Consider the following 71,778-nt stretch of genomic DNA (forward strand, 5'->3'; position numbering starts at 1 on the left):
GGCCGGCATAGACTCATAGGTAAAAAGAATATCTCATGTCTATATGGATGTGCCATCTGCCGGTAACACATCTGATGTCCTATGGCTTAGCCAGGAGGAAATAGGGGGTGAGAAGATCCGGGAGGAGAAAAAATTGTGGGATAGAGTCAGGTGGGAGGTTCTCCCTGGGAGATGTGACAAGATGGATGCGTGAGCACAGGTAATCAGCCACGTGACAGAACGTAGGTTAAAATAAATGGGTTATCTTAAGTTGTAATTCTAGCCAAGAGTTATATATAGCCGAGCTATATGGACAAGGTATTTGTAAATATATTTTGAGTCTGAGCCTTATTTCTGGGAGCATGGAACCGGGAAGTAGAACTGGATCTAAGCAGTCCACTTACATATTTGAATATTTGGTCCCCTGTTGGTGAACTTGTTTGGGAAGGATTACGTGGTGTGACCTTCTTGGAGGAGGTGTGTCACTGGGGGTGGACCTAGCTGCCTTTCTCTCACTCTGCCTTGTGCTTGTGGATCAGGTGCAGGTTTTTCGCTACTGCTAGTGCTCCACACCTGCCAGCCTGCCTGCTGCCATGCTGGTCATGGATTCTAACCCTCTGGAACCACGAGCTCCCAAACTAAATGCTTCCTTTTATAAGTTACCTTGGTCATGGGGTTTGTCACAGCAAACAGAAAAGTAAGACACAAAGTCTCAATATGTAGACCAGGCTAGCCTTGGTTTCCCAGAGATCCACTTGCCTCTGATGTCTGAGTGCTGGGGTCAAAGGCATGAGACTCTGTGCTCTGAGCCTTGGCAAGTCCTCATTTTAAGGATGAGAAAGCCAACTTGAAAATCTGTAGCCAGCCACCGTGCCACGTGCTGTGAAGGAGAGAACCAGGTTTTAATTTAGTTTTCTTCACACACTGTGTCTCTGATTCCTGGATTTCCCTGTCCTTATGCAGGGCCTCGTATGCCTTTCTGCTCCTGTACGTATGGTCCACTCCCGTTGGTAGTATAAGTGAGGGGCACTGATACAGTATTTCTGCCTGGAGAGGGGCTATTGTCTTCCCTGAATTGACAGTGACAGTGTAGTTTGGAGCCCGGCAAGAGCAGCCTCCCGTTCTTCATGCCTCCCCCACCCCCTTTCAGTCTCTCCACCCTCTCGAACTTTCCCTCCAATCCAAAAGTGAGATGTTAGACCTCTTATCTCACTGGGTGTGCACCTCCCTTGGGCTCAGTAAGGACACTCTGGTCTCACAGAGGTTGGTGATTCAACCAGGGTCCTCAGAGGAGCCTGGCAGGGCAGGGGCGGGCCTGGGGCTGTGATTCATTTCCCACTTGCCAGCTGTATTTGCCCTCAGTGCATGCCCACTGTGGCCTGGCATTGGGAGTGGGGGTTACTTTCTGGGATGGTGCATCCCAAGTGTACAGAGAGCCACACTGGGGCTACAGCCCTGTACACAGCTCAGAGTGAGCAGCTCCTGTAGTTATGGCTTCCTTACTGCCCAGTCTAGGATGCTGAAGCTGGTGATAGGAGAGTTGTTCAGGCAAGAGCTCCACAGTGCTGGGTTGGGCGCTAGGCTTGGAAGCCCGTATGTGGATCCATTGTTCAGGGAGTACAGTCGAGAGCCGGCCCCCTGCTGAGAAGTTTCTTTAAGAGCCTGCTTCTTTTCAATTGAAGATACACAACCCTCCCGTCTTGGTTTATTCAAGCAGACTTGACTCTGTGACTTCCAAGGCTGAACCAGGAGGCCAGAGTGAAAATGTTCAGAGCAGTATTGCTCACGAGAGAAAAATCTGGAGCCTGCCCCAGTGGCCATAAGCAGCAGAGAGGATGAATGGGTTGTGGCTGTGTGGTCACATGGTGAAACGTTAGACCGCGGTCAAAAAAACGAACGGCCTAGCCTAACATGCCACAGTGTGATGGAACCTGGCAACAGGAAACCAAGACAAAAAGGTCCCAAGAGACAGCTTGCTGCATGGCACTCTTAAGTAAAATTAAAAACCCTGAGTAGGAAATCTTAATTTTATGGAATTCATATGCATGTAATTAAACTATACAAAGTGTTAAGTAAGGGAATGTGGGCCTGGGATTAAGATGGCAGTTACCCCAGATGGGGCCTAAGGCAGAGTTAGAGGCAGTGGAGTGAAGGATGAGCTATTGTTCTGGGTGATGGGTTTATGGACATTTATTACATTAGTAAAACCAATGTAACTAAGCAGAGCCAATAAAAGTGGGCAGGGCACAGACCATTAATAAGACTGCCTCGGATCAAGGAGTCTGTAAACCTGGGATCCAAACAGAAAACCCAAACCAAGCTAAAGGCACCAACAAAGAAGACTAATGACTTCCCCCTATGAAGGCAACTGGAAAAATTATGTATGACAGGGCGTAAGGACTTGGCAGCCAGACTCTGGGAAAGGACCTTCTTTATTTTGTTTTGTTTCAAGGCAGAGTCCTGTGTGGCCTATGCTGGCCTCAAACTCAGTGTGTAGTCATGGATGACCTTGAACTTTCCCTCATCCTTCCGCTCCCGCCTCCCGAGTGCTGGGAAGACAGGTGTGTGCCACACCCACCTGGTTTACATAACGCCACTGAAGACCGAACTCTGGCTTCCTTCGCACTAGCTAAGTACTTTACCAAAGGAGCCACGTGTCCAGTTACCTTCACTGAGTTGGCTTTCCGTTATCACATAGAAATTACAGCTGCCCCTCAGCGTCCGAGGGGGCTTGGTTCCAGGATCTCCCAAGTACTTTGGATACCCAAGTCCCTTAAGTGAAATGGTATAGTGTTCACACATGTCTCACATGCATTCCTTCCATGTTCTTTAAATTGTCTCTAGATTACTTATAATAACACACAGCTGTTATGATGTCAACAGTTGTTATACTGTGTCATTTAGAGGATAATGACAGGAAGAAATAGTCGCTACAGCTGGATGTCTTTTACCGCATTACCTTTGATCTGTGCTTGGTTGAACCTGTAGATACACATACTCTGGGTACAGGTAGTGGCTTTTGCTTTTTAACTGTCGTCTTGGTAGGTCAGATGTCTGAGCACTGTAGAGCTGTGTTCTTCACACAGGGTCTTTGCACTTAAATAAAAGTGTGGGTACTCTGTGATCTCACCCAAGGCTTGGGATCTACTCCCACTGTCTTAGGGTTTCTGTTGCTGTGAACAGACACCATGACCAAGGCAATTCTTATAAAGGACAGCACTTAATTGAGGCTAGCTTACAGTTTAAGAGATTCAGTCCATTATCATCATAGCAGGAAGCATGGCAGCATGCAGGCAGACCTGGTCCTGGAAGAGCCAAGAGTCCTACATCTTGATCTGAAGGCAGCCAGGAGATGACTGTCTTCCAGGGAACTAGGAGGAGGGTCTGGAAGCCCACGCCCACAGTGATTCACTTCCACTAACACGGCCACACCTCCTAATAGTGCTATTCCCTGGGCCAATTGTATTCAAACCACCACACCCACCAACATTCTTCCCAGTTTTGAGACAGAGAGGCCTCTGCTATCTTCTACAGTGTGGTTCTCCAGAGCATGGAAGCAAGCATGATCCAATGATAGACATGATACCTCAACGTATTCATGAGTCCTGTGCAATCTTAGAGGGAGCCTATTCACACAATGTTCATGTTAGTTTGAATGAGAATTGGTGCCTGTAGGCTCAGATATTTGAACACATGGTCTCCAGCTGGTGGTGCTGTTTGAAGATATTTAAGAGACACAACCTTGCTGGAGGAAGCATGTCAGGCTTTTAAAGATCATAGCCTTGCCCCTCACTTCCAGTTTGCTCTCTGTTTTGTGTTTGAAGCTGAAGATGAGATCACTTAACTTCCTTCTCTGGCTGCCATGCCTGCCCACCATGACCAACTCTGATTCCTCTGGACTCATACTCCAAAATAAACTCTTCCTCTTCATTCCCCTCCCACCCCTCCCCTTCCTCCTCCCTTTTTTCTCTTCTTTTTCCTTTTTTTAAAAAAAGATTTATTTATAATATTTTTATGTATGTGTTTGACTTTGTGAGTGAATGCCACATGTAGTGCCCACAGAGGCCAGAAGAGGGTGTCAGATTCCCCTGGAGCTGGAGTTACAGATAGTTGTGAGTGCTTGATGTGGGTCCTGGGAACCGAACTCAGGTCCTCTGGGAGAAGAGTACTCGCTGTTGAGCCATCTCTCCAGCCCAACTCTTCCATTTACAAGTTACCTTACCTTGGTCAGGAAGTCTCACCGGAAAGGTAGCCAGCCCTGTATATACTCCAGGGTGATGGAATCCTGGGGACAAGATAGAACAATGCTTGTCATACTTCCAAAGTTTGACACCCTCCTCCATGAAGTGTAGGGCGTGATTTGTACTTAGGAGGGACTGTAGCTCAATGAAACAGAAGAATAAATGCAGAGAGGTCCCATTCAGAGATACCAATGAAGGATGATTCTCCATGAGCCTCTGGAAGCCCAGTGAACACGCTGGCTGTGGTGGCTCATAGGGGGTGACATGGTGTCATTATTAGAGGTGTGGGCTTGTTCAAGGAAGCATGTCACAGAGTGGGATAGGGGCTTTGAGGTTTTAGAAGCTCAAGCTAGGCCCAGTGTGCCTCATTCTCTTCCTGCTGCCTGCCAATACAAACATAGAAATTTCAGCTCCTTCTCTAGCACCCTGTCTGTGTCCTGCCATGCTAACAATGGACCGAACCAATGACTGAATGGCAGCCCCAAGTGAATACTTTCCTTTCTAAGAGTTGCCATGGTGATGGTGTCTCTTCACAGAAATAGAAACCCTAACTAAGCATATAGTGTGGATATGGCTCTGCTGCATGAAGGTTGATCATCGTATGAGAAAGCTGAATGTTCGGTGTAGGATCTGTATGCTGAGAGTTTACAAACTGCTGTTGCCAGAAATCAAGGAAGATGCAAACAAAGAGAAAAATAGACCATGTTCATGGATTGAAGACTCAGCAAGGCAAGGATGCCAAGTGACCTGGAATGAGCTGTATAGTTAACATGTCAATCAAAATCTCAGTGGAGTCTTTCCTGCTAAATTCTAAAAGGTGGATTGTAATATTTAGTGGAAAGACAAAAAAACAAAAAAACAAAAAACAAAAAACCAAACAAACTGGAATAGCTGTAATGAGTAAGTCAGGAGGTATCATGCTGCCCAGATTTAATACTCAATATAAAACTGTAATTGTCACCAGGACAGAGGGATATTGTCAATGATATGGATACAGAGAGCAATAAAACAGAAGCCAAGGTTCAGGATGTGATCCATGCAGACATGATTAATACACAGGCAGGTCCATAGAATTTTCAAGGGATGAATTAGAATGGATTGGTGAAATGGCTCAGTGTGTGAGGATGCTTGCCAGGGACCCTTGACAGATCTGGTTTCAATTCCCAGAGCCTACATGATGTGTGTGTGTGTGTATGTGTGTGTGTGTGTGTGTGTGTGTGTGTGTGTGTGTGTGTGGGTGTGGATGTGGGTATGGGGGGGAGAGCTTATTCTTACAGAATGTCCTCTGACCTCCACATGTGTGCTGTAGCACCCACCCCGTGGTACCCACAATGTAGTGGTTTGAATGAGATAACCCAGTAGTCTTGAGTATTTGAATGCTCGGTTCTCAGTTGGTGGCACTGTTTGGATTTATATAGGAAAGTTGTGAGCTATTATGTGGGTGCTGGGAACCACAGCTGGGCAACAAGCTGCCCACACATCTTCTACAAGAGCAACAAGTCCTCCCAACCACTGAGCCATCTTGTTAGCCCCTAACTGTTTTTGTCTTTTTTTTTTTTTTGAGATAAAAATCTCAAGTAACCCAAGCTGACCTCAGATTCACTATGTAGCTGAGGATGACCTTAAACAACTTCTTCTTCTTCTTCTTCTTCTTCTTCTTCTTCTTCTTCTTCTTCTTCTTCTTCTTCTTCTTCTTCTTCTTCTTCTTCTTCTTCTTCTTCTTCGTTTTTTTTTTTGAGACAGGGTTTCTCTGTGTAGCCCTGGCTGTCCTGGAAATCACTCTGTAGACCAGGCTGGCCTCAAACTCAGAAATCCACCTGCCTCTGCCTCCCAAGTGCTGGGATTAAAGGAGTGTGCCACCACTGCCCGGTGAGACCTTGAACTTCTAATCCTCCTGCCTCAATGTCCTGAGCTCAGAGATCACAGACATGTCCTAGTTATCCAACTCAGAACTTCCCACGTGGTAGACAAGCACTCTACCTATTGAGCTACACCCAGCCTCCCTTTCCTCAGAGTTATTTTTAATATTTATTTATCATGTGTGTGTTGATACATGCCCTGTGGTGCATGCGTGGAGGACACCAGACGACTTGCATCTTACACTGTGTGTGCTCCAAGTACGGACTCAGGTTCAGCAGCAGGAGCTCTTACAAACTGAGCCATCTCACCATCTCCTCAACCCTTTTATAGTTAGGGAAGGTTATATTTCAGGCTGGAGAGGTGACTTAGTGGGCTCAATGCTTGCTGAGCGAGCATGAGGACCTCAGGTTGACCTCTAGCACCTACATAAAAAACTGGGCGTGCTAGTGCACACTTACATTCTTAGAGCCAGAAATGCGGAGACCGGAGGATCTCTAGGCCCTGCTGGCCACTCAATGAAGCCTAAATGGTGTGCTCCAGTCCCTGTGAGAGACTCTGTCTCAGAAAACAAGGTGCTGGCTCCTGAGAAACAATACATAAGGTCCACTCATGCTCCTGAAGGCATGCCCACATATCTTCTACCTCCTAAGAAAAAGAGACTGTAAAACAGTAGCAGTTGGGCCTCCTGAAGTGATTCCAGGTCTTATTATGTTAAGAGGTGACAGTTCCCTGCATGTAACTGTGTCCCCAAAGACCTGTCAATAGGACAGGGCATGGAGGTAGAAGTCCATGTGACATGGATAAAAAATGCTTTAAAAATAAAACCAACAAGCAGAAGCCTGTTTATAGAATAAGGACCTAAAGAAAATGGTTTGAGAGCCTTAACAATGTTTTCTTTAAGTTGGACATCATTACAAAAACATGCAAAATGCAGTTTGACTGCAGTGTTTGGGATTAAATCCTGTATGGGAAGACGTTCTTGAAATGTAAGTTTCCGAAGTGTGTGGCATCTGGAGTCTGCAGCAGTGTGGATAGTGACGAGCCTTTCAGGTTTATGTCCGTTTCAGCCCACCAGTATAGAGTCCCAGTCTGTAAGCTTCTGGACACAGGTGCCCTGCATGGGAAAAACCCGCTTTTTGGCCTGGTTTTCTTTTTGTGGTCCTGGGAATTGAACCTAGAGCCTTGTGCATGCTAAGCTAGTGCTCTACCCAGCTCTGTTTTCTTTTCTTATTTTGACACAATCTCACAAAATGACTCAGGTTGGTCTTGAACTCACTCTGTTGCCCCATCAGGCCTTGTATTTCCGATCCCTCTGACTCAGTCCTGAGTCCCTGAATAGCAGGGATTATAGGCCTGTGCCATCACACTTTGTCAGGCCCCTCACACTTTGGACTGCACATTTACTGCATCTTTTCTACCATTACATATGTTTAGATGTACAAATGTCATCATATAACTCTGTCCCTGCAGAATCCACTCAGTGATGTGTTATTTCAGTTCGTGGCCTCCAAGAACCAGGCTAGACCACAAGCCCAGGCATGCAGGGGACTACACCACTGAGGTTTGTGTCAGCACACCCTAGATGGACTCATGAGGACAAAACCACTCACCAGCGCATTTCTCAGAACATCTCTCTGTTGTTAAGCAACATGCCATTGTATTTACCCTAGAGAAGAAATGAAAACTTTTCTTCCCACGAAATCTTGTCCTCAAATGTTCATAGCAGCTCTGCTTGGAATAGCGCGCAGCCACAAACAACCCAAACAACTTTCAACGGATGAACGGTTCGCAGAGCGTGGCACATCCAACAACAGACTACTATTCCGCAGTAAAAGGCTTGCGACTGACACATGCGACAGCTTGGAGGGAACTCAAAGACATTTCTATTAAATGAGAGAAGGCCGCCAAAAGGTTACACACTGGATAATTTCATTTATCTGACGGTCTGGAAAAGACAAAGCCACAGTGATGGAAAATGTATCAGTGGTTGCCAGGGTTACTGGCGGGGGGTGAGGGTGTGTCTACAAAGGGGTAGCTCGAGGGAGCTTTTGAGGGTGATAGGGTTGTTTTGATGGTGTTTACACAATTCTACACATGTGTTTGGATTTATAGGGCCGTAAAGCAGAAGATGAAAGGGGTGGGTTTTACTGTATGAGATTTTTATTTATTTTACATTATTTTTTAAAATATTTATTTTTATTTTATGTGTCTGAATGTTTTGCCTGAACGTATGTATATTATATGTATACATACCACATGTATGCCTGGTGCCCTCAGAGGTCAAAAGGGGTTGTTGGATGCTCTGGAGCTGGGGTTACAGCCTGTTGTAAGCCACCATGTGGGTGCTGGATCCTCTGGAAGAGCAGCCACTGCTCTTAACAGCTGAGCTGCCTCTCCACAAGAACCAACCAATCTCTCTCTTGGAGGCAGTACTACCACACCCTACTTCCTGGATATTAGGCAAGCACTCTCCCAACTCAGCTGTATCCTCAGCCCAGCTGTATGAGAGTTTAACAGAGAAAGACACAGGTTCTAAGTGAAGACATTTGCATCTTGGAGAATAGACTTGTATTCCAGAAAGGATAGTTGTGTGTGTGTGTGCATATGAAGGTTTGCATGCATGAGAATGTGGAGGCCAGATGGGTATCTTTCTCTATAATCCTCCATCTCGTTTTGTTGGGACCGAATCTCTCCCCAAACCTGGACCAGCTCTCCAATTTGGCTAGACTAGCTGGGTGGTGAGCTGCGGGAATCCGCCTGTCTCCCCCTCTACATACTAAGATTACAGACGCACACCACCATGCCTAGTGTGTGCTGGGGATCTGAACTCAGGTCCTCATGCTTGCACAGTGACCATTTTCACCAACTGAGCCCCCTCTCCAGTCTGGAAAGGCTTTTCTTATATCATGGAGGAGTCCACATAGGGCATAAAGCTTAATAAATGCTCAGTGAGGAAACAGTAGCAATAAAGAGATAAAAGATTATGTACTCATAAATGAATTATGAGTTTTGGAAGCAATGTCTCCAAGAAAGTAAGCACCGGGTTCTTCTGGGAAGCGCACTGCTGACTTCTGGGAAAGATGCCAGAAGGTGCTGGACACCAGCTGGGAGAGGGGATGCCCCAGAAGGAGAGGGAGGACGACTGCAGGCCTGGAAGGCTGGCTGCAGACCCTGCTCGCTGGATGCCTGGTCTGCATAGGGGCAGAGAGTTAGTGATGGACTGTGGTTTGAACTCCACCTCCCTCACTCACCTCCCAGGTGGCTCGCAGCCATGACCTACTTTGCCTACCTGTCCTGCAGGTGAAGCCTCACCCTTAGCTATTTTTATGCTGGCAGAATTTCCAGATTTTTTTTTTTTAAATAAGACTGGTTTGTGGAGCTGCCCCATGGGAGAGACCATGACGGGTTCTTTATTTCCCATCGATCGAGGACCAAACTGTCATCTGTCTCAGACAGATGGTGTCTTTCTTACTGGGAGGACTCCCCCAGTGTCTAGGATAAAGTTCAAACTCTTCCCTGGATGTTCAAAGCTCTCCCATAGCCTAGAAGCCAGCTTCCTTTCAGCCTTACATCTTGCAGTGCCTCCTAGATTGCCCTAAGAACTAGCCACTGCTGGCTTCTTGCCAGCCGCTGACAAGGCCTTTCTCCTTCCTGCTGGGAGCTCCCTGTAAGGAACATCCTTTCTCTACCCAGCCAAAATGAACCCATCCCCTGGGCCCCAGGCTAACGTTAGCCCCACCATTAATCCACTATCTGGAGTGAAGGTACCCTTGGAGACGCCCACCCTGGAGTTTCTGTTTCCCATGTCCAGGGATGTCCTCTAGGACTCTGTCCTTCTCTCTGGTTCTTGGACCTGACCCTAGTCCCACAAAGTACTGATATTGTTGACAGCCAGGGCCTCTGTAGCAGCCTCAGCTGGAGTCCACCCTGGGTCAGAGCTGAGGCTCCTCCATCCTGGCCTGGCAGGCCCGCTGCCTAGGGAGTCAGAACCTTCCTAGGGCAGACAATGGGCTCCGCACTGTTCCCAGCCCTTGGGCAGGGTTCGAGGAGGAAATCTGGAAGGTCCCTCATGGCAATGGGAAGACAGGTTGAAATGGAGTTGCAGGTTGCAGGACTCACAGAGCTGTCCCTGCTCTAACCTGTTTCTTCTTCCTCTTCTTCCAAGAGAATCCCTACCCCACAGCTCCCTGAGAGCACTCTCTACAGACCATTTGCTGGACTCCAAATATAGTGGGTGTGATGGAAATTTATTCTGGCTATTCTGAGCCTGCCCCACCTGTCTCCATGGTCCCAGGGTGACAGGCGCCCTCCAGTCTTCTCCCCCATCTCCTTGTAGGCTTTCCTCCTAGCTGTTGGTCCTGAGAGGGTGGGACCCTTCCAGGTAATCTTGGGTCATTTCTTTACTTAAGACCCAATGGCCAACATTGCATACTCCTAATCCTCCTGCCTCAGTGTTCCTCTCAATGCTCTGGTCCCCTAGGATTCTCACAGTCCTCAGTCTGACATGACCGAAGCTCTGCATGGCCCTACTTTCTCCAGCTCTTCTTGCTCAATTCTACCCCAGGTACAGAACCCAGAAATTCTGCACCAGTCTGGGCCTTGCCCTGGGGTCCTGCTGACAGGGCTGCCTCATAGTCTAGGTCTTCCTTCTCTTAGCCACCAGCAAGAACTATTCCTGTCTCAGCTCTGTCCTTGTGCCTTTGCTGTCCCTATCTTCCTCCCCAAGATGCTTTAAAACCCATCAGGTCTGATCTGAACACGTGCTGTTTGTGGTGTGCAGGAGGAGAAGTAGTCTACTGTGTGTACATCCCGCCGTCCCCATGACTTGCAAGGTGACTCTGCCTTCCCAGGGCCCCCATTTCCTCTCTGGAAGGTAGATCTACCTCCTGGAACAGTTCTAAGGGTGGAATGCGGTCATCCTCAGACAGGACTGCTCTAAAACAAAGTAAAAAAAAAAAAAAAAAAAAAAAAAAAAAAAACGTGCCACAAGCCTGACCTAGTCCATGTAGGGTTTATATCTGAATGTGGGAGTGGTGGAAGGCTTGGTAATAGTATAAGTGAAAAGGGTTCTGAACGGCCAAAGACCAAGAGTTTGATGCATAGAGAAATCAAGTGCACAGTCAACCTGAGGGATTTGGGGTCTCACTGACCTGTGTTGCGTTCTGCTCCTTCACCATGGCCTTGGTTCTCTGAGTGTGATTTGCACTGGGCATGCTGCATGCGCCGCCTGGCACGCTCCCAGAAACACCTCTCCTCCGATCCACACACTGGATGTTATGCGATGTTGTGTTTGTATCATACAGAACATTACTGCCTTTACAGAAACGGAATGATTTAATTATGCAAAAGCAAGGAGATGATATTCGCTTCCAATCATCCCTCAGCGTGTAATAAGTTAGTGACTATACTGTGTTAGGATGTGTGATTTTTTTTTTTTTTTTAAATTCTGTTACAGTTGCCAATTTGAATTTCAAAAAACATTAGTGATTTTTTGTTTTTCATTTGGGATTAGGCTAGATGTTCCAACAATTTCTGATATCTGCCATGTTTTACTATGTATTTATATGAAGAAATATTTAGCTTTGATGATTATATAATCAAAATATAGATCAATTCTGAAGGGCTGGAGAGATAGGTAGGTGCGTGAAAATGTTTGTAATGCAAGCCTGGTGTTCTGACCACTGACCCGGAGAATCTGCATTGTGTATTACAAATATCTTAAGAAACGCTCTGTGTTGGGGCATGCAGAGGTGGCTCAGAAGTTAAGAGCACTTACTACTCTTCCAGATGACACAAGTTCGGATCCTAGCACCCACGTCAGATAGTTTATGCCTGCCTGTAACTCCAGCTTCAGGGGATCGGATGCCCTCTTCTGGCCTCTGCAGGAGGACATAGTTGGTATATACATGCATACAGACCCACATTTACATATGAACTTAAAAAAATTTAAAGATGTTCTATGTCTCATGGTATCAAACATTCAGATGAGATTTCTATCTCTATAGGAAACAAAAGAGTTCAGCCATCTTATTAGTATGCAGACTTGCTTTAATCTATATTATAAGGGGCCAACTTACATCTATAACAAAGAGTTGTTTTAAAATAAGTTCATGATTTCTAAATTAATGCGTGTTTAATTTTGTGTGTGAGTAGTGTGCTGTGTGATGGTCATATGTATGCATAAATAAGTACACGAGGGGTGTGTGCACATGTGTATCCATGCGTGCAGAGGTCAGAGGTCAACATTAGGTATATTCCACTATGGCTCTCTATTCTGCATGTGTTGATGTTTTTTGAGGTGGGGCTTTCAGTAAACCTGGAGCTCTGTGAATGACTAGACTGGATAGCTAATGAGCTTCTGGGTTCTACCTGTATCTGCCCTACCCCCATAGCCCATATACAGATATGTACCCCAGCCATTTTAGGGGATAGAGGGTTGTATTTTTTTCTTCAGTGCTGGGGATGTGAACTCAGTTCTTCATATTTGTTTGGGAGGCCCCTCGCCAACAAAGCCATGTCTCCAGCTCTGTATTTTATTTGTGTATCTATTTCATATATTCACAATACCCCAAGTTCTATGAGAATTCCTGAGGTAACACGGTGTAGTGAATGGGCCTCCAGGAAGCCCTCAGTATCCTCAGAGATCGGTGGTGCTGGCTGCATTGTGTCTCTATGGTCCTGATAGCTGCAGACTTCCCTCATTCACGAGGCCAGGCAGCCATGCTTTGGGGGATCTGTGCTTTTAATTTCTCTTACCTGCCTGCTTGGCCAATTGTTATTCCCACTTCAATGCCCAGGTGGACACTTCCTCTCTATGTGCCCTCCGTAGCGCCTCTCATTGCCCTGCCAGATGCCCACCAGCACTTATAGCAGGGAATAAGCCACACCATGTACACACACACACACCCCTCAGGCTTGAGTATGACATGCCCCATCTAGACTGGGATAGAAGGCTCTGGGGATGGAGCAGGGGTCTGTGAACTCAAAGGCTTCAGGCTCTGGTGTGGTGTGGGAAGACTGTCCACCCACCTCAATACTAGACGCTATGGAATCTCTGGATATGGAAGGAGGTGATATGATTAACAGGCCCAGCTCTTCCAGACACCAAAGACCTGACAGGCCCTGCACAGGGCTGCCCTTGCCTTTGGAGATGCTCTCCAGGCAGGAGGGGAACCTGAAGGTGGTGTTTGTGGGGTACTGTGGGTTAGGAAGGCCCAGCATGGAGACAGAGCATCTTGGAGGTCTAGGTTGAGATGGCAGGAGGAAGGAATGGAAGATGTAAGAGACCTAGTGACGACAACCTTGTCTGTGGACTGGTGTGTCCACAGAGTTTCTAAATCTGTCACACAGTGGCCACTGGATCCACATGGATGTTCTTATTAAAATGAAATAAAGGTTAGCCCAGCTTTGGGGTCACATGACTCACGTGGCCAAGGTTCCAAGGTCTCCAGGTCTGGTGGCCATCAAGCCTCTACCCTTCCAGCTGCAGGCCCATGATTGTTCCTTCAGCCTGGGCTCTACTGAGTTAGCGTTGCTTAGAGCCAACCTCCTTATTTAAGATAAGTTATGGGAACCGCTCTGTGCCTCAGTTTCCCTGTCTCTAGGTGGGAGCTCAGCAGGCTTTGAGATTAAATCAGTTAAGTTCTTGCCACAGCAATTGCTCCATGGGAAAGAAAAATTTGACTTCTGCCAGGGCTTCCACATGAGATATTAGCATTTGGGGAGGGTATACAGAATCCAGACTCAGTGGGCCATGGGCACCTCTGGGAACCATTTAAAATACCCAGGTCTGTAGCCGCAGGAGGAACCGGCTGACTGTCTCTTTGCTGCTTCACTTTTTGTCTGCTAAAGTCCAATGTGAGGTTTAAGAGAAAGCAGCGGATCCACTTTGTGAGTATTTTAAACTGCGGGTCATCAATCAAGCCTGCCCAGGCCAGTGGTACACGTTGTCTACTGCTAAGGTAAAGGATGACGTTTCTCTAATTCAAAGCCACACTCAAAGGCTTGTGAGGGTGGCTTGCAGACTGTCCTGTTGTGTTTTGACTGAGTCTAGTCTAAGAGAAGAGGGACAGTACCCTGGTCCCCAACATTGGCCCAGTTTTGTCTCCACCTCACCACCCTGTCCACCCTGACTGCCTCTGTCTGGTTTCCAGTGATTGAAACCTCCCCGCCGCTCTCAGAGCCGACCTTCCCACCTTTAATTTGATCAGGAATCACAAGCCCTTTTAATTTAGGAAATAAAAGGCTAGCTGCTGAGCAGGCTGCCTCTGATTGACAGTGCTGTTAGCCCAGTCAGGCTGGCCTGGGGAGGAGGGCAGAAGCTCATAACCTCAGCTGGCCCCTGGAGGATAAGGGCTCTCCCCAGGGACTGGGGAACAAAGGAGAGCCAACCCCCTGCAAATCCCAGCAGAGGAGGGGGTGAAGGCTTCCTAGTTGGGGGTGGCTGCTGGCCCAGAGACACAGAGGAATGTGGGGCTCTCACTGCAGTCTGGGGATAAGATAGACACAAGATAGAACTTCCCAAAACAGCACCCCACATCTTTGTTGTGATATTGGGTTGGGTTGACTTCCAAACTTTCCGGACTACAGTAAGTGCTTGCTCTCTCTCTCTCTCTCTCTCTCTCTCTCTCTCTCTCTCTCTCTCTCTCTCGCTCGCTCTCTCGCTCGCTCTCGCTCTCGCTCTGAGACTCAGAGACAGGGTTTCATTGTGTTCTGAAATGTAGGCAAAGCTGGCCTCAAACTCAGAGACTCACCTCCCTCTGTCTCCTGAGTGTTAGGATTAAAGGCACACGCCTCCACTGCCCAGGGTGGCCGCATCTACAATGGGCTAGGCCTTCTCCCATATCCAATTAAGAAAAGGCCCTACAGCTGGATCTTAGGGAGGCGTTTTCTTAGTTGAGGTTCCTTCTCTCAGATGAATTTAACTTGTGTCAAGTTGACTTTCCAGCATAGTGGGCTTTGAGGGTTCACACAGTTCTCTCTGTCTCTCTCCGTCTCTCTCCATCTCTCTCTCTTTCTTTCTCTCTCTCTCCCTCTGTTCCTCCCCTCCCCCCTCTGCCTCTCCTCTCCTCTTTATGCTTATGGATCAGAATGTGAGACCACAGTACCATGCCTGCTTGCCTGCCAGATTCCATGTTTCTGCCACATGGACTCACTGTCTGGAACTATAAACCCCAAATAAACTCTTCTGTAAAGTTGGTCATGGGGTCATAGTGTCTCTGCAGCAACAGAAAAGTAACAGTGTTTGATTTTTTTTAAAATTACTGTTTAACAAGATAAACAGTTGCCAGCGTTCTAGAGGTATATGGTGAGACCTCAAACCTGAAGATACCATATATTCTGGTCACAGGATAGAGAGAAATCAAACGGGGACTGTGCTGGAAACATCCTCAGTACCGACTGCCTCTGCTCCCCTAAGTGCTGGAAGGTTCTATGCAGGCTGCCAAGGGAAAAGTGTTGTCAAAGTCTTGATGAGCTGTCGACACTACATGCTATGCTACTGACCTGCAGGCAAGCCATGTCCACTGTGGCAATATTGGCATGACCGTTAAGGGAGTAACCAACCACTTTCTAATTTGATTTAATGCCTTCCCCCACAGAAGGAAGCTCAAGTCTGATACTGTAAACCTGGTCAGAAACTTGTGGCTGAGGAGGCCATAGCCCTCATGGGGAATCTACTGCTGTCCTTCTGTTAACCGAATGTTATGCTTATGCCTATGGGTAAGTGCTACTGCTACCTTTGCTTGGTGTCTTAAGAAGTCATGTTGGGCAGTAGTAGGCACATACCTTTAATTCCAGCACTTGGGAAGCAAAGGCAGGCATATCTCTTGAGTTAGAAGTCAGCCTGATCTACAGAGGGAGTTTCAGGATAGCCAGGAAGACACAGAGGAACCCTGTCTCAAGACAAAACAAACAGAAAGTTATGGTCATTATGCGGTGATGAACACAATCAAGTTGGGGAGGAAAGGGTTTATTCTGTTTATATTTCTTCAGGGCAGGAACCTGGAGGCAGGAGCTGACTAGACCCTGGAGGAGTGCTGCTTACTGGCTTGCTCCTCCTGGCTTGCTTAATCTGCTTTCTTAAAGAACCCAGAAGCACCAGCCCAGGGATGGCACCACCCATAATCACTAATTAAGACAATGCTTTACAACTGGATCTTAGAGAGGCATTTCCTCAATTAGGGCTTCCTCCTTTTTTTGTTGTTTTTGGTTTTTTTGTTTGTTTGTTTGTTTTGTTTTTTTGTTTTTTTGTTTTGTTTTTCGAGACAGGGTTTCTCTGTACAGCCCTGGCTGTTCTGGAACTCACTCTGTAGACCGAGCTGGCCTCAAACTCAGAAATCTGCTTGCCTCTGCCAATCAAGTGCTGGGATTAAAGGCGTGCACCATCACTGCCCACTCTGGGGCTTCCTCCTTTTGGATGACTCTAGCTTGTGTCAGTTAACATAAGACTAGCACAGTTAGAGAAACTTCTTTTTGCACTGGCAGCAGTAACTGTGGAGACTCTTCACTGAAGAGTCAAATGCTGAGAGTACGTGACTGCTGATGAATCAGGTATAAATAGAACGTTGATATTACCCTTTCCCAGGCTCAAGGAACATTATGGAAAAGGGAACAGAAAAATATAAGAGCCAGTAGATGGGTGGAGTGTGGTGGAGAGATGGCCCAGTGACTAAAAGTACCAGATTCAGTTTCCAGCTCCCACACGGTTCCTCACACCCATCTAAAGCTCCAGTTCTAGGGGATCCAGCAGTGTCCTCTGCCTCTGGTGGGCACTGCACACTCATGGTGCCCAGACATACCTGCAGACAAAACACCCACGCACATACATGCTATTCGAATTGCTGACTTGAGTTTAAAAGATAATTGTTCAATGAACTTCGACTTGAGATTAGAACAGAATACAAAGCAGCTTCTGAAATGGTTCTGCATGTCTTGGTCATCTTGAGAGATGGCTCTTTTCTGCCCATTAGTTCCAAATATTTTGATATTCACCCCGTGACTTTTTTTTTCTGTTCAGAAGTGAGTTATTAAAAGTATTTGTGGGTTTCTGCATTTTTTTTGGCCAATTTCTAATTTAATTTTGTTGAAGACTACAATTGGTATGGTTTTAAATCTTTTCAACTTATTAACACTTGTTTTGTGGCTACTTCCTTCTGGCCTCCACTGTGTCTCAGGAGATATCAGCTGTTAGTTCTTTCACACAATCTCATGCCTGCCTGGTCCTGGGTGTGGAACCTAGACCCTCTCACAGGCGAGGCATGGGGTCTACCATGCACAGACTTGTAAGAGTTTTTGTTGTGAGACAGCCTCTGCTAAGTAGCTTCAGTGTCGTTAACCCCTTGCAGGCCTGACAGGTCTTGGACCTTGGGTTCTCCTGACCTCAGTCTTCCCAGTAAGTAGTTCTGTTTGTAGGCCTGCACCATAGGCCTGGCATAGCCTGGCTGTGCTTCCCTTGTTTGGAACATGCTGTTTTTTCTCTTGCAGCTTTCAAGGTTTCCTCTGTGCTTTATCCCAACAGTTTTACTCTGCTGTCTACCTGGACATCATTTGGATGTATAAGTGTCCATGAGATTTGGGAATATTTTGATTATTATTTCTTGAAACATTTCCCTCCCCATCCCCTTCTCTTTCTTCTTCTTCTAGAAACTTCTATTAAGTTGGTTTTATTACATGCTAGTTCTACTTCAAGTTCTAGTACATGTTAGTGCGCTGGCTAGTTTGATGTCAAATTGACAAACCAGAGTCATCCAAAAAAAAGGGAACCTCCATTGAGACAATGCCTCCTGATTGAGACAATCAGAAGATCAGACTGGAGACAAGCCTGTAAGGCATTTTCTTAATTAGTGATTGATGAGGGAGGACCCAGCCCATTGTGGGTGGTGCTGTCTCTGGGCTGGTGGTCCTGGGTTCTATAAGAATGCAGGCTGTGCAAGCCATGAGGGGCAAGCCAGTTAGCAGCACCCTCCATGGCGTCTGCATCAGCCCCTGCCTCCAGGTCCCTGCCCTGACTGAGTTTCTGCTCTCATTGCATTGTATGATGAACTGTTGTATGGAACCGTGAGTGAAATCAACCCTTTTTCTCCCTAGTTGCTTTTGTTTCTTTAGTGTTATTCTTTATACCATAAGCCAGTTTGGTCTTTAATTCTTTTCTTTAAAAAGTATTTTTTTTAGGGACTGGAGAGATGGCTCAGTGGTTGAGAGCACTGGCTGTTCCTCCAGAGGACTTGGTTTCAATACCCAACACCCACATGGCAGCTCACAACCATCTGTGACTCTAGTTCCAGGAGACCTGACACCTTCACACAGACATACACGTAGGCAAAAACACCAATGCACACGAAATAAAAAAAATATTTTTTAAAAAATTATTTTTAGTTTATGTGTATAAGTTTTACCTGCATGTCTTAAGTGTACCATGTGTCTTCAGTGTTCATAGAGGCCAGAAGAGGGCACCAGATCCCCTCGTGGCATGGCTGTGAGTTGTGTGGGTGCTGAGAACTGAGTTCTCTTCTTCTGAGTCATCTCCGGACCCTCTGTAATACTTTACACATGACTTCTGATACTTTTTTGATGACATTTATAAGTGGACTTGGTGGCACATGCCTATGAAACTAGCCTTGGGATGCTAAGGCAGAAGGATTGTGAGTTTGAGGCCAGCCTGGCTACATATGTAGTTCTAAGCTAGCCTAGACTTGTGTAGAAAGACCCTGTCACAAAAACAAAACAAAAAGCAAAAGAGAAACCATTTATAACAGTGGCCTTTCTGACATCTGCAGCTCCAGTTCACTTTGGATGTGGTTTCTGTTGATGTAGTTCTTCTGAGTGGATCCCATTCCCTGTTCGTTTGCATATCTTGAAAGATTTTATTGAAAACTGGATATTTTAGGCAACTCACAGCAACTCTGGATTCTGACTTATCGCTATGGACCACTGCTTTTTGGAATTGTCATCACCAAGTGTTTGGGTATTGATGGCCTGGCCAGCTGCCTGGTAACTTGCCTGGGCTTATTCAGTTGACTGTTTTCCTTGCAGGAGATGCTGCCAGTGGCTCTGCTTAGCTTCTTTGCTTTAATTGACTAAGTAATTAATTAATCCATGAATGTATGTCGAGGTCAGAGGATGATACCTTGCGAGAGTCCTACCATGCGGGTCCCGGGGAATGAACCCAAGTCATCCGGGTTGGCTGCAAGCACTTTTACCTGTTGAACCATCTTGTATATCCTGTTTTGAATTCTTGTTTTTATTTTTTTAGCTTGGCTTCCTAGGAATCACTGCAGGGTCTTCCAAGCTAGCCCATTAGCCACCAACTAATTGGATATGGTGCTTAAATCCCTTCATCCCAGAAGGCCTCTGCTCTCTGCCTGTGATCTGTGAGTGGGTTGGGAGTACATTCAGACTCCCAGTACATCCTGGCCTTTATAGCCTGTGTGCTCAGTGGATATGAGTGGCTAGCAGAGGCGCTTTCTGGTTTCACCAGGGATGTGTGCTGTGCCCCAGGGATGTGTGGGAGATCACCAGGGCTCACTATGGCTTCCTTATTCCTGTTTTGACTGCTTTAATTTTCCCTAACTAGTGACAGACCTCCAGTTAGCTGTAGTGTTGGTCACAATGACCATCATTTAGAAGACACCAATATACCCACACTGAGGCACAGGTTGCATCCTGTTGATCAATGTGTGTACTAGCGTGAATTTATGATTAGCCAATGACAGGTTGAGATTGGGCTCAAATACTTGATCTAGTAAGATCCAAGGTATTGGCTTCCTCTGTTCTCTCTGGGCTGAAAGCTATGTGTAGTTACTGAGCCTGGCTTTTTGTGTCCCTTTGGTGAAGCTCAGGAGGGCCCACGAGAAAGAGCCAGAGAGCTATGGGTTGTTGAGAAGGCAGTTCTGAAGCACGAGATGGTTATCCATGGTGGTTGAACTTGCTTTCTTGGGTCATTCAGCCTTGCCTGTCCTGGCTGTCCCTCAGGGATCTAGGCCTGGCAGTTCAGTCAGCAGCCCTGGGGTGGGGAGCCAGGTGCCCTCTACACTGGCTTCCAATCACCAGGAGCTTGCCAGGCACTCAAGAGGAAGGTCTAATAGAGCCAGGGGAGAGATCAGTCTCCTCGGGATGGGGCTGCCAGCAGCAGGGTCACCTAGCACACAGCTAGCTCCTGACCCAGGTGCCCAGGCAAGAGAGGGATTGAGGCTAGGGGTTTCCTTGGACCCGAAAGTCTTCATTTAGAGGATGGGGAGCCAAAGAGCAGGCCTTACCCTGGGTACAAGCCTGTCCTTGGAGAGTGCATGCAGACAGTGCTCTAGGCCTGCCTCTGAAGGTCAGCATGCTCCACAGGCACGCTGTGGTGGCGGGGGTGGTGGCAGATAGAACTGGGCTGACAGTCACGTACGCTGATGTCACTGGGCACTCCACTTCCCTGAGGTATCACTTTCCCTGTGACCAAGCCTGCAGCCGAGTTCAGGGGCGCAGTCACGTCCCATCCTAGGCCCGTGTCTCTTCAGGTTCCTCACTGTATCACCTCAGGAGAGACCAAGGTCAGGGTGCGGCACACCCCTGCTTCCCAGTGCCGCGTCTGTCCTGATGTGAAGAAGAGGAGCCCTGTGGGTGTCGAGTGACAGTGACAGGTGTGTGGGAGCCGAGAGGCCAAGGCCACGGCTGTCCCAGAGGATATGTGGGGTTGCCAGCCTAGGGGCTCAGTTGTGGGTATATGGAGCTGAGCAGGGGTTTAGCTTACGTATACTTAGCCAGTCCTCTTGCACTCATCTGCAGACATAAGTACTGCCTCTGGACTGAGCAGAGGGGTGGCAGCATTCAAAGCCCCTCTGTACTCAACCTCTCTAGGAGGGGCTCAGATCACTCAAAATTCACCTTCCATGTAGGTCTCCTCAACAGATAATTTGACGACCTGGCAGGTGCCCTGCACGTGACTCCCTCACTCCCATGGTGGAGGGAGAATCAGCCCCCCAAGTGCAGACAGACAGCAGCGGCGTCCCAGTGTCTGAGCTCGTCCTCAGGGCTGGGTCCAGCAGAGGGAGCTGCCAGCCAGCGGGAGCTGAGGAGAGCTGTCCCTGACCCCTGAGAAGGCCTTGAGGATGCCATGCCCAGTGGGTGTGGGATTTACCCCGTGGCTGGAGCTGCGCAGAATACGAGCTGCCCCAAGCCATCCAGATACTCAGCACTGTCTCTTCAGAGACCCCTTTGAAGAATACCAGCTCTATAGCCCACAGGCTAGGCATATATGGTCTTTCGATCACCTCTAGAGTAGGTAGAAATGCAAGGGGCAGAGACTTAAGTGTAAATTGCTTTCTATGTCTATAGCAGGCAAACCGGGGAACCAGCTTGAACCTCAGATTTATCATTGGTGAAATGTACTGCCCTGACCTGAGGCTCAATTTCATCATCTGTAAAATGGGCGGTGATGAAGGGCCAGCACGTGGAATCTGTCTGGCACATAGTATGTGCCTGTGTAGGGTACAGTCCCTTCTCCACATTGCATCCTTTCTACGCTGGGCAGGGCCTCTCCTAAGCCCAAATTGAGAAGCTCAGGTAGGGAAACTCAAACAGCATTGCCCAGAGTAGGCTTCCCCCAGGTCTCAGATCTCTCTCTCTCTCTCTCTCTCTCTCTCTCTCTCTCTCTCTCTCTCTCACACACACACACACACACACACACACACACCTACAGCCAAGATGGAACAGGACAGATTTGAACCAGGGGCCACAACCCCACTGCCCCGCTGCCCCCATCACTAACCACCATTACACACACATTCTGGCTACAGGTCAGCTCCTGCTAAGACTTGCTGGCCCCTGGCCATCCTTGTCAGTGTCAGTGCTGAAGTCTCCTTATAAGTTAGTGATTTCTAAATGCTTCTCTTTCCTAGTCAACATATTGATTGAGGATTGGCAAAAGTCTGTGACCTCCCAGAACCGACATGCCAAGAATGGAGGGTGACATATATTAAATAAAAATAAGCCTGTTAAATGGGCAGGCTCACTGCACAGTCCACACTGTCGCCACAGTGCAGTGGGACATCTGCTAAGCATGTGGGGAGAGATGTGCAAATGTCCTAGGTTCTGTCCAAAGCTCTGAAAGGAAGAGAAAAATTTTGTTTGCAGGGAAACAAAATTTAGAGATCAGAGGATGGGCGTGAAGGGTACAGGGAATGATGTAGTTTAAAGTAGGGAGGTCGGGGATACCTAGATGAGAGGGGACTGTTTGAGTATGGACATCAAAGGATGAGACACTTGCACATGGAAGCAAACACAGAGAGTGCAGGGATGGCATGTACAAAGTCCCTGTGGTGACCATGCTGTTGGGTGGTTTGAGGGACAGCCAGGACAACTGGGGAGGGGGTGAAGAGTGACTGCAGTGGCAGATAAGATCTCAGGGAAGGACACTGTCAGCTCTTTGTCCCCAGGCCAAACACAGACAGAGAAGAAGAACAGAAAAATCTCCCTGATGGACGATAAGGAAAGAGATGAACCCAGAGCTCCCAGGGCTGGAGCTGGAGACACCTAGCCCCATCCTTGCGTGGCCCCGAGGTGATACCAGCGGAGACCATTGCCAGCTGATGATACTGCCTATTGTCTAGAGCTCCTGGGTAGATATAGGGCTGTTCCCCACCTAAGCCAGAGTGAGCTGTAGAACCTGTATAGTGAATGTTTTGACAAACAGCCAGTGAGGGAGTGGGCAGGATGAAGAGAAGGAAGGAAGGAAGGAAGGAAGGAAGGAAGGAAGGAAGGAAGGAAGGAAGGAAGGGAGGGAGGGAGGGAGGGAGGGAGGGAGGGAGGAAGGGAGGAAGGGAGGAAGGGAGGAAGGGAGGAAGGGAGGAAGGGAGGAAGGGAGGAAGGGAGGAAGGGAGGAAGGGAGGAAGGGAGGAAGGGAGGAAGGGAGGAAGGGAGGAAGGGAGGAAGGGAGGAAGGGAGGAAGGGAAGAAGGGAAGAAGGGAGGAAGGGAGGGAGGGAGGACAAAATGAATGAATATCGCTCACAGATCCAGGTCCTCAATGGCCCTTAGCATAGGAACCAGGCTAGAGAGTTGGGAAAGCCAGGGAGGGCAGCAGGACTGTGAGGTCTCACCTTCTCTGCCCAGAGTGACTCTGCCAGTTTCTGGGTAACCTTGTCTTTGGCAATACACTCCTCAAAGCATGCTCTGATACTGCGAGTACATGCTCCAGGCAGTGAGAGGATGCAGTCCTGGAGTGTAGTCACAGTGCGGACAGTCATTGCCTCTGGTGACATGTTACCATTATCAATCACAGACTGCAAGTCAGGCTCCATCCCAACTACGCCACTGAGCCAGATGAGGGGTCAAGGGTGCTCTTCTCTGGGTGGGGAGCCCCCTCTTGCCATTGCCCAGCACCCTTGAGCTCATCCACCCAAGTCCCTTATCTCCTATGAAACCAGCCCGGTGTCAAACTGCAGTCCTGATTCATATAACCCAGTTATACTCTGGGTTATGGAAAACAAGAGACAGGGGAATCATGATCCAGCAGGATCATGTTTGCAAGACCCAGCAGTCTTCTTGTGCTGCTGATGCTCTGGCAGTCTGTTTAGGCCACAGGGGAGAGTTGTGGGAAGCAGGGATGCAGGGATCGGTCAGACAGTCCAGGCAAGCTAGGAACTTGTCTCCTTCCAGAAAACAGGTCTAGGGAACCATGCATGCAGAGGAAGAGCTCCGAGGCCCTTCAAGCCTGGGTCGTGCAAGCAGCTAGCCTGGCTCTCTGCAGGCCTCAGCTCTTCTGTCTGGCCTAGTGTAGCTTTCCTACCTGGGAGGAAGTGGGCTGTTCACTCCATCCCTGCAGTCTCCTTTCCCCTCTCCTCTGCACATGCTGTTTGGTCATGCTGTGGTTGGAGGGTACCCACTTTCCTGTCTGAAGACCTGACTTTTAGCCCATCCTACCCTTCTGATTCCCCAGGTAAAAAGCGGGGCTGAAGCTTTACCCTTCTCATGACCGGGTATAGCTTTTCCTACTATCAGTTCATTCTAGAAGCCGGCCATCCAGGATAGCAGGGGAGTGGAGGCAGCTGGAGAGTGGGGTGGGCTGTGGGATCGTAGAGAGAACCTAAGCAGGTGGTCAGAGATCTGGGCCCCTCCTAGCTCTCTCTAAGGGTTCTTTCTCTTGTGTGTCCCCTTCTTACACACTTAAGAACAGAAGTAATACAGGCTCTGCCCCGGTTATGACCACAACATGGGATTAATAGTTAAAAAACAAAGCGACTGGGGTCCTTGGCTGTGCAAGTGGCAGCTGGGGCAGCATTGATCTTAGGAGAAACATGCTGAGGGCGTGAGCCCTAGCAGTTGGCATCCTGGCCTCCAGGGAGGCAGGTATACAGGGAAAGGGGGCCAGAGTTTTGAGCTTTGAAAGTGAAGGAGAACCAAGAGGGTCAGGACACTGGGCAATAGGGAATGAATGGCCTGTCATGGCCAGCCAAGTGGGTGGCACTGGAGAGCTCACTCAGGTCCCACATTGAAAGTGAGTGTGGAAAATCTGGCAAAGTCTTTGCCAAATGCTGGTGCATGGCTGGTCCAGCCCACAGTGTGGCTGATGCAACAGAGATTGAGATTTCAAGGATAAAGAAAGAACAGAATGACGTTCTTGCCTTAGTCCTCTAAGATGGGGGAGAAGGCAAAGTGGAGAGAGATAGATAGATAGAGAGAGAGAGAGAGAGAGAGAGAGAGAGAGAGAGAGATCCAAGGGTTAGTTTTAGAAAAGATGAACTGGACCCCTTTCTGAGGCACCATTTCTGGTGCACACAGGAAATCTCTGCCCTGGCGGTGATTCACTGTGGAGCAGCAGCTAGCCGTGGTCAGCCCTGGATCCAGCTTTGCTGGCCACGAGGCCAGGGCTTTCCTCCTTAGACCCTCTGAATGACGTCGCTAATATCAAATGGTAAGTCAGCAGCAGACCAGTGTTCCTCCTCATCCAGGCTGAAAGTTGAGGTTTGGACTTAGGAGTCAAGGATAGTGCAGTGGGACTGGCTCCTGCATCAGCGCCCTGGTGACAGGTGATGACTGGAGAGCTGGAATTCTCTGGGCACCTGTCAGTAGCTCCTAAATCGTCTGAGATTTTTATCAGTGATTTGAATGGAGAGGCAGGGGCTTCCTCCCTCTTGGCTGGTGACCCACCGCTGACAGGAACAGGAGCACAATGGAGTCTCCAAACAAGGCCAGTGCGTCCACAATGATGAACAAAAGCAACAGGAACCAACAACTGTAGCATCAACAGGCTCTGAGTCCTGGGACTTAGGACAGTGCTGGCTTATGGGAAAAAAGAGCCAAAAGCAACCTGAATGTCCACCGGGAAGAGGGAACAGGGTAACTACTTTGGAAATCTCCACAATAGAAGGCTATGGGATTCCTATAAGGAACGAGGCCATTGAGGACATTCTCCCTGACATCTCTTTAAGTAACAAAGTAGGATGTGTGGCCCTGTATCTGACAGCATGCATCTGCTTCTATGAAATACTAGTAGGAATGTATATATGTCCGTTTCCTGACAATAGGAGACCAAGGTACTGCTCAGATCCATCTTTTGAGTCATGTAGATTTTCTCTCTCTCTCTCTCTCTCTCTCTCTCTCTCTCTCTCTCTCTCTCTGTCTCTCTCTCTCCATCCCCCCTCTCTCTGGATAGAGCATCCTGTATATTAGCCCTAGTTAAAAAACAAATAAAAAAGATCAGTAAATGTAGCTGACCACTCAGTTGAAAGTAACAAAGGTTTTACCAACAGAAGCCCAAGCCTCTCTAGCCATATGCTAAGCTGTCTAGGCTATGCCCAGATAGGGGTAGCCATGTTTGGAAAGAACTCTGGTAGTTGAATCCAATCTTGGGGGGACAGTTTGGCTCAACTAGGGACTGTGTAGGGGAGAGAAGTAAGCAAGTCTGGCAATCTGGGGTTGCAGAGAGTCACTGAGTGCTGTGTGAATTGGAGGGCCTCTGGAGGGTGGGCATGGGGGGGCACAGCAGAGGCCTGGTCAGCGTAAGTCCTCTGTAGGATGACAGACTTGGATGGATGGTTTGGAAGAAAACACAGGTACAGGTGATTCTTGGCCAAGGATGACCTAGCTAATGAGAATGGTTTGTTTGCACAAAGATGAACCTCCTATATAATATAATATAATATAATATAATATAATAATATATATAACATATAATATCGCATGTATTCAAGTAGCCACTGAACTGTCTAGGATGTTGCAGAGGGCTTTGACGTAACTACCAGGAACTATGTTTTGAGCTCACTCCAGAAGTCAAAAATCTATAGTTGTTCTGGAAGCCTGCTTCTGGTATCTAATTTTACTTCAAAGGCAGATACTCTAATCAATTCTACCCTTGTTTCACAGGACACTGTCACAAACACCTATTTTCCATTTCATTTAGTTTCATTTATTTATTTATTCCCATATAGGTCTGGTATATGTATCTGTTCATGTAGGTACATGTATGTCCATTCGCATGTATGCATGTGACAGCCAGAGACGGATGGCAGGTGTCTTTTTTTTTTAAAGATTTATTTATTTTATATATGTGAGTACACTGTAGCTGTCTCCAGACACAGCAGAAGAGGGCATCAGATCCCATTACAGATGGTTGTGGGCCACCAAGTGGTTGCCAGGAATTGAACTCAGGACCTCTGGAAGAGCAGAGGGGGTTCTTAACCACTGAGCCGTCTCAGTGAGGGTTCTCACTAAACCCTCAGCTCACTGACTTGGTTAGGCTAGCTGCCCAGTGGACTCCAAGCTTCCCCTTGTTTCTGCCTCTGCAGTGGTAGGGATTATAGATGCACACTGGCTCTTTACCTGGGTACTGGGATCAGAACTCAGGTCCTTATGTTTGCGTGGTGAGAACTTTACAGACTGAGCCATCTCCCCAGCCCCGTCTCCTTTATTTTTTCCCACTTTTATATTTCCTTCCCCTCCTAAAACCAAATCTAGACTCCCTTCTATGTGTTTGAGGTATCTCTTTTTTTTACCTCTAGATTTTTTCTTTTTTCTTTACTTTTTTATATTTTATTTACATCTCAGATGCCATCCCCTTCCCCCATTTCCCCTCCCTGGAAAACCCCTATCCCATGCCCCCTTTTCCTTTTTGCTTTTATACATTTTTAAAAAAATGTTAATCAAAGGCTTTATAAGTTTGGTAATGCTCAATCAGAGGTGTCTCTTAAAATACCTAACCTCCACTGCATGTGAGTGTTCATGTTAACTATATGTGTTATAATTTATATGGCTGATATGAGTTCCAAGTTGCAGCTCTCTCGTGTTGCCTATTGTCTTCATTCAACATAGCTAATTAGGATCTATTTTGTGTTGGCTCACTCCTATAGTACCAGCACTCTGAGAGGCAGAGGCAGGGGGATTGCTGCAAGTTTGAGGCCAACTGAAGTTTACATAGTCAATTCCAGGGATGCTCAGGGGACAAAATAAGACCCTGTGTACGCTCTCCTCAGGCACACTGCAGACTCCCTCTTTTGTAAAATCTCTATTCATATCTGTGCCCCCCATCGTATGGGTCAGTAGGAGTGTTTCAACCATTTTAAATTGTAATCTCCAGAAAGCTCACATTGCAGCCATCTCCTCCCAGCCCAAGGATCTTTCGTTCCAGCCCTGTGCTGGGGAGCGGGCAGGGGTGAGTGGCCTGAGGAAGATGCCTGAAGTCAGATCCCTTTGAATTTTCCCAGCAGCTTTTCAGGTTCCCCCATTCACAGCTGGTGAAGACGTGAGCTGGTACAGCCGCTGAGCCGTCAAAGAACCAAAGATAGAACAACCCTATGATGTAGCCACACCGCTCCTGAGCACACGCCCGGCGGGACAATAGGCAGCGCCCAGCAGTGCTACCTGTACAACTTCGATTACTGTGGCACCATTCACAGAAGCCGAGATATCCAGCCAGCCTAGGTGCTCACCAGCAGATGAATGGAGGGAGAAAATGGGGCGTACACACAGTGGGGTTCTATTCATTCTCAATGAACAATAAAACTATGTCACACAGCATAGAGTAGAAGGGGGGTAATTTGAGTGGCAGTCTCTCTCTTCTCTCTAACCTTCCCTTCCCCTGGACTTCTCCACAAGAGACAGTAATAGAAGTGGGTGCTAAAAAGAAAGATGCAGATCAGGTCTTCATACATAGAATTGGGTTTAATATATGCATATATGTCATATATACACATATATACAAATATGTGTATATATGACATATATCTATGTATGACATATGAATATATATGATATATATGTATACATACATATGTATAATTTGGATATTTGAGTGACTCGTATATGTATGTACATACAAATCAGCACTTTGAGAGGCAGAGGCAGGGGGATTGCTGCAAGCTTGAGGCCAAATGAAGTTTATATAGTCAATTCCAGGGAAGCTTAGGCAACAAAATAAGACCCTGTGTATGCTCTCATCAGGAACATATGCATATGTGCATACACACACACACACACACACACACACACACACACACACGAGTATCAGGAAAGCAGAGGAGAACTTTCTAGAAGCAGATGGAGAATGAGGAGTAGGGAGAGCAATGGGGAGAAAGTGTGAGCAAAGCACAATTGTCACTATGTATAAAAACGTTATAATGAAACCCATCATTCTATATGCTATCTAAAAGAAATTAAAGCAAGCAAATCTCTTGGTGTTCTGCATGGTTACCTTGACACCTCTGTGGGGAGGACAAGCCTGAGGAGGAGGGAGAGGCTGCAGCAGGGTTCCCCCTACTTGTCGACTTCTCTTGCAGAGCTGGCCATATTGTGACAACGTGCATGAGATCTTGTGGTTGAATGATTGGTCTCCTCCTGGAGGGTGAGCTGCTTCTTGTGATAAAGTTTAGAACAGTTCTTTGTTCAGAAGATACCGTCAATCCCTCTAGTTTCCTCTTACTCCCCCCCCTTCATTTGGGGTGGCGTAGGTCAGGGGGGTTTGAGCTATGTCTCCCAGACCAGCCTGGAGCTCGTGATCCTTCTACCTCCAGCTTGCAAGTGCCAAGATGACAGGTATGACCCCATACTAGTCCTCTGCTGAAATTTTCTTTCTTTTATTTATTTATGATTTTCATATGTATATGGGGGGTTAGTGTATATGGTGTATGTATGCATGTTCTGTGTGTGTTTACTTGTGTCTATGTGCGTGTGCACATGTGAACGTATGTGTGTGTGCATGCATGCATGTGTGCGCGTGCATGAGTGTGTATGTGTGTGTGTTTATGTGTGTGCCAGAGGTTGACATCAGGAGTCTTTCTTGGTTACTCTCCATCTACCTTATTGAGGTAGGGTCTCTTGCAGAACTCTGAGCTCACAGATAAGGCTCGTCTAGCTAGCCTGCTTGCTCTGGGGGAACCCCTGTCTCTGTTTCCCAAGTTCTTGAATTGCAGATGGACATTACACTCACCTGGCACTTATGTGGGTTTTGAGGCTCCGAACTCCAGTCCTCACGTTTGTGCGGCAAGCGTCTTCTCCACCGAGGGTCTTCCCAGCCTCTTTACTGGAAGTTTCTTTTAATGGTAGAAGCTTATTTCTTTTATCTCAATAGAAGCTTTGAAGTTAGGCCTCAAGGTTTCTATACTGCTTTGACCAAGAGGTAGGAAGTATCTAACTGCCCCCCTTGAGTCTGCTCTGGCCCCAATTACTTCCTGTGCTCAAGAGAATGCAGCACAAACAAAGCCCTGTGCTGTCTGAACAGACTCAGAACAGGCTCTGCACCTTCCACCCAGCTTTCTTAGGACTCTCTCTGAGGGAAGTCACCTGCCATGGAAGACAGTTAGCTCAGAGACTACCATGCCAGAGAGGTCACAGAGAGCTGCTCCGAGAAGCAGCCAGCCACACTGAAATGACAACTTCCCAGTTGATCCCAAGCTGATCCCAGACTTCAGCTCCATAAAGTCACAAGACAACAAAATTGCTGTTTTTACCTTGATGTGTTTTTTGGGGGGGGAGGTCATCTGTTTTGGAGCAACAGTAGCCACAGCAATATCCTTAAACAGAGCAAGCATAGTCTCTCAGCAATTTGCTGGTACCTCTAACGGGGCCTCTGCAGCTCCATTACCCACTCTTTCTGATGGTTTCAATATAATGTTACCTGACTCCTAGGTGTGGTTATTTTTATGGTGAGTTGGATGTTGCATTTATACATTCAGAGAAATAGCTTGATAGCTCCAATGCTGTCAACTTTTGTCAGAAGAGATCCACGTCTGTATCCTAAGTACCCATGAAACACAACCTACTTGCTTCTGTTTTAGGGGTTAAATGAAAACGGCTCTTTCTGGCTCACCTTTAGCTTGTAGAGCCCAGCTTTTTCTTTTTTTTTTTTCTGGAGTCTTTGCTTAGAGAGGGGCCCTGCACTAAGTTCCACACTGGTAAGCCGGAGTTCTGCCAGAAGAGTTGTTCTGCTCCATGGGCAGTGAGCTGACCTCTCCTAATGTGAGTATAATACTGGTGTGTGTGTGTGTGTGTGTGTGTGTGTGTGTGTGTGTGTGTGTGTGTGTATGTGTGCACGGGAGGGGGGCTTTTAAAGCTACTTTTACTCCCTATGTTGTGGCCAAAAATTCTTTGCTATCTTGTTAGTTCCCTAGTCCTGGTTAAAAGTATGTATATAATAATCAATCTTATCTATTTCTTTGTGTGTGTGTGTTGCATGTGAGTGTGGAGGTGGATACACTGAATCATGCTCATACAGAGCATGACATCGGTGTCTTTCTTAGTCACTTTACACATTGAGACAGAATTTCTAACAGAACCTCACTGTTCCTGGTAGGATGGCCAGCCAGCGTGCTCTTGAGATCTGCCTCCTGGAATTACAGGCATGTGCAGTCATGTTCAGTGTTCGATATGGGTGCTGAGTATTTAAATTCAGGTATCACACTTAGAAAGCAAGCGTCTCACCCACAGAGTCTTCTCTTCCACCTCTCACCAATCTCCTTAGGCAGAAACTGATCTAGTTGAATTTCCCACTACAGACTGGCAGTTACCCCGAGAGCTTCACTGTGTTCCTGACTTTGCCTCTACCCAGCATCCCAGCTTGTTTTACATTTGGGTTTTAGGGTCTATTTTGATTGCCTGTATCTTTGTCATCAAATGCTTTTCACAGGTGGTTCATCTTCCTTGTCAGTTTGACTGGATTTGGAATCCTCTAGGTGACACGCTTCTGCGTGTGTCTCTGAGAGGTTTATCTGAGAAGGGAAGACTCATCCTGAGTGTGGGTGGAGCCATCCCAGGAGCTTCAAACTAAATAAAAGGCAAACTATGGGGCATCCAGCTGAGCACCAGTGTGCCCCCCTCTCTGTCTCTCTCTCTCTCCCTGACTGTGGACACAGTGTGATCAGCCCCCCAGGCCCCTGCTGTCACACCTTTCCTGCCACAATGGGCCATCTCCTCAGACCATGAACCCGAATAAGCTCTTCCTCCCTTAACTTCTTTCTTGTCAAGTATTTGGCCCCAGCTACAAGAAAAGTATAGTATAATGTAGCTGTGAAAAGCTACAGTATAATGACACTGTTTTGCACAGGCTTTACCCATCTCGGGCTAATCCTTTTGGTACATATTAGACTACACAACAGAGATTGCTGGCAAGTACGTGCTGTAGAGTAGAGAGATGCAGAGGAGGAGAGTAAATAGAGGATGCACTGGAGGGTAATTGTTAGAGCATCTGTGTGGGGGTGGGTGTGTCTAGGGGTGTTCATGTGTGTACAAGTGCATTTGTATGGGCAGATATATGAACAGGTGTACATATGTACACATGCCTGTCTGTGTGCAAGTGCATGTATACACATGTGCATGAGCACACAGGTGCACTGTGTGCAAGCGTGTATGTGTGTAAGGTGTTGCCATGACTCCCCCACCATGATGAACTGTGTCCTGAGCTGTGAGCTAAAACAAACCCTTCCTCCCTTAAGTTGCTTTATTTGGGACAGTTTATCACAGCAACAGGAAAAGAAACTAAGACCCGGCCCCAGAGCAGCTAGCTGTATCTGGGTATCCTGGGAGATTTGCCCTATAGTAGCCTACAGCTCCGGCCAGCTCTAGGCTGCACCCTCTTTGTTTCTGAGACCCCACCCTGTCTCCTGGCCAAGGAGACTCAAGAAATCTTGGCACAGAAGGATGCTCCCTGCTGCCCAGCGGAGATGACCACTTCACGGAGAGTGGAGGGAGGAAGGCGGAGGAGAGCGAAAAGAAAGGTCCTCTTTCAGGCTCAAGACGCTGTGGAGTAGCAGGGCAGTGGCCTGCCAGGAGCTGACTCACCGGCCTGGGACAGGGAAGTACAGGTGCACTCAAGCTAGCAGACAATAGGCGCCTGTTGCAAACCGCCCCACGCCCCAGACTGACCACTGGGTTCAGGCAGAGACTGCTCCCCACAGGGGAGCATGGGGGTTAGGGGTGGAAAAAGGGCCTGGGCTGAGAGCTGTCATCCTTCTGCCTTTTCTGCGCCTGGCTCAGAGCACACCACAGCCACATGACTTCATAGACCTGGGCTAATGGTGCTCTTGCTCCTCACACCCCAACTGCTGCCAGCATGCTCAGTGACATTGGGGGAGGGGCACATCTTTTCTGAGCTTCGTTTGGCCCCTCTCTCACGAACTCCTTCACCTGCGCACTCTCATTAATAAGCACCACTGGCCTTTGCTAGAGACCATCACTATTCCCATTTTACAGGTAAGCAAACTGAGCCAACAACCACTACCGAAGATCAGGCTTCAAAGCCAATCCCTGCTCCGTGAGCTTGTTCAAGTATCTGGGGACCCAGTACCTGGCAGGATAACACGCATACAGCCTATTTTCTGGGTCCTTGGCAAAGGCAATAGATATGGATGGTCAGGAAGTGTGTTGGCGGGGGGGGGGGGAGGGTGCGTGGGGGGGGAAGGATGGGCAGGGAGGGAGGCAGCTGTGAGTGGAGCTGAAGGCTGACATTCCTTCTGTGATCTGAGGTGGCACTGGAAAGGCTGGGTGCCAGGCTGTCTAGGCATGGCTCTGTCCATTTCTGGTTGTTGGAATGTTCCAGAGATGTTCTAAGGGGTTCAGTTTTCCCATCTATAAGATGGGAACGGAGGCACCAACCTTGTGGGTTGTCAAACAGGAATGCGTCATTTGGAGAGTGACTTGCATGGATTACTTGGCTCATCACCTTCACCTGACTTTGCACTGAGGTCTCATTTCTTGTCTGTCTTCATTTACCTCCTTAGGTCATGCTCAGAGTTCCCTCTCGGAGGGTTCAACTCCTTTTCTTACTTCCTTTACGAGGCCCCAGCCCATGAGGTCCTCACCAACCTCTTTTTCTGCTTCAGTTAACCCAGATTTGGCATCTGAGACCCGAGTTCAAGGCCATGTTCTCGCCAACTTAGCATCTAGCCCCCACTGAACTTCACTTTTTGTTTGGAGCCTAGAAAGTTCCAGCCTATGCCCTCAATTCTAGGGAAGTGGCTAAGACTAAGTACCACAGAGACTCTCCTCTGATCCCTGATGGCTTATCCACTCTCTCCTTGGACTCAGTGTCTCCTGGGTTCTTGACCTGCAACAGTTTGCTCTCTGTGTTGAAGTCTCACTAAGGCCTCAGAGAAGTTTGTGCTGTTTGCACGCTAACCCTGTTTAGAGTCTGCCCAGAAGGAGACATGGTGAATGCCTACTCAGAACCAGTCCTTTCTTGACCTTCAGCTAATTGAGGCAGCTGCTGAGTAGCCTCTTAGATGTGAGGAAAACAGGTGTGTTCCCAAGACTTTCTGGGCCGTCTCTTCCAAGAGCCAGGAGTCCCTACCACAAACAGTGGCTTCAGATAAGTAGTCCTTATCCAGGGCCATGGGATGCCCAGAAGAAGGGATCTTCCTGCCTACCATTTCTAGGGAGATGACCTCAGGGCCACAAGGTGGGGGGGAGGGGGGAGGGCGGGCACTGCTCTAACCCAGCTGTCTGTGGATGTGTCCTGTCACAGGTCAGAGCTGCTGCCCATGATGGCCAGTGGCTGCCATTGTTTCTCCTTTTATTGCTTCTCCCATACCCAGAGCCTCTTGTGTTAGGAATTTTCTCTGTGAACTCACACTGCTGGCCCCAGTTTCTGCATGGAAAAAAACAAAATTACGTAGAAGCTCAAATCCAGGGCTCTGAAACCTAATTTCTTCAGATACTATACTGTGTATATTGGGGTTTCTCTGGCAAATATTTCTAACTCACTAAGGTGTTCCTGGGAAGATGGGGAAAGATAAGCCCAGGAGATCAGTGTTCTCAGGGATACATGCCACTATCATCTTAGGTGAGGTACAGGAGGTCCCCAGAGCTAACTCCAAGTGTTTGGAGGCTGTGAAGAGACCACATGGCGTCTCTAGCTTGCTTACTGCTCCAGTAGTCTCCCTGAGCCACCTGGGATGGAAGGGCACAGGCAGGGACAGATCCTCAGTCACATCCATTCACAAGGAATACTTGGTGGCTATAGCCTCTCCCTAGGGACAAAGCAATGACATGGTTGGCAGGCAGCATCCCCTACTGAGGCATGGTCTCCAGGTAGCTTGTCAGTCTCAGCATGAATCCCCAAGTGCTTCCTTGATGGAGAAAATTATAGTGAGCTCTGTGATCTGAGTTCAGATTCTCCAAACTCATGTGAAAAAGCTAGGCATGGTGTAGTGTGTGTGCATCTATGTGTGTGTGAGTGTGTGTGCATATATGTGTGTGTTTGTATGTATATGAGTATATATGTGTATGTTTATGTATGTCTCTATGTTTGTGTATACATGTGTGTTTATGTATACACACATACATATGTGTGTATTTGTGTATATGTATATGTGTTGTGTTTGTGTGTGTTTGTGTATATGTATATGTGTTGTATATACATATATGTATATGTGCTTGTGTGTGTTTGTGTGTATGTGTATATGTGTGTGTGTTTATGTGTGTGTCTCTGTGTTTGTATACGTGTATGTGTGAGTGTGCCTGTGTATGTGTGTTTATAGAGACAAGTGGATTCTTGAAGCTAGTTAGTCAGCCAGTCTAGCAGAACTGGTGATCTTCCAGTTAAGTGAGAGGGCCTGTCTCAAAAATAAATGTAGATAGTTATTGAGAAAAGATATCTGGTGTCAACTCTGGATGTCTACACACATGTGTACACACACACACACACACACACACAAAAGCAAAAATGGTAGGGTAGGTGGGTAGGGGAAGGTAAGTCACCTGGGTCTCAGGAAAATTGCAGCTCTCAGGACAGCTGAATTCTGCACTGGGGCCACCCAAGCCTACAGGATGGGTCTGGCTCTCATTAGCTTCTGGGCCTTCAGGAAACCAAGGCTTGAGGCTGGCCAGCGGTCTTGTGGTTTTGGATAGAAGAGACCCAATCCCCCAGTTCCAAGGATCTCAGTATTCACAAGCTTGTAGGGGTGTATACATATTCCGACACACACAATCCACACACTTGAGTGAGCATGCACAAACACACACACACACACACACACACACACACACACACACACACACACACACACTGTGCTCAGGATTTCAGGCCTATGGGAGGATTCTGAGCTCAGGCTTCTCAGAGAATCAGAACTAGGGAGGTAGGAAGGTCCTGGTCTCAGTTGACCTCCCCCTGGACAATGGCAGCCCCTCCCTGCTCCATCTTTTTCACATAGGCTGTTTGACATGGGGACAAAGGAGGCCACTGGCTCTGGTCTGACTCTGACAGGGTCTCTTTCTTCCCACCTACCACAGAGGAGACATTCTAAAGCAATATGGGTGTGTATGTGGGGGGGGGGCGGTTTCCTGAGCTCTGAGGAGGTGAAGCAATCCTCACATCCACAATGAATACTGGATAAATGACCAAGAAGCATAGCTTGCCAAAGTCAAGGTTCTTACTAGGTGGCCAATCAGGCACAGGCAAGGTCTAGCCTCCTCAGAGCTGAAGGTGTCTCCCTTCGTGACTTTTCTGAGGCTGGATTCCATTGCAGTGCTTGTAACTCAGGCTGGACTGGGGTTCTCATGCCCTGAACCAAGACCTAAGGACAGCAGGGACTCAGACTTCAGACACAGCTTGGTCACCTGGCCCTGCCTTTGTAGGAGGTTAGCTGGATTAGTCTAGGGACAGACTATCCATCCTGTCCTGGCTTTTCTCTCCTCTCCTGTACTTTGAAACACAAATTACTACCAGCTACCACTAGCGTTGTAACCTTCTGGAAGGTTGGGGCTATACTATACCAATGCTGTATACCCAGGTCAGCTCAGGCACACAGCCAGGCACAAAGTAGGTACTTGCTACACACTGAGTTTGCAAATGACTGCTTTTGTTTCTAATTCCTCTCTTGTTGTTTGGTCAATGGATTTTCTCTTAGGCCTTAGACCTAAGGTGAGCCCAGGCATCCTTAGGTCTCCCAGGGATAAGAGTATTGGCCTCCTAGGATGCAAACTGCCAAATTACCCACTGAGATGAGGTTTGAAACTCACCACCTTCACTGGACCTCAAAGAAAATGCGGCCTGAGGCCACCCAGCAGGCAGCTTGCCTAACTGGAGACAGACTTCTTCCTCCAAGAGGCCTAGAAAGGCCACAGGCATCAGTGGATCTCCCTGGTGTGTGGTCATTACAGATGACCTCTTGCCCTGGGCCCTCCGCCACTGTCACTCAGCTAACTCTTGGCTTCCTTCTGGTCAGAGAGCTGAGAGTTCAAAGAGTCCTGGGCCATTCCATGCTGCTGCTGCTGCTGCTGCTGCTGAAAAGACTTCAGCCTTCTGCCTGACTCTGGAAGACCCCTGATTGCCACAGAGATGGGCTCTGGCGGCCATTTATGGTTTAGGTGAGCTGGGCATGCTGGGCCAGAATCTGTACCACTTCCCTCAAAAATGGCTGACTTCAACTCTAGGTTGCTGGCTCGACTGGCCAAGGGTCATGGTAGAGTAAGGAGCAGAGAGGGTGTGTGAAGAAATATCCCAGACTCTAAGCTGAGCTGGAAGCAGCTCTGGGTTTAAGAGTTTAGCCTCTGGCCTTCACTCTAAAGGGTTCCACTCAGGGCTGACCTTCGTCAGCTGAGACCTCAGGTGAATTATTTCAGGCCTCTGTGCCTGGGCCCCATCCTCTATGAAGTAGGAGGATAATAGCCCTACCCGGGAGAGTTGTCTCGAGAATTCGATGAGATAGACCACGTAAAACAGTCAGAACAGTGCCTGGCACACAGTAAACCCGCAGAGGTCGTTAGACGTTATTACTGTGGGCTGACCAGTGGATGGACAACTGAAGCTTGCCCTAAAAGGCTTTAATTGACTGTTGACATTTTGTTTCCTCCACTGGTCTCTGAGACTCCCAGCCCCTTTATCTCTCATGCCTGGCACATCTCAGGGACTCCAGAGCATGCGATGAAAGGGTGAACTAATGAGTGTGTGAAGCAGGGAGAGGATGCATTGGAAGAAGCTTCTAGAAGCTGAACATGGGGAAGAGCCCTGCAGAGTAGGGGAGAACAGTTGAAGTGGAGGCTGGGAGGCCTCTCCGGGCCCGTGTCAGCAACAAGGCCCCTGAGGAAGAAGCCGCACCAGGCCTGAGGTGGGGTAAGGGTAGGAGAAGACAGAATAGCCATGTCCACTGATCTGTCATGAGAGTCATGTCAGAGGAGGGCTATCCAGTGGGGTGAAGACTGATTGGAAGGAGGGGACAAGGCCCTGTGGCTCCAGGACCATTTATGGAGCCCAGTGTTCAATTGTTACTGGCAGAAAAGCCAGCCTCTCTCCACAGGCCTCCTCAGTGGGGAGACAAGAGCTGGAGATAAGAGGATTTTAAACAAATAAGCTGTCCTCCAGGAGCTTAAGAGAGAAAAGATTGTGAGCTTTCTCCCCTTCCCTCTCTTCCTTTCCCTCTTTCTCATTTCTTTTCTTTCCAGCTGCCCCCACCCCCACCCTACTGCCTTTTCCCTTCTTCAGGAAGCCCAAGTCTGAGGTAGGAAGTAGATACATATATTACGGGGGGGGGGGGGGGTTTCATATTGTTTAACTCTTGGAGCTGGTGTGGAGGTGTAAAGACTGGACCCTAGAGTCTGTAACCACAGGGATGAGACTTTACAAGAAGCTGTCAGGAATCAGACAGTGAAAACCGACATCCCGAGCCCACACACGGGTTCGAGCCTACACACAGGTTCCGAATGTTCATCATCCTCTGTCCCCAGACTATGTCTGACAAACAGGGAGAGTCACTGGGGTCCAGTTTTTCCATGAAATACAGGTGAGTTCAAGCTGAAGAAGCAAGCAGTTGGAAGAGTCGAATGCGTGACCATGGAAAATAAGCCATCTTCCTTGGATAAGGGACACTCAAGCCATCTTGGTTAGTAAAGACCTATGGATGATAAACTGAGTCTCTCATGGCCCAGGGTCTATGTGCAAAGGGGGAAGTAGTTAAGACCTGGAATGCTTCAGCCAGGAGTCAGGGCCGGCCAGGAGAGAGGCTCTGAGACCCCTGCTCCCTGTCACCCCTCTCCTGGTGACAATTACCATTTGCTGATAGGAATCTACCTTTCAGAGCCGTTAAGGGGAAGATGATGGTGGTCTTGGACCGAGTGGGGTGCATTTGCAGCAATTTGTTGGCCTCAGCACATGCTCACAGTACTGACCATCTACAAATATGCATGAAATACTCGCAGAAGTTGCTGTGGCATACAGGAGAGAAAGTTTCCAGACCGCAAGGCTGATTGTGGTGTTTCCATGACAAGAGGATAGTCTCTGGGAACCAGATGGCAAGCTTAGGTTGCCAATAGGCGTTTACAAACACTGACAGCGGTGAAGACCCTGTCGGCAGAGAAGGGTGAGCTGAGGCACTGAGAGCCAATGGAGGAGAGAGCACTGAGCATGGCTGGCCCCTGGAATCTCTGGACAAGTTTAGCCTCCTTTCCAGCGTAGACTTGTAAGCGTGAGAGGGTGCCTATGGATGTGCTTGCTCTGAAAGTCAGGGTCTGGAAGGGGTCCCATGCCCAGCATCGTCTAGACCCCCCAACCCTCTGGTCAGCAAAAGCAACCCACATGGGATGGCCCCCAGACTTGCAGGCGACAGTCACTCAGCACTCCAGTTAGCTGCTCTCCCGCTGACAGTCCCCAGGCGGGGCAGCTCTCATTCTGGAGAGTGAAAGCGTCCAGGATGATGAGTCCCCAGGGACTCTGAGCTCCCTCACGACAATTTAACCAAAGCCCATCGAGGTGAGGAGCAGATTAACTCTCAGGAAAACCATGACCAGCCATCACCAGGCAATGCCACAGGGGCACGATGAGACATTCTAAAGCTGGACATGGTCCCCACGGAGACTGCCCCTCTAGAAGAGGAAGCAAAATGTGTGGGAAAGGGGACAAATGATATAAATCAAAATGCCCAAAATGAATATGGATCCCAACATACTTTACGCAAACATATGTAAATGGACATGTAAATCTACCCCAGGGTGGGGCAGATGTGAAAGTCTTCACAATGAAGCCCTCTGTTCTAGTGAATCATTTCCAAAGGTTCCCACTAATGTCCTTGGATAGAGTCTAGGTCTTCCCGCTGTTCCAGAGACCCAGCCCTGCCACCTGATCTCCCTCCTCTTGTTGCCTCCAGTGGCTGGACCCTGAATAGAACCAGAACACAGAATAACCCAGGTGCCAGCCTCCCACAGGGTCTGGTCTACCTGTTCCAGTCTATAACCTTAAATGATACCTCCCCCTCCTAGCCACTATTGCCCCTCACAAATCTGCTGTCACCCAGCCCCCATACCTACAGTCTCTACCACAAGCTCAGTCTGTCCCCTTAAGGGGCTCAAGCCCACCAGAAAGCCTGCCTTTCCCATAGACCCCTGGCTGTTCCCAGTACCGCCCAGGCCACGGACGCCCAGTAACAGGATGACTGATGAAATAAATTAATGACTAAACATACATTCACAGGCACAGTCGGCTCCCTCTGGAGACCAGCAGTACATCCCTCTGTTTCCTGCCAGCGTTCTCGCAGCTGTCTGAGGTTGAAGTGAGAGCTCCCGCCTCATGTCCTCAGCTAGCCCGAACTGGCTGCAGGCAGAGTATGACTTGGTCATCTCTGTGGTCCTAGCACCAGCAATGGAAAGCTCTGGGATGTAGACTGGCTCCATGGATGCCCACCACCCTCTTCTGCCCTCTCCACACACCACGGGGACCTGGACCATGGTGGGCCCGGGGCCTGGCACCCAGCAGGAACTTCAGAGCCAGGAAGGAGATACGAGGACTGGGAGGGCAGTGGCTGATGCTAGACTCTAAAGGGCTTGGCTCCTAGACAAAGGACAGAAGGAAAAAAAGGGGAGCAGATGCCCAGGGAATGAGGGGCGAGGCCCGAGGGAAACCAGTGTTGGCTGTGGACTCTACTGTCCTCGGCCCAGGTAGCCATAGCTCACTCACATCTGTGTTCAGACTTGAGCTTCTTGTCAGACTGCCTGGCCTCGGGCCCCTTCTCAGGCTCCCTTGTGTCTTCCACAGAGTCTTGGCCTTTCTGAGCAGCTGTTGAAAAGGTCTGGGTGGGGTTCTTCCTGCATTTGTTTTTCAGATAGAAGGTCAAGTACAAGTTGGGAAGCCACTTGATCCTGAGTCTTCTCCGGCCTCGGTGTCTGAATCTGTAAAATGGGAGATAAACAAAGAGACCCTGTGAGGTCCCATATTCAGTCCTAGAATGGAGCCAGCTGCTTGGGGCTGTCACTAACAGGTTCTCTGAGTTTATTGCTATTGTTGTACTTGGGCTTTTTTGTTTTTTGTCTTTTTTTTGTTGTTCTTTGTTCTTAAATGTATTCCCTAAACAAAGGAGAAGCCCTAGCTTTGGATGTGCAGGAGGACCTTAGTTTAAAAGAGAGAGGAGTCAGGACTATGAAGCTTAGAAAAAGAGGCGGCTTGGGAGAGAGTTGATATGGAAGTGATGCAAGAAGGAACAGAGTTCAGAATGAAACAAGAGGCCTCAAAATTAGGCAAGAGAATGGGCTTCCCAAGACCAGAGAGACCGAGGGAGAAACCAATGGCCTGGGGACCGAAGCCTGGGAAGGCCTTGGTTGCTGGAGGTCTTTTGAGCTCATCTACTTGGAGTTTTCAAAGTGTTCACCTGGTTGTGTGGTCACAGCACTGAGCTCAGAGCCTAGGTGGAAAGTACTGTCAAGTCCCTTCGTAGCATGAGAGGAAACAAAGTTCTAAACGATCATGGGAATGGCCAAAGGTTGCCTGGCAGAGAGGTTGGGGGTGGGGGTAGGGCCTGGAGACAGGCTTACATGCTTTCCCTGCCCTCTGCTGAGGGTTGGCTAGTTGGCATGTTTATTTATTTATTTATTTATTTATTTATTTATTTATTTATTTATGCGTTCACTTATGTATTGGGTGTTACTGGGGATGGAGTCCCAAGGCTCAGTTCGTGCTCTGTCCATGCCTCTCCAAGGTGTCTGCAGACTTTTATAGTTTCGTGCTAATTTCTTTGCTCTGTTAAGGAAAATACAGGAGATGGAGAAAGGGGGTGTTGTGGCTGCCCTGCATGTGTCCTGCAGAAGTGTGGAGGTCCATGAAGTAGATTCTCTCCCAGGCAGGACACTACGGACAGGCAGAAGGGGGCTGGGCCTGGACCATGCCTGGGCTGCCTTCTATCAGAGGCTGAAGCCTTCCTGACCCCATCTGGGCGGCCATCCTTTCTCAGTATGACCAGATTCCCCTCCGTCTCTGCCAACCAGGCCCATCTCTGCCTTACTCCAGCCAGCAAACAACATGTTGTTGACAATCCTCAGGGGCTAAACACTTGATAAGATGGTCCCCACCATGCCAGACATCCTGAGGGCAGGCAGTGCTCTGTGCTGTGATGGCGGAAGCTTTGAATACATCATTCTGTCAAACAAGTTTATTATTCTTTCACTCAAGATAAACTACAGCCGCCAACGAGGGGCTGTATAAATTCCAGGCTCAGAAGTGGAGCAGGCACCCCTCCCTGTTGGATACACACACACACACACACACACACACACACACACAAATCCTGCTGAGAAAAAGCCACCACCACCTCCCCCAGTCCTGGTTCCATACAGATCTCTGGGGGACTCAGTAGCTCTATCTCATGGGGTGGTCCCAGGAGCAGCTGCAGACTCCGAGGAATCCAGGGCTTGGGTCTACCCTTGGGCCGCTTGCCTGCCAGGCCAGGCCTGAGCTGACTTCCTCTGGGTCCAGGGAAGGTCCCTCCCCAGGAGCCAGCTGTCCTCCCCAGGGTCAAGCCTGGCCTCTTGACTTTTGGACTTCTGTCTGCCCAGGCTGCAACCCTCGTGGGTGGCCAGAGCAGCCACAGGTCACGCCAGGCTTGTGGGGACAAGGCCAGCTTTCAGATGCAAGCCTGGATAGCCAGTCCTCATAGAATCTGACCCAGCAGAGCCTTCAGGAGCAGTCAGCAGGCTGGAGAGGCGGCTTAGTAGGTAGAGTACCTGCTGGGCAAGCACACATGAGCTCCAGAACCCACCTGGGAAAGCTGGCCATGATGGCATGTACTTGCAGTCTCAGCACAGAGATGGTAGGGAGAGGCAGGTGGCGGGGGGGCACTACCCAGCTCACCTAGCTGAATTGGGGTGTTCCAGGTAGCTAGCAAGAGACTACATCTTAAAACACAAGATGGATGGCATTCCAGGGTCATCCCCAAGACTGTTTTTTGCCTTTCACATATATTCAGACACATACGTACGCACAGAAGCACACACGCACTCCCCTAACCCCCCGTGAATGTGTCCTGCCCCCCCCCCCGAATGTGCACACACCCTACAGTCGGTATCTATCCTGGGGGGACAGCAGTTCTATAATCCCCACCCCCCACTCCCAGAGCAGAATCCTTGTGCCCAGAATTCAAACCTGGTTCTTGGCCTTGGGGACCCATGGGCTTTACCGTGTCTTGCCGTGTGGCCCAGTAGGGTCTAGAATTAGCAATAAAAGGAAATGCAGGGGACTTCAAATGACAAACCCTGGGGTGACCGTAGAAAGCAATGGAGGTGACTTGAGCTTGGGGGACAGACCTGGACTCTACCCTCCAATCTTTGGTTTCCCTGTTCATTAGGTAGGAAGGGTGGCTTCTCTCCTGAGGACAGTCACAGGGCCTGGAGAAGTCTGGCCCCCCAGTCTCAGCTCTACTCTCCCTGCTCTCTGGTCAAAGGCTTTTACCATCACCCCTGGGTCCAAGTTTGCTTGCTGCTCCTCTTCCTGAGGAAGAGAGTACCATGACCTCAGCTCCTGAGACAATGCCAGGCCCTCAATATAGAATATTGAAAGTCATTGAAAACTGTGCCCACCACACAGTAGCCACCGATGCATGTATTTGCTGTTGTCCCTCAAGATTCTGTGAATACATATGTGGATCAAACACGAAGGGCTGGCGAGACGGATCATCAGGTTAAGGGGCTTGCAGCCTAGCTCCTTGCTCTCTGAGTTGAGGGCACATCTTACAGACTGTTGGCCCACTTGTCTCTGAATCTGGTTTCCTACCCCACCCAACAGAAGGGCCCACACCTGCGGTGTACCCTGCTCCCTGAGAAGGGAGCCCAGGATCAGATCTGCTGTTATTGTGGCTCTCCACTCCAGAGCAGACAGACCCAAGGCCAGATGCCTGAGTGACATCACAATGTAGGGAGCTCATGTCATCCTGACCCAGCAGAAGAGTGGTCACCTGCTCCATGATGTGGGCACAAGGACAGCCACCTCATTAGTGATGGCAGGGGTGGGAGAGACATAGTGAGAGCTCCTCACAGGTACAATGACATCTCCAGATTCCCCGCCCCCGCCTCTGTACTTCCTCCCCCTCCTGTGCTTTTGCTGACCAAGGTTGACGGAGCTTGCTGCCCACAGAGAGCTTGCTGATCTTCCTAGTCTAGCAAACAGGGCAGACCTCTGCCTTGTTGGGTCCTATCGTTCTGTCCACCTGGAGGCAAGCCCATACTGAAGTCAGCTTCAGCGGCATCCCTGCCTCATCCCAGGTGAGGACCTCTGGAGATCCTGGAGTACCTTGTAAGTGTCCAGGGCTGCTGAGACTGGCACCTGTGTCCTACACCCACTCCATCCCTCAATGGGGACACAAATAAATAAATAGACCAATGAAGAATCAATCTATAGTTTATCCTTCTCCCTCAGCCTCTGGCCTCAGGGCACACCTGTCTCTTCCCCAGCCTGAGAAAAGGGAGAGAGGAACCAGGGAAGGCACTTTATGGGCACTGGCTATGTGTGAACCACTGGCTCCTCCCCCAGGGAGTTCGGGGCGGGGGTGGGGGGGCTCTCAGGAACAGAGTGGAAAGACAGAACTGGCTCCAAGTCTGTGTAGGAGTGGGACCTAGAGTACTGGAAGGCTTCTAGTAGGAGGTGACACTGGCCTGAGGTTCTACAAGCCGAGTCTGAATTTATCAATTGACCACAGAGACAGGGAATGGGCAGTTGGAACAGCTTGTGCCAAGGCACAGAGGTGCAGTGTAGCCTGGGGTGTACCGGAACTAAGCCAACTGATTCAGGGTAACCGGATGACAGAGAGAAGTGGCTGGGAAGGAAAGTGGTCATGGGCAAGAACCGCTTGAAAAACCTGCTAAGCCTTGGCGCTTCCAAGCTGGAACTTCCTATGGCTTTTAAGCAGGATAGAGCATGATCAATATTTAGCAAGATGTCTGATAAGGAGATAGGAGGCCTCTACAGTCAGGCAGGGGACAGAGCTGAGGGCCAAGAGAGGGTAGTAATGCCAGCGGAGATGGCAGCTCACTCCCTGATCCTTACTGGGTGTCCTGTTTCCTTCGTGTGTGGAGGAGACTGGGGCCCACAGAGATTCGAGACTCTGGAGTGACTGAGGGTGTTTGGTGGCCCCGGAGCAGCTGTCTTCTCTCTCCTACAGCCTGCACTCAGAATGACACTCTGTCTGCATAGCCGAGCTGTGTTCAAAGAAAGTTTGCTACTGGGCAATTGCTTCAGCTCTGTGGTTTTCCGTTCAAGAGAGAGCCGAGTTCATTGAACTTTAGGGCAGTTGTTTCCTCGTCTTCTCTCCACAGCAATAACACAGTTAATGGGATTATTTCCTGCACACGGGAACAGGGCTACTAAGAAAACACGGGGGAGCGAAGGCTGTTTGCAGAGGCTGAAAGGCGAGCTCACACCAGGAGGAAGAACAGGGCGTGACTCCACACGGGCTCAGGTGGAACCATGCCATCCACACCTCAGTTTGCCTTTCGTATGCCTTCCCCTCCGCCTCACCAGGCTCTGATTCACAGATTTCTCAGGGTTATCGGCCCAGTTCCCTGACCTCTCAGGTGCCAGGTTAGCCGGCTGCCCAGGCCCAGAGGGATGTTCAAGATTGCGTGGAACACATGTCCTGGTAAATGGGAGGCAGAGATTCAGAAGGGGGCTATAGGTGGGGTGGGTAGCTTGTCTTGGGTCACACAGCCAGTTGTGATAAGGCCTGGTGCAGAGAATGGGGCATGGAAATAGGAAATTACTCACCGTGGTTTACTTAGCTAGTAGACTGAAGTGGGAAAACGGAGGTTTGAAGAAATGAAATGGTTTGCCTAAGCACCAACAGCCCAGAGGTGGTAAAAATTCAAGATGGGCCCCAGGAGAGGCCTCCTCTCTCATTAGACGTGAGCTGCCCCCACCAACCACCTTCCCCCATCTCAGAAAGAAGCTACCGTGGGTCACCCCCTGTTTGCTGAGTCTCAATACCCTCCCCTGACTGATGGCTCCTGCCCCTCTGCTCGGGGTCCCTTTAGATCTTATCACTCCAGCTCCCAGAGACAGATCTTCACCTGGTCCATCCCACAGCCCCACCGTGTGCACAGGTGCACGGGTGGGTGGAGCCAGAGGACATTCCAGGAGACAGGAGACAATGGCGGGGGTTAAGAGGGCCATCCTCTTTCACACCTTTGATTCCTTCAGTTAGTAAATCATTCTCCCAGGCTGCACAAAGCAGTCTTTGAGTAGGTCTAGTCTCTGCACCCCACCCCCCCAAGTCCTGTGCCATGGGTAGGCAGAGGCTACTCAGGTCTGCTGTCCGGGTGGGCGGGCGACAGGTCCTGAGTTCTCTGTCCCCACTGGCATGGGGATCAGGTTACCCCATTTAATCCCTGCCCCTCCATCTACCCTCTTTGTGCCCATTGTAATTTATAATGGAGGCATGATGCAACCTGCTAATTACATTGCTGGATTTCCAACACATCCCTGCTTCTCTGACTCAGGCAGCGGGCAGGAGGAGCAGCCGGCTGTGCTTTGTGGCTTATCAGGACCGGGTTATTCAGCTCACACCCGGCCCGCCTCCCCCAGCCTCCTGTCTTTGTTAACCAGAGCTTGCATCACCTCCCGCTTCCCATTTCTCCGGAATTTTTTTTTTTTTTCTTTTTTAACGGCTCTTTTTTATGAGCCGCTCCATCTTGTTAGCTAATAAGTGACTGTGGGCCGGCCGTGAGCACTGCTTTGTGCCTCTATTAAATGTTACATGATCGCAATTATAAGCTAACAAGGGCCAGCTAATAAAAAAAAAAAAAAAAAAAAAAAAGATAATTTATTTTGCAGCCCTGGGGGTAGACATGCAACTCACTGCCTGGTTCCCTGGGCTGAATAATTCAGAGCTTTAGGGACCACAGGCTGGACAGGCCATCAAATGCAGGGAAAGAGTGGAGGATGGCTGCTCCAGGCCTCTCAGGAGCATGGCAGGCAGGAAGGAATTGGTGTTACCTTCAAATTTCAGAGGCACCCCCATGAGGGTGTCCAGGTTCCTACAGGCAGGTGTCTGGTTTGTCAGGGTTGCTTCCCAGGAGCCCCTCTGAGTCTGTCATCGCCCTACTCCCCGTCTCCACAGTGAGGCAAGAGCGAGCTTGTGATGACGTCACACCACTGCTGTCTTTTTGGTGGTGACCCAGACCTCTCTTTACCACAGGTACCCCACGCAGCAAGGATGGGAGGGCAGCAAGAAAGGAGTTCCATGAGATGTCCAGATGGAGTCGTCTCCTGAAGCCCCGAAGACTTGAGCTTGATCCCCAGCTCCCACAGCGGAAGGACAAAACTGACGTCTGAGAGTTGTCCCCTGACTACCACCATTTAAAAACGAAACTCTTGGGTTCCGATGTAGGCAAGTTGTTATACACTCCTTAGGCCTAGGGTACCCCATTTTCACACGGGCATCTCACACGCACTGTAATCGCCTCACCCTCTGCCTACACCTACTCACACTCAGCTCATGGCTGGCCCACAGTCATTCACAGTCACCACGCCCGGGCCACCCATGGTTGGCATTGCTCTCAGTAGGCACTCGATAAACGCTCCATCAGTGGTTGTTAGCCTGAGCCACCTGAGACGCCATCTTTTAAAAAAGAGTAACTAGAATAAAATTTTCTCCAAGTACCCTGGGGTATTACTAGGTGCCTGGCATAAGCTACTTGATATATTTACCCCTCCGTCTTCTGTTGCTATAACAAAATACTTAGGACTGGTACAAAGGTATTTTATATAGAAAAGTTTATTTATAGAAGCTTGCAGTTCTAGAGGCTCAAAACACCTGATGGACTTTTGTTAGGGCCTCATGGTAGATGGTATCCTGTTGACATGCAGTGATGTATGTAGAAGTTGGAGAAACTCAAGACCAGGCTAGCTCTTTTCAACAGCCTCTCCTGGTGTGAACTTACCTGCTCCTTGAGATCAGCATCAATCCCTTCTGAGACCAGTGGCTACATTCAAACTATAGCACCAGGCAGCTTCCCATTAATGTTCCTGGGGAGACATTTTAAACTCCGTTTTAAAGCAGAGGCGACTGGGGTTCTGAGAGCTTGGAGCTAAAGCCTGTTAGTGTTGGAGCTGGACCAAGGTGTCTACCCATGGGCTCTCAACCAACAGCTGAAGCATGCTGAGAGCTTTGCCCAGGTTTCTTGTGTCCTGGCTGCAGTAGGCAGGCGACCGCAGGCTGGGCGACAGAAGGAACAACCACTGGAAGGCACCGCTGAAGAGCATCCTCGAATGTTGTGGTGGGGCTGTGGGCACCTGGAAACCACAGCTACCCACATCTGGGTGGTCTGAAGCAGCTCTGAGCAGGATGCTGGGTCAGTAAGCAGGCTGAGGGGCATGCTGGGATATGCAGAAAGTCAGGGTTGGGGGAGGGAATCTGTACCAATCTCACCCCTAGAAGTACTCAGCCAGCACAGAACTGACTATATAATTTGCAGGGCCTCTGTAAAAAAAAAAAAAAAAAAAAAAAAAAAAAAAAAAAAAAACCCAAACCCAAGCAACTATTAAGAATTTTAAGGCAGCTGGACCTTAAACTGACTGACTATGGGCCCTTCAGACCTCAAGTCTAAGAAGCTAGTCCTGGCCAGTGGATCATTTGCCCCCTCCTACCTCAGGATTCTATGGCAGATGCCACCTGCTTTCTCGTTACCTGATGGGTCCATGTAACTCAGCGTGAGATAGGACAGGCCAGCAGAGGGACTGAACATCTGGAAGTCTCCTGCTGTGGACCTTCTGTTAGCTGTGGAGACAGCTGTAGGAAGGTCAGGTCTGAGTTGGGAGTTGAACCCACCTGGCCTCTCTGAGACATTGTTACTGATTCCATTGTATGTCGAGAAAGGGGTCTGAGCTCCACCAAAGGCACCCCGAGTCCCTGGTTTGGTCATTGCAGGAGACCCCAAGATCTCCTAGCTTTGTAGGACTGAGCAGGGAGTGCAGTCTCCAGAGGTGAGTCTGACATCTCCAGAAGATGGAAGCTGGCTCTTGATCATGAAGAGGACCATGTTGCCTGGGACTTACTGTTCTTTGCACTGCATGCTGTGTCCTTAAGGGGGTGGGTAGGTAGGATGTGCTGAGGGCACAGGGTGTCCACTCAGCAGCTATGCGCACACATGCAGATTTGTGTGGGAGGCAGCCATTTCCCACCTAGTGTACCCCGTGTGTTTGCACACACAGTGTGTTCATGTACTCAGACTGTGCCACAGGCACCTGCCAAATCCTTGGTCCCCATGTTTCCAGCTTGTCACCCTGCCCATCCCAGGAGTCAGAGCTGCAGGACTGAGGTAGACTGGCTGTCTGTTTACATAGACTCCTCTGTTCCTCAGTCAATATGTCCTTGGACAACGTCTCTAGGGTCCTCTCTTAGCTTTGTGTCTCTAAGAGGGTTCAGGGCCACAGTTCCCAAATGCCTAGCAGGAAGCCTGTCGAAAGCACGTTGTTGTTTTTATCTCTGTGGCTGCCACACCAGACACCAGAGCTAGCACCAAAAGGAGAGCTAAAGGCCATGACCATTCATCCCCATAAATGTGATGGGCAAGGTTCTAACTCAGCTGTCTGGAGCACAGAGATGAGCAAGGTTGGAATGACTGTTTCATGGCCCCCCACAGCTCCAGCTCCCTAGACTCTGTAGCACCTCCCTCAAGCCTGATGATGAATCCCCATTTGGAACACACACGAGGTTGGGCCTGGTGGGGTAGGGCACCTACAGTTCTCCAGGACCATGGGGCTGGCCCCAGAGGCCACCCACCCACTGCAGGGACTGGTAACCATGCTGGGCAAGGTAAACCACCCAAGATTGCTCTCTGGAATGTGGTGGCTGGAAAAGGTAACACGCGTATTACTGCTATGTAAACATAGTTAAACTATTTACAAGGCAGGCCTAGGCCTGGGGGCCCCAGGAAGCCCCTGCCATGTGGGGTGTGGGACCCCTCTTCCAAGCTCTGCGGGCCATGAAGGTGAAGATGATCCTTGGCCTTTTCTGACAGCCACCCCACCATTCATTATTGGCCATTCATTGGCCCTTTGCACTGTCTGTTCACAGACGAGGCCAGAAGTTCTGAAGGTAGGCAGAACAACAAAATCCTCCCACTGTCTTGTTTTGGAGCAGTTTGCAGAAGATGCTATGTAAGTAAGTACTTTGCCCCACACTCTAAGGAGGCCTTAGAAGAGATCTCCTTGTGGGATGCAAAGCAATAAACTGAGGCAGAAGCCCCATGCTTCCCTGAGGAGCCCCACTCTAGAGGGGAGAGCCAGTCCCCGCCCCACAGAGCCTCAGGTCTAAGACTGTTTTTGCCTATGCTCCTGTCACCATTACACACAATCTAAGACACAAGGCTAGTCTCCAAGGCTCCAACATTCAGTCTGCTTTTTCTTGGGATGACTGGACCAGAAAGATTCAAGACTAGACATGAGCTGTCACGAAGAGTAAAGACCCAGAGGGTGGTTGAGCTGTGCAGGCAACTGCAGATTCATACCAGGGCTGGACCCTTCTCTGTGCCCAGGACAGATGTCAGGCTTGTTCTAGTGTCTTCTCCCAGAAGTTATCACCTACTGGCTGAATTTGAAAAGCTTTCCAAAGAGGCCAAAGCTGATCCATGCTTTTTGAGGGAAGGCTTATGAATGAGCGAAGGCACTCCTGTCCTCTGAGTTATCTTCCTGGCCTTTCCAGGCTCCCTCTGCCTGGCTGCCTGCTGCTGGCTGCCTCTCCTCCAGTTCTAATACCATGCTTAGTGTAGCCTCCTGGGTTTGCTTCCATAAGCCCTGGGGTCAGAGTGACACCTCATCTTCTAATGCTTACCCACTCCCTGAGCACCTGTACCCAAGCCTTTTTGAGAAGCACTGCCCCATAAGGCCTCCCTTTTCCCTCCCAGAACCCCTGCTAGCCCAATGTGACTACTCTGACTGACTTACATCCCTAGGTGCTTAGTTGATGGTTATCTCTGAAGGCCGTCACCATACTTGCTCCTGGTTTGGTGGCCCACACATATTGTCTCTAACTTTCTACTACTAGGAAGTGGAAATTTTGGCTCTCTTACTCTAGTTAGGAAACTGTGAGTAAGTTAGCTCCCGGGGTCACGTGGCTGGCGATATGGTGGGACATATTCTGATATCCACGTTCTGATTACTACACTGCTTTGCTCATGTGACCATAGACCCTGAGGAACAAGGTGTGTCCTCCATCAGACCGGGTTTAGAAAAGGCTCAGCTTCAGTTCAAAGGAACAGTTTATTACATTGATTTTTTTTTTTTTTTGAGCTCATGTGCATCATGTGCATGCAGGTGCCCCTGTTGGCCAGCAGAGGGCGTTGGATTCCCTGGATCTGGAGTTACAAGTGGTTTAAACTGCCTGATGTGGATGCTGGGAACTGATCCCTAGTCCTTTGCCAGAGCAGTATAGACTCTTAAATGTCAGACTGTCTCTCCATCCCTGACATAAGCCTTGAGGTCAGTTCAGCAAACACAGAAATACAACTGGGGATCCTATAAGATCTCCACAGTTAGCACATTGGAGATTGCCAGGTGATCTTCCCAAGTGGCTGGGGCATTTCTCATCCTTCCAGCACTGATGGGAAAAGATTTTATTTTTGTTTTATTTTTGTTTGTTTGTTCTTTTTTTTTTTTTTTTTTTGCTGTTGTTGTTTGTTTCTGGGACAGGGTCTTACTATGTACCCCTAGCTAGCCTGGAATTTGCTATATAGATCAAGTTGGCCTTGAACTCAAAGACACCCACCTACCTCTGCCTCCTGAATGCTGGAATTAAGAGCCACCACACCTGTCTACACATTGTGGTGGGTTTGTTTCTATTTTGTTATTTATTATTTAATGTGTGTGTTTGTGTGTGCGTGCGTGCGTGCGTGTTATAAGGGAAGGGTGGGTGCGTACATGTAGTGTGGTACACATCTGAAAGTCATAGGATAATTTTGGGGAATCGGTTCTTCTACCATGTGCATCCCCAGGCATTGAATTCAGGTCATTACATCAGTCTCGATGACAGCCACCTTTACCCACTGAGCCATCTTGTAGGTCCAGAGAGGGCAGAGTTTACATAAACTAATCCCTAATGAGTCCTACCATGGCCCTAGTCACTGTGTGTGGAGATTATCTCACACACCCCTTGCCTGTTCCCACGGAGGCCCTCATCTCTGATGAGCTGGTTTTTCTCACCACTCCCGGGGTTGGGGTGGGGAGATGACCAACAACTCTCCCAACAATTTTGACATTCTTACCAGATGCTAAAGATGGACATTCTGAGCCAAGCCAAACCCTCAGAAAGCCCCGTAAGCCCCCTCCCACATGTCCCCAGTGTTGTCACAGTCCAGAAGGCAGCAGCTGGTTTAGGTCTGAGAAAGGTTATCTGGATCCTTGCCTGAGTATTCAGAACATACCCCCCGCCCCCCAGTGTCTAACAGGCTTCTTCCAGGGGGGTGGGCTGGCTCCTGTACAGTGGCCACTGCACTATGCTCCTGGAACTCAAAACCAACACCTTGACCTCATTAGCACAATGTTCTAGTCAGCGGTCTTAGGGAGCTGTGATGATGTTAATTATGTGCTGATTTATTTAATTCCTGCTCTTGTAAAATGAGTGCTGTTTGCCTTCCTTCCCTCCCCCCCCCGGGGGCTTCTAAATTCCTGGGGGTATGGGGGGGGGCAAAGCTGCCGCAGCTAGGAAAGTGGACTGGACTCGGAGGTCACGCAAACCTAGAGTCATTTGCTAGCTCCAGTGACCCTGAGTAACCTCCTTGAGCCCAGGATTGGGTAAGGATTATGAGTTTGGCACTGGGCCTGGCCTGAAGGAAGCTCTCAGGAGATCGCAGCGTTTGTTATCATTATTGTTAATTATTATTTTAGTCTATCGGCTGAAGAATCGTCTCCTTTGCTCCATGTCTGCACTGAGCAAGCACCAGCAGAGAGGAAGCCAGTTGAATTTCCTGCAGTGAAGACAGGGCTTCAGCATCTGCGCTGTTCAACATGGTGGCCGTTTGCCTCTATGCTTTGAGCAGCTGAGACACTGAATGGCAGCCATGTGCCAAACATTCAAAACAGTCTCCCGCATCCTGTGGAGACTGGACCACAAGTACAGATGCAGGCCAAGAGCTTAGGGCCCATCTACTGAGGAAGTACTTAAGCAGTGTTAACAACCACAACCGTGAGAAAAGTTAGTGAAATGCACAAAATCCTCCTGCTTCAGCCTCTGGAATAGCTGGGAATATAAATAAATCGATGCCTCTGGATAGCAGGTCTGTCTGCTCCATTCTGAATATCTCCTAAGCCACAGCTTAGGAAAAGAGAGCCCTTTCCACTGCTCAGGGGACAAGGGGGACATGAGGACCATGAGGATAAAAAGAAGTGCCTCATCTTGTTATACGGACGCTCCTGGGAGAGGCAGCCAGGGTAACACACGAGAGAGGAGGTTTGGTGAGCATCTGGTAGTGGGGTGTGACCTTTCTCCATTCCAGTTGCTCTGAACAGGGAGTTGTAAAAGTCTGTATCCTTTCTGAACACTAAGTTTCCACGGACCCATCTGCCAGGCCCAGGCCAATAGCTGGAGGTGGGAGGGTACTACCGGAAAGCAACCGGCTTCTAAGAAATGGTTGAGCTGGATGCAAAGCCAGGGCCCAAAGACAGGTCTTCAGAATTCCCCGCTGCAGTCCACCAGATGAGAAACCAGTTCTTCCATTTCAGAGAATTGGTGCAAGCTTGTATCCTTTGCTGCTTGCACAGCAAAAGCCTGAGCCAGTGGGGGTTGGAGGTTTCCAAACGTCAGGACTCCTCGGCGCCCCTCCCCCTGAGGCAAAACCTCAAATTCCTCCCAAAGAATGAGAATCCAGTGATCCTCTGAGAGTCCTCAACGTCCTTGCCTTCATTCTGGCTCACTACCTCCTGGATTCTCGTAGACACAGCAGGGCTAAGGAGCCTCTATGAATTGTGTTTCTTTGTAGAGCAGTGGTTTTCACCATTCCTAACGCTCCTCACATGTGGCGACCCCAACCATAACTCATTTTTTCTCATTGCTACTTCATAACTTATTTAGCCACTGTTATGAATTATAATGTAAATCTCTGATAGGCAGAATATCTGATATGTGACCCCAATGGGGTCACTACCCACAGGCTGAGAACCACTGTTCTAGAGACTCCTGACTCTGGAGACTCCTACTTCTGTAACCAGGAGAAGCAAGACACCAAGCAGAGCCGAGGAGAAATCAGTGGTCCCATCTGGACACGGGGCAAGGGGCAGGTCGGTCATCTTCGCATTCCTTTCTCTGTAAGAGATGGCAAGAAACATGAGGCCTCAATTGGAGAAGGACTTCCAGCTGGTGGGACACTTGAGCTAGAACACTGCTGGAGGCAGCTGCATTCAATGCGGGGATCAGGCTGATGACCCCAGCAGAGTGGTGGTGAGGAATGTGTGGGACTGAGACACAGGACACACAGTATGGTTCTCAGCTGGTTTTGGGATGACCGGGTACAGTGGATGGTGAAGCCAGACAAGATAACTGACTACCAGCTAGAGACATGGCCACCCTGTTAACAGGTCCAGATGGGGGCTCCCTACTTCTGCTCAGTCTGCACTGCACTCTACTGTAGATCACCTCAGGAGACAACAAGACACTAGGGTTCCTCCCAGAAGTCAGCACTGCTCTGACCCACCCCAATGTTCTTGCACAGGGATCCTTTTCCCAATCCCATGAAGCCCATTAGGAGGCTCTTAGACTGGCTTCCACAGCAAGGATTTCAGCTTTCGAAAGACCCCAGCTTCAGGTCAGCCCACCCTGCCTCCCAGTTCTGGGTCTGGGGAGGGTTGAGATCACCTGAAGCTGCGGTCAACCTTCTCAGCTGGTGAGTAGGTTGACTCTGGGATCCATGGCCTTCCATCCCATCCTCCATATTAACTGCTTATCTCACTACTGTGACAAAGTATCTAACATAAACAACTTACAGAGGGAAGGCTTTATTTTGGTTTATCCCTTCTTACTTACTTAGTGTGTGTGTGTGTGTGTGTGTGTGTGTGTGTGTGTGTGTGTGTGTGTAAGCTCACACATACCACAGCATGTGTGTGCTTCAGCAGGCAGGCAGATGTACCATAGCGCACACACTGTGAAGAAGTCAGGAGACAACTTGGTAGTTTTCTCCTCTCTGTTTCTGCCATTCTGTGTAACCCAGGTTAGCTGGCCACTGAGCTTCTGGGCAGTTCCTGTGTGTCCCATCCCTCTCCAAGAGTGCTGAGATTACAGGTGCATGCTGCCTCAGCTGCCTCTGGATGTGGTTTCTGAGGACTGAACTCAGGTTGACAGTTTTGACCCACCAAACTCCTATTTGAGGATATGATCCACCTGGGCAGGGAAGTCAGAAACATGAGGTGGCTGGCCCACATTGTAGCAACTGTCGGGAAGCAGAGAGAGATGGACGCTGGCACTCAGATGCCCCTCTCCTTTGGTTTTTATCCAATCTAGAACCTCAGTCCATGGGACGGTGCTGAACACAGGGTCGGTGCTGGACATAGTCTTCCTACCACAACTAATTCTGTCTAGGTTCTTCCACACAGACACCCCTCTGAGTAATTCTAATGTCTGTCAGGTTGACATTGATGAAGAGCTACCACACGGTTGCACCTGAAATTACAGGCCCATCTCTCCTAGCTTTTGGGAGGGACAGGAAAGGAACTGTCTTTGCCCCAGCTGGCACCTGACATCAGCTGAACCCTGGGCTGAGTAGCTTTTGAGGTCTTTCGTCTCTTGGACTGTGATTGTGGGGGGGGATGACTGTGATTGTGTGGGGGGATGACTGTGATTGTGTGGGGGATGACTGTGATTGTGTGGGGGGATGACTGTGATTGTGTGGGGGATGACTCTGTGTGTGTGGATGACTCTGATTATATGTGGAAATGACTCTGGATACTGGGCTGTGCACAGCCCAGCAGTCAGTCAGCTCAGCCCAGACGCCCCTGTGAGGAAGAGATGGAAGTGGAGAGTGCTGGATGCCAGAGCTAGGAGGACCCAGTATGTACAGTTCAGTTTCAGATACAGAGCTCTTGTCATGAGTCCTCAGCCCCCTTTCCCTTAGATGGGGGTTCTCTGGGAGCAAGCTGTGTTCCCCATGCCACACTGGCCCAGGTCAAGACTGGGTACATTGTTGCGGCCATCAGTAGCTCTAGCCATAGAAAAGAACCATTTCTATTTGTGCTGTTAGCATCTTAGAGGAACATCCTGACTCCTGAGAAGCTGGGGCAGAGACCCCCAAGTTACCCTCTTCCCTGCATCTCTGCCATTCCTTACTCAACTAGAGATGGGGTGGTCCCAGGGCAGGACCAGGGCTGGGGCAGAGAGCAAAAGCCACCTGGTCTCTGGGCTCTTCTGTTTGTTTCTTTTCCATGTGGTTGTTCTTAAAGGTGACTGAATGTTTGTGTGCCCCGACACACACCGTACACCACTCATACACCTGTACACACATGAGACGAGTGTTTGGATGTCATATTGACAGGGGTAGGCATTCAATGGCTCCTTTTCATTGACTACTTGACTAGATGTGGAATCAGCTAGATGTGTCCATGAGGCTGTTCCCAGGGAGGTTTAACTGAGGTGGAAGACCCTTCCTGAAAGTGGGTGGCACCATCCAGTGAGCTGGGACTCTTGGATTGAATACATAGGACAAAGGAGAAATCGAACTGAGTGTCAGCATGCTCTTCCCTCCACTTCTTAGTCTGCCTAGACTTGAGGAAACCTGGTGACTTGCTCCTGCTGCCTTGACTTCAGCCACGCCCCCTTTTGCTAGACTCCGCCCCATCAAACCACTAGGAAAAAAACCAACAACAAAATGACTAATCTTTCTTCCCATAAATTGCCTTTTGTATTTAGTTCAATTGATGAGAAAAGTAGTGTGTACACATGCCTCTCTCCTCTAAGCCCCCGGTCTCCCTGCAGTCTCACCCCTCCCAAAGCCACCCCAGTTGAGCCACTCTCCCCCTTCCATGCCCACAGAGGACAGCACCCAGCTGCCCACTGCCAGGCACAGAGGATAAAAATACCTAGTGGAAAAACACATGGCTCCAGGTCAAACATTAACCTGTGGGGACTGCTGTGCCAGCTCCAGGTCCCTTCCCAGGCTACCTGACTACCAACACGAAGCTGGCAGAAATGTCCCCTCCCTCTGGCCATCACCGAAATTCTCAGGTACACACCACCTGTTTCTGACACGAGGCATTTAGAGATAACTGAATCCTTCTTCGATACCCCACCCCCACCCCAGTCCCCCTCCAGGTATGGGTACCACCAGTCCACAGAGTTTGGTGGAGAAAGAGACTCTCCTCCCTCCTCCCAGACTGGGGACAATCTCCCCTTCCATGCCCATTCCCCAAGAGACAGAGTCTCATGTAGCTCAGGCTAGCCTTCAAGCTGATACACAGCCAAGTGTGACCTTGAACTTCTGATCCTCCTGCCTCCACCTCGAGAGCAGTGACATTACAAGTGGGTTCCACCATGCCTGACTTATACAATGCCAGGGGTGGAACCCAGGGGATTGGGTATGCTAGGCAAGCCCTCTACTAACTGAGTTAAATTCTCAGACCTAGCCAGAACACTTCCAGGGGTCCAGATCCCCCAGCCCTCAGGGGGAGAATCCTGGCCCACAGCTTCTCTGTCTAATTTCTGCGGCTGCAGAGCTGAGCTCACTAAGAATCTGGAGGGAAGGAAACCTGGAAGGAAGGAGGTGAGGGAAGAAGGAAGGTCTGATGGAGGGAGGGACAGCTGGCAAAAAGCGGGAGGGAGGACAGAGCCTCACATGCCTAAAAGATCTATGCGGAAGGAGGAGGGACACAAGGGAGACGTGCAAACCTACGTCCAGCAGTTTGCCCTGCATGGCTGTCTCTGGTATTTTCTAGGACTAGGAGGGAGGCCAGAAGATGAGTATTCCTCCTGGGCCCTCAGGACCTAGCTCCCTACAGCTACCGGATGCTGATTGGCTGGGAGGCTCGGCCCTGCCTCCTCCTCCCACACCTGTGCAGCCAGGGCCCAACTGTTCTAGGAAATGTCTGCCCCGTACATTTGAGCTGGTGCCAAACGCTCATCTTCCGTCAAGGAAGTTTGACTGTACACCTCACAAAGAAGATGATCCATGTGGACACACACCTGCCTGTTCCTCCTGCTGGTGTATATGTGAGGCGTGGGGGTGGGGGGTGACAAACACCTGAAACCCAGAAGTGTCTTCGGGGCCAGGGAAGCCCTCCTGACCTCTGCGATGCCCACAGCCGCAGCCCAGGGCCTGCTGGAGGTATAAATATTAACTTCTAATGGGAAGTGGACGGCTTAAGAGCAGGTCATCAAGGGCCACCTGGCTCCTGGGCTGCCAAGTGCTGGGCTGGCTCCTGGGTTTAGAGTCCAGCGCTGGGCAGAGCAGGGAAGCCTGGGACCTGGAGTCACAGAAAGGCCATCTTATACACAGGAACTCCTACCCTGGTCTTCCGTCGGGGCTCCGGAGGATGTTTCTCAACACCACACTGGTGGTCACTGTGCCAGGAAGGACATCTGGAGGCAGCTCCTAAAGGCCTGCCTTAGGCAGACTACCCGCAAAAGCCTGATGCATTCTGGGAGTCCCCTGTTTAAAGTCAAATTCTGACCTTTTGTAGTGCCTGTCACAACGAAGTTACTCTGTTAAAAAAAAAAAAAGGGTGTTCTGCTTGATGCTACTCTTCTTGCTGGACCTCAGTTTCCTTATCTGTAAATGGGAATGCTCACACTCAGTTCACAGGACGAGATGAGTACTTTCTAAGTAGTCGTTGCTTGGGGCTTACTGGCCTTGTCACTTCTAGCGCAGTCACTGATGCTGTTTCCTTGGTTGGATTTGGTCCCTAGGGATCTGAGCTGGAGGTTCAAGGCTCCACGATTGTGTTCCTTCCCTCTGCTTCCACACACACCCGGTCTTCCCCTCCCCGCCCCAACGGGCAGAACCGCATCCCAGCTTCCCTCATTATCACGCTGACATTTGTTTTGGCTCTTGCAGCAATGACCTGTTGAAATGAACAAAGGCGGAGAAGGGAGACCAATAATAGGATGGCCAGGAGCCCGGCTTTGGAGAGCGCCGCAGGCAGAGGTGTTGGTCCGTGCCCTGACCTCAGGCTGGAAGAACAAAGCTGCTGGGCCAGGGAGGTGGGTGTGAGGTGGAGGTCAGGACGGGACTCCCCTCAGCTGAGGTGGGGGGGAAGGGCGGCTTGCATCTGGATGCCATCTGGATCAGAGCAAACACCCAGGGGCCACTCAGGGAAATGCTTGAGAGCAAATCAAACCCTGCCTGAAATCACCACCACCAAGCCCTTGAAGTGAATGTCTGAGTGTCTGAGGAAGAGGAATGTGTGTGGGGGTGGGGAGCCAAAGTTGGGAAGGGGAGAGGAAGGGGAAGCCTAGGGCCCCCTCAACCCCATAGACACACCCCTCAGGAGGTTGTGAAGAATGGGGGGGGGAGGCACATCCCAAACATGTAGGGAGTCTGCCTTGCTAAAGAATCCTGGGTATCTGACACTGGCCCCTTCAGGGCTGCTGGTCTTCAGGTCAATGGTTGTTCACCCTGACAGAACACCTACTGTGTGATAATCCCAGAGACTCTCAGAAGTGCGTGCGCGGCCCAACCCATGTGGGTACTCTGGAGTCTGACAGACTGGGTTTGATTCCTTGTTTTGTTCAAAGGGGCATTCCCGATGGCCAGCTCACTTGCTTCACTCATTCTTGTATCTGTTTAAACTGTAATCTTGCAGCATCTCGGGGGCCCTGGAAGCGCGTATGGCCAGTGCCAACCTTGGGGCAAGGCAATGGCTTGTGGAGACCCTCAAATCTTTGTGGTCTGGGGACCATACTTTCTGGCCTACCCTGTAGTAAACAGATACTGACAATAGCACTTGCTTATGACATTTCAAAAGAGAAGACAGGACATACTCACCCCAAGTCACCAGACATCCAGTCACGCCGACTCTTTCCAGTCATCTCCCCACAGACCAGGCCAGGCGGGCACCCTGCAGCGTGAGCACATGTGTGCAAGGATGTAGGTGTCTTTGTGTATGCCACATGGGTGTGTACATGTATGCTTATTTATGTATGTTAGTATGTGTTTATTTGCATACATAGGTTTTGTCTGTGCAAGTGTGTTCATGAATTTTTGTGTGTGAAATATACGTTCATTTATGTGACTGTATATGCATGCAGTATGCAAATATGACTTGCATATTTATGTATGTATCAGTGTAGATGTATATGATTTATATACATATACATGCTTTTTCAATTTTATCTTTAATTGCATGTAAGTATACATGTGAGGGGCATGTGGATACCTGAGGAGCCCAGAGACATCCATCTCCTTAGAGCTGGAAGTACAGATGGATGAGAACAACCTGATGTGGAACCTGGGTCCTATGCAAAAGAAGCAAGCACTCTTACCTGCTGACTCGGCCTTTCTGAGCCCCCATGGGCCCAGCTGGACCCGCACCTGCTGAGCTCCGAGCTGCCTGGAATAGGGAAGTCTGAGGGTGAGCAGGGTGCCTAGTAAGCACAGGGGGCCTGGAAAACTCCACTCGCTTCTAGAATTGCAGAGGAGCTTGGGGAAGGTCAGCCTTCCCCAAGCAATCTCTACAAAGGACAAAATGGAACCCGGAACACAGAAAGATGAGGACCGACCAAGAGGAGATGGTCCAGGGACCAGGAGAGGTCAGATGGGTACAGGCCATCTACCTGGGGCAAACTCATTCCTGAACTTGCTTGTGCCTCAGTTTCTCCACCTGGAAAGTGGGATCACAACAGTACACACCTCAGAAGACTATTTTAAAGTCTGAAGCACATTGTTACAGAGAAATTCTTGGTGCTTCAAACTACAAAGTGCCCCACAGATGTTAGCTGTTACTGTTTTCATAAAACGAGAGTTGCTGAGGTATCTTTAAACACACAGAAAATTATGATCAGCAACTCCAGGGAGAACAGAAAGTGTGCAAAGGAAATAAAAGAAGGAGCCTGGCTATCAGCTTTCCCCAGGGTCACCTGTCAGTCATTCCCATCTCCCTAGGATGACACGGGGAGGGGGCTGAAGGAATGGGGTGCATGTAAGCTGTGGGCGTGAACATCGGGGGTCAGAGTGGTATGAGGAAGTCTGTCTCTGCTGCTTAATTGCTTAATCCACACTGATGTGTTTGCAAGGAACCTTCTGTACCTACCAAGGATAAAGGAGTGACTAAGAGAAACAGAACAAAGTCACTCAATGCATCAGGGAGAGAATTGAGCCTCAGCACCAATAATAATAATATTATTATTAGTATAATAATAATAATATTATTATCATGATAAGCTTTAAGCCTAGAGCGGGCAGCTGCAGTATCTTTCTCAGAGATACCATACATTCTAGGGGCTCCTAGAATGAGGGCACCAGAGCAGAGGGGTTTCTCCTGACCTCTGCTTAGCCCAGGGATGGCTTGAAGGCAGAGTTGGCACATGTCCTGACAGCCCAACTCTGAGTTTCAGAGGAGCCGGGCTGGGGACATGGTGGTGTGACTGCTCTACTGGTTCCCTTCCTCCCTGGGAGAACTGGTTCTGTGCTCATCAGTCTAAAGGAACAGCTGAGAAGACATGTGAGTGTTGTTAACCAAATGCACATGGAACTCAAATGTATCGCCATTAAAAAGCCTTCACATGTTCTAACTCCTCCCCAGCCGAACCCTCACAGCAGCCTGTTTTGATGTCCATGGTAAGTTCAATGGAGCTCATAGAAGTTAAGCAAAATTGCCCAAAGCCACACACACAGCAGGTCCAGGGCTGGACCTCGGGCAGCCTGACCCTTACAGTTCTGTCCTGATTGCTGTTCTCTCAGGAAGGCCACAAAAGCAGAGTGGGAAAAGAGCTGGAGCCGGCATTCCTGGCTTTAGAGGGGCTACAGGCAGGGGACAAACCACAGAGGGGGCAGCTGGCATCTAGGCCAAGCTAGATGGCCTTGACAGACATGGCCAGGGGGAGACTGGGTTCCCAGAGAGGTAGGGATTATCGGGCAAGCCATCCCTGCCAGGGCCCTAGCAACCAAGCTCTGTTTGGGCTGCCTGTGCCTGTGCCTGGCCAGGTGGTTGGTAGGGCAAGGCAGAGGCAGAGCCAGGGCTAAAAGGCCTTGAGATGCTGAGCTGCTGACTTCAGTTCTCAAATCAGTCTGGAAGCCAAGCCTGCTCCCTAGTTCCTGACAGAAGCATACCTGACTGCCTGTCACCCTTCCCGAATCAGGTCTGTCACTCCACAAACATTCAGGAGAGCTCAGAGTGAGGTAGAAACTGGGTCTGTGTCCAGGATGTTGAGGTTGGAATCCTGTCATCTCTCAGTTGTGTGACCTTATATGAATGGCTCAACAGCTCTGTGCCTCAGTTTCCTCTTTGTAAATGAAGGTTATAACACCACCAATATCAGGGTTGTGAGGATTAAATGACTTCATATCTATAAAATGCCTGTCCTGGTCAGCTTGACACAGCCTAGAGTCCCCTGAGAGGAAAGCCTCAATTAAAAAATAACCTAGAGCAGATTGTTAATCTAAGCACTAGGGCCCAGCCCACCATGGGTGGCACCGTCCCTAGGCAATTAGTCCTGGGCTGTATATAAGAAAGTTAGTGTGGTTTCCCCATGTTTTTAATCCCAGCACTAGGGAGGCAGAAGCAGGTAGCTCTCTGAGGAAAGCCTGGTCTACAGAGTGGGTTCCAGGACACACACACACACCTGTTTCGAAGAAAAAGGAGGAGGAGGAGGAGAAGGAAGAGAAGGAAGAAGAAGAACAAAGAAGCAGAAGAGGAAGAGAAGGGGGAAGAAAGAAGATGATGAAGATGATGATGTCCACAGAGAAGAAGAGAAAAAAAAAAGAAGAGAAAAGAAAAAGAAAAAGAAAACAAGCAAGTATGCTAGCTGTGAGTGAACGAGCCAGCGAGCAGCTGTCCTCTGTGGTTTCTGCCTTTGCATTTCTGCTTGAGTTCAGTTCTGACTCCCCTCAATGATGGGTGTAAACTGGGCATATGAGCCAAATACACTCTCTTCTCTCTTAAGGTCCTAGTGTTTGTCATAGCAACAGGGAATAAGCTAGAACAGCACTTGATCTGAAATATATGCTTAGTTCATCGGTCCGTCTCTGGGCTGTATCCCTGGGAGCACTAAAAATACAACATTGTATTGTGTAGCCCTTGCTGATCTCTGGGAGTGGAACCAAGATGAGTGACAGTTTATAGAAAGGTTACAGATAAATTACTACTGAATAAGACATAATTGAAAGCAATGTGCCTGACCTTGAGGTACCTAATAACAACCACTGGTTAAATGGAAAGCTAGACCTTTGGTGATAGCCTTGGACAGTGGGGGCCGATGTGTCTTCTACTTTCCCTTCAGTCAGGGAGAACACTGACAACCCCACGTAAAGGCTAGAACATCGGGATGAGCAGAGAAGGAAGAGGCAGGGCAATGTGAAGGCCACCCCCTCCAAGACAGGGACTCTGCGAGTGGGAGCCGTGCCTACAGGTAAAGCCACACAGGTGGGTCCTTTGCTTTCTTGTCATCCTTCAGGCTGTTTAGACACTCCTGAGGAGAGGTCTGCTTTGCTCACCTTTCAGCCAGATACACTTTCTAGCCCTTAAGGTAGAGGGATGCTAGTGGCGTGCTGTATCAGTTACTTGTCTCATTGCTGGGTCAGAATACCCTGACAAAAGTAACTGAAGAAAGGAAGATACTGTGAGGCGAGGGGCTTAGTTTAGCTGCTACAATGTATCCATAGTCAAGAAGCAGAGAACCACATGAACGCTAGCGCTCAGCTCACCGGCTCCCTTTATTCAGGAGACCTCTCAGCCGGTGGGTTAGTATTACCTACACTCGGGATAGATTTTCCCAACTCAGTTTACCTAATCTATAGAACTCCTTATAGACATGGCCAGTGGCTGGTCTCAGTGCAGTGGTTCTCAACCTGTGGGTCACAACCTCTTTGGGGTAAGGGTATTGAACAGCCCTCTCACAGAGGCTGCCTAAGCCCATCGGAAAACAGATGTTTACATTGTGATTCACAACAGTAGCAAAATTAGAGTTATGAAGTAGCCATAAAAATAATTTTATGGCTGGGGGTGGTCCACCATGACATGAGGAACTGTCTTAAAGGGTCCCCGCATTAGGTAGGTTGAGAATCACTGCCGGGGAGCCTATTAAGTTGACATTGAAATTAGCCACCACACATGGCTTTTTGATGCCTTTTCTGTGACTCGACTCCTCAATTGCTGATGATGGTAATGATAGATGTATGTCTGTCCCATGAGTCCCTGAGTAGTCTAGGGTCTTCCTCCTTGTCACCGGGGAGATTCTTGCCCTGCCCTCTTTACCCACATATGGCCAGGTATACCATCTGATCCTTTTTTCCTTTTTTTTGGGGGGGGGGGTTCGAGACAGGGTTTCTCTGTATAGCCCTGGCTGTCCTGGAACTCACTCTGTAGACCAGGCTAGCCTCGAACTCAGAAATCCGCCTGCCTCTGCCTCCCAAGTGCTGGGATTAAAGGCGTGCGCCACCACCACCCGGCATACCATCTGATCCTTACCGTAATCCAAGTGTGTCTCCCTCACCACCCCTGTGCCTTTGTTCATGCTGTGGACATTTAGTGAACATCTATTTGATGCCAGGCACCGTCCTCGACCTGCCTGTGTAACGGGAGAGGTTCTCATGGGTAGATGACCAGGCATGGTGGCCCATCACTGCAATCTTGGCAGTCAAGAAGCTGAAGTTGGAGTTTGCTATGAAAATTTGGGGATCCGAGTGCAGATCCCCTAGCACCCATGTGATAAGCCTGGGACAGGAACATACATCTGTAACCCCAGCGCTGGCACGAGGGGGCAGCTGGTTCCTAGCACTCACTAGACATCTAGGCTAGCTAAACTGGTGAGTTCCTGATTCAGTGAGAGACCCTGTCTCAAAAAAAAAAAAAAAAAGGCAGAAAGCAGAGGCAGAGGACATCCATCTTAGTTAGGGTTTCTATGACTGGGATAAAACGCCATGCCCAACAGCAACTTGAGGAAGAAAAGGTTTATTTCAGCTCACAACTCTCAGGTCATGCCATCACTGAGAGAAGTCAGCCCAGGAACTGGAGCCACAGATGGAAGCAGGGGCCATGGAGAGAGGGGTGCTGCTTACTGGCTTACTCCTCATGATTTGCTCAGCCTGCTTTCTTACAGCACCAGAACCTCTGGCCCAGGGGTGAAGCTGTCTGCAGTGAGCTGGGCCCCTCCTCATCAATCATCAATCACGACAAGGTCCTACAAGCTTGCCCACTGGCCAATCTGGTGGGGGCATTTTCTCTAACAAGGGTCTCTCTTGCAAAATGACTCTAGCTTGTGTTAAGTTGACATATAAAACTAGCTGGCACAGCCTCCCGACACCAGCCTCTGGACTCCTCATACACACATGTGCAAATGTATATAACACACAGATACACACACACACACACACACACACACACACACACACACGCGTGCATACAGACCACACCACCACCACCCACCCATCCTGACCCCCGAAAAAAAGAAGGAAAGAAACAGGTTTTGAGAGGTTAATGAAAGAGCTAAAAGCTAGAATGTAGAAACTAGAAGCCAAATTGTACAACTCCAGAACCTAGGACATTGGCTAATATCTCTAATCAATCTCCCTGCTGAGTTGCTAATGAGAACGACATTACCCAGAACATTCACTGTGCACTCCCCAAGGGCCAGACATTACTCTCCGAGCTTCACGGTCCCAACTCCTTCTGTCCTCACACTGGAGCCTACCAGCTTGCCTCAGGCCACACAGCAAAGTGTAATGGAGCCAGGCCCAGAACCCAGGTGGTGTAGCTGCAGACACACTTCCTCATGCTGGCCAGCTCCCTGCCAGCTCCCAGGGAGACAATGCTACATTTTCACACAGAGAGACCCTCTGCACTTCTGCAGAAAAAGCAGAGCCCCAAGCTACGGCCTAAACTGAAAACAAGCTGGGAAAAGGTTGGAGGCCACCCCATTGTCTAAGGAGCAATACTAACATAGACCTGGCTGACCTTGGAGGACACAGGTGCTGGGGCCTGCATGGAAAGCAAAGAGAAGTAGATCCTGGTGTCAGTGAAGAGAGCTTAGAGTGAGTGTGACCTGTGGCTAGATGTCCTGAATCCCAGCATTGGCCTCAGCCCTTTTGTACTGCTGGCTTGCTGCCAGGGCTAGCGCTCAAGACATCTAGGCCCTTGGAGAGAATTAAAAGGGGCATCCCACCACTGATGGCCTCAGTCCCCAATCTGGCTGCCAGAACTGGGACCTATACTAGCCTCAGGATCAAGCCAGAAGAGACTAGAGTGGGTCCTGGTTCCAGGAAGCTACAGGATAAGGGACTCAGGCCCCCTCCTGGGATTCTTGTTAACACAATCTCCTAGACTCTGCCGTGGGGATGGATGCTGACTCACAGGAAGTTTGGCATGAGCTCCTGGAAACTGTACTTCTGTTAATTTAAAATTTATTTTTAGGGCTGGAGAGATGGCTCAGCAGTATTCACAGAGGCCTGAAAACCCAAGTTCAGTCCCCAGAAACCAAGTCAAAAAGCCAAGTGAGTTGGCTCACGTCTTTAATCCCAGCACTCCAGCAAGACCAAGGAGGGTTGGGTAGAGACAGGAGAATTGCCTGATGCACATAGTACAGAGAATAAGCAGGAGAACTCCAGACCAGATAAGGTGGAAGAAAGAACTGAGCCTCTGAGGCTGTGTGACCTCTACGTGTTGTTCACATGCTGTGGTGTTTGCATGGAACACACTAAGCAGCAGTTAATTTATACTTTTTTTATAGTTTATACGTTTTTGCAAAAGAAATAAAAAAAAAAAAAAAAAAAAAGAAGAAGGCCAGCATGGGGTTGGAGATCACAGTGTACAACATGCCTCCCTCCTGGTCTTACTTCCCTCCTGGAGACCATCCCAAGGGTAGCTAGCCTTTCGCCTTCCTCATGGACACACTCTGGGCACACATAGAGCTATATTCTGACAGGTTGATATAGATTGTTTTCCTAACTTTATGGCCCAGCCAGCATGTTTTTAAGCAATTCAGCACATTTGCATGAATCTTCTTCAGAGCTGGTAGCTCTAGATTCAGATCTGAGCTGACTTTGGAGGGTTTGAATGACCTTGGTCAAGACCCATGACTTCCCCTGGGCGCCGGCCCTCAGCTTTCTTATGCAGAGAGGGAGGTAATACCAGCAAGCACCAAACCCTGAGCCTGGACCCTCCAGAACCCTAAATAACAGGCCTAGCACAGTGGCCGCTGGGCATCTAAAGACAGGAAGATCCCTAGAGCTTGCCTGCCAGTCAGGACCAAGTCAAACCAGTGAGCTCCAGGTTCAGCGAGAGGCTCTGGCTCAGAACTACGTGAGCAATAAGGTGGCCACATTCAAGCACGCATGCGCATACACAGGGACATGAACACATCCAAGAAGTAACCGTGCCTCCTCAGAGACGGTAATAACGAAGAGAGGGTAGGACACAGCAGTGAGCAGGGACTCGGACTCGGGGACAATGGGAAAGGCTGTTGCAGCACCTGAAGACAGCAGCGATGGAGGCTCACCCCTGCCAGCTCAGCCCTGAGGAAACCGAGGAACCGCCCTCACCAGCAGTGAGGCCTAGGTGACACCAGCAGCCCTTTGGTAAGAGCTTCGTAGCAGAAGTGACAGTCCGATATAATTCCTTCTAGGACTTTGGAACTCTGGGAAATTGGGCGTGGCCACATATTCTGAATGCCGACAGGTAGTTGGGCCGATGTGGCAGACACTTGCTTTGCAGGGTAACTTACTGCTTACTGGGAAGGCTGGTGTCATCAAGGCTGCTCCTGCTGCTGTTCCTGCCTGATGGGAACTGGGGATCCCTGGGGCACACACCCCTAAACAGATTTAAGGGAGTTACCTTTTCAGTCCTAAACCTAGCTAGAGAAAAGAGTGAATGGAATATGGCGAAAAAATAGAGATGAGGTTGATTTGCATTGGACACGAGCTTCCGTCCCACCTCAGCTACTGTGGGATGTGGGATTTCCCATGCCTCAGTAACAAGACTGAAAGGAAGCCGGATGCCCATTAGGAGACCAGCCCAAGAAGATGCATGGCGGCTCCTGATTGCAACCCCAGCACTGAGAAGGCAGAGGCAGGAGATCTCCAGCCTGGGAGACCCCTGTCAACAAAAAGAATCTCTGGAAAGATTTGTTACACCCTTTAAATTAGTAATCACCCTTTAAATTCATTGGTGTTTTTTTTCCCCCTCAACCAAATAGTGGGTTGGGATTTTCACTCTATTAGTAAATGAATTTATAGTCCTTGCTTTTCAGTAGTTGCCTGAAGTAGCAATGGTTTGTCAAGATTTTTCAGTGTTGAGAATAAAATTGGACACTAACTAATTGAGCAATATTTTTTTTTTTTTTGAGCTTCTATTAGGTTGCCAGGCCTGACCTTGAGCTCTGGGGTAGAATCAATGCAGAAGGCAGGCCAGAGTCCCTGCTCCTAAGGAGTGGGAATTCTAGTAGATTGTTCTAGAAATAAACCCTCCGGTCTGGGAAGCCAACTTTGTAGACCCAAACAGGCCCCTTTCCTAGCCCTCCTTTGCATGGCCTCCCAATCCCCAGGAAAGTACAGCCTGTCCAACACCAGGACTCACTCCCCTGAGCCTATGAGCCCCAGTCTGGTCCTGACCTGCAAGACTCCCATAAGATGAGTGGTTGGCACTGCTGACCAGGTGTTCAAAGTCTCTGAGGACAGGCCATGTCGCCCTCGGACTGAGGCCCTCTGAGAAAAGGCCATGTCTCCCTCAGATTGGGACTCTCTGAGAACAGGGCATGCCCTCCTCAGACTAGGGCCCTCTGAGAACAGGGCATGCTCCCCTCAGACTGGGGCCCTCTGAGAACAGGGCATGCTCCCCTCAGACTGGGGCCCTGTAAAAACAGGCCATGTCTCCCTCAGAGTAGGGCCCTTTGAAGGATAGTCCATGTTTCCCTCAGATTCGGGATCTCTAAGGAAAGGCTGTGTTTCTGTCTACCAAGGCTCGGTTTCTTGTCTTTTCTTCCAGGCTGTCTCTGTGGAGAAGAGATGTGTTACTCCATTTCTGAGGTGATGGCCAGCTAATTAAGGACTAAGCAGAATTAAACCCTGCTCTCTGGATACAGCCTGGAAGCCTTCCTCTAAGTGCAACAGCCTCCCTCTCCCAATAATCTCTGTTGGTCTGTGAGCTTGGCGGTTGGCTCTGCTGTTTTTCACAAGTGTCAGGAAGCAAGGCTTCCAAGACAGCTGCTTCCCCGTCACAGGGAAAGGGCTGTGCAAGGTCTGACACTGTGTAACCCATCTCCCCCACGGGGCTATTAGGCAAGTGAGGCATGTGCTTTTCTGAAAAGCCTCACAGTTTAGCTACAGGATTAGTTCTACCTCATTTAGTCACAAGTCTCCTGGCCAAATGTTACAACCAGAAAAGCCCATCGCCCTGCATGATCAATGTTTAATAACCACAGTTGGGTTTCATGAGAAAATGCCCTGGCCAGCCAGCACGGAGCCACCATGGCTCCAGTAAGACTTCGCAGCTCAGCTCCAGTGTCCCCACCAACCTACCCTGCCTGCAGGTGACACTCTAGCCCTGCAGGTGACTTCCATATATACACCTGCCCACCCAGGGACAGTGGAGCCCATGAGAACAAAGCCTTCTGCTGGATTTTCATGTGCACTTCCCACCGCCATCTACCTAGGGTGTCATGAGGACTGGTCATGTCACCTATAGACTGGGGCTCCCTGAAGACAGGCTATCTTTTCCCCCACTCCCACCTCAGTGTGAGCCTCTCTGCCCAGCAGAGTTCAGAGCTGGTCCTAGCAGAGGACCCAGGCTCTGGGCTCATTCACAAATAAACACTAGATCTGCATCCACTGGCAGATGTGATGGATAACCCGACTTGGCCCTTTAGGAATTAGTCTAAAATATATGATTGTATTTCGGGAGCCTTAAGGGTGTTTCTGAAACCTTGGGGCCCAAGACAGTTATAACATATGTCCATTTTAGACTTTAGAAAATAGGGCGCTATAATTGGAAAAGTTAGCACAGCCTTAAGTACAGGGAACCGGTCTCTTTACATCTCAAATACCAGGTATTTAGGTGGCTTTCTTGGAACCTGGCATTAGGGACACGTGTGAGTGAGCCAGGCTGAGGAGAGAGTGGCAGAGCCTGGCGAGGGTACTCAGGCAGGCAGAACAGTCTCATCTGTAAGACCAGCAGCTGCCTTGGACCCCAGACCCCCTCCCTTCTCCTACTCGTCTCTTCTCTTTCCCCAGGCCCTGGGAGCATGTGTCAACTCAGGGTAAGTATCATACCCTAAAGCATGCCAGGCCTTGGCGGTCTCTAAGGGTGGGAAACAGGACTCCTGAGACCTGCCTGAGCATAGCCCTGTGTCCTTTGGGTGCCAACGCCCAAACATCCAGATTCAAATCTTACCGTGCCCACTCAGGCAAGTTCCCTAACCTCTCTGGGCCTTTATTTACACATTCATAAAACCTGATGAAAGTTCTAATATCTACTTCCCAGAGTCGCTGGGATGATTAAGGTGGTAATTTACATAAAGCATTTCACATTATTCCTGGCACATAGTAAGAGCTCAGTAAATGTTACCTGCTATAATTATATCTTAAATGGGTTAAAATATTCCTGAAGCAATGCTTCATTAGACCTTGAATTTGTGACTGGCTCTCCCCTTCTGGAAGACCCTTCTCTAGGCCTGGTTTTGACGCCCGCTCAGATCCAGGGAATTGTTCTTCATCTACTATGCATTTGCTTATGCGCTGATTTATTCATTTGCCTGCACAACACACCCATGTGAGTTGCGGGACTCATCACAGCCCTCAAGCCCTGTATAAAGGACATAGAGTCTCAGCTGCAGAAGTAGACACAATCCTTGGCCCCCACAGCCTCACCTGCAGCTACAACTCCAAGCAGTAAGTTTCACCACAACTACCAGGCAGGGGCTGAGAGGATCATTCAGTTCTGGGAAAGAGGCTATGGCTCCCTATGACCTCCCAGAGCATCCCCAAGTCCCTGTGTGCCTGTGTGGTATTTTAGTATCAAGAAGTGAGGGCAGGCAACACATCTGCCTTGATATACATATACATATACATATACATATACATATACATATACATATACATATACATATACATATACATATACATATACATATATATATCAATGGAGGATTTCCAGTCAACACCAAGGGCCTGAGCTGTTCACATGGGCTTGCTTCAGTTGCTGATGCTGCGTAACAAGCCACCCCTAAAGCTTCAAACAATCATTATTTATTTGATCATAAGTCTGTAATTTGGACAGGGTGTGGCAAGGACAGCTTGGCTTTGCTCCATAAGACCTCATACTGGAAAGTTACATTGGTAAATTGCTTCACTCTTGGGCTGGCAAGGTGGTACAGGCTGGGGCTGAGCCTCTGTTCTCTCTAACATGGCCTCTCCTTGTGGCTGGGCTGCTCAAGATTGACACTTGGTTCAATGAGATAAGCTAGGGTGTAGCTCAGTCAGTAGGGTGTTTGCTTACCGCTCACAAAGCTGGAAGTTTGACCCTAGCACCACATAAAACATAGCATGGTGGCACATACCTATAATGCCAGCACTTGGGAGGCAGAGGCAGGAGGATCAGGACTTCAAGGCCATCTTTAATTACTAGTGAGTCCAAGGCTAACCTGGACAACTGAGATCCTGTCTCAGCAAAACCAAGTGAACTTCAAGAGGACAAGGCCCACTACTCAAGCGCTTCCTGAGGCCCTGACTTCATCATACTTATCATGTTCCATTAGCTCTGGCAAGTCACAGAGAAGTCCAGGGTCATTGGGAAGGGTGGGCTACCTTGCAAGGATATTGGTGTTCTGATGGATGAGTGGAGACCACTGAAGTTCACCAAAACACAAGGTCCCCGTTTCAACCTGTAACCAGATGTATCTATGGAGGTCCCAGGATAACCATTCCACTGAG

The 71,778-nt window shown here is 49.2% G+C and overlaps 1 long non-coding RNA gene across 1 annotated transcript; it reads left to right on the forward strand.

Moving 5' to 3' along the window:
- Window positions 1-32,316: 32,316 nt before the first annotated feature.
- On the forward strand, window positions 32,317-47,379 carry LOC143434791 (uncharacterized). Its single transcript, XR_013104551.1, has 3 exons — window positions 32,317-32,739; window positions 36,711-36,852; window positions 46,926-47,379. It is a non-coding gene; the product is annotated as an uncharacterized LOC143434791 (long non-coding RNA).
- Window positions 47,380-71,778: the final 24,399 nt, after the last annotated feature.

This window comes from Arvicanthis niloticus, chromosome 17 (genome assembly GCF_011762505.2).
Source record: "Arvicanthis niloticus isolate mArvNil1 chromosome 17, mArvNil1.pat.X, whole genome shotgun sequence".
NCBI classification, from domain to species: Eukaryota; Metazoa; Chordata; class Mammalia; order Rodentia; family Muridae; genus Arvicanthis; species Arvicanthis niloticus.